This window comes from Hyperoodon ampullatus (assembly GCF_949752795.1).
Source record: "Hyperoodon ampullatus genome assembly, chromosome: 2".
In the NCBI taxonomy this organism is placed as follows: domain Eukaryota; kingdom Metazoa; phylum Chordata; class Mammalia; order Artiodactyla; family Ziphiidae; genus Hyperoodon; species Hyperoodon ampullatus.
The window spans coordinates 197,352,199-197,406,835 of NC_136915.1; the positions used below are offsets into that span (position 1 = coordinate 197,352,199).

A 54,637-nucleotide genomic window follows, 5' to 3' on the forward strand; every position below is an offset into this window, starting at 1 on the left:
GGGGCGCGTGAGTGTGTGTGTGTGACTTACTCGTGACCCAGCGACCACGTACACACGGTCGTTTATGTTCCTTCTCTCCACTTCACCCCTCCCCACCCACCCACTCCGCTGATGCACAGTCAGGCGTCCCCAGTCGGGTCCGAATCCATCACGCGCTCAGCCTTCCCTGCTGTCCACACGTGTTCACACAGGTGAGCTGGGCTGAGCCCAGCGCTAAACCCAGAGACCAACAAACACAGCTTATGGTAGACGCGTTTGCAGTGCAGTTACTGTGACCCCCATGTAGCTGCTTTGACAGTGGTTTACCTTCCTTAACGTGAGGGTACCTGCGTCTAAAAGTCCCCCTGAGGATCTAAGTGGTTAAGGGGTTCTTTATTTGGGAGGGGACTTAGAACTTCCTTTGGAAAGTTTTGAAATCCGTAACATTCACACACGTCATTTGGAAGTCATCCACTTTCACAGGCACACCGCAGCTGGGGGCTCCAAGACCCTCCGAAACCCAGTCAAGGACACACGGTGGGGGGGGGTCCGATCCAGTCGTGTGTACACAGCTGTCCCCAAGGACTCACAGTCCTTCCAGAGAGGGGACCCCTGCGCCCGGCTCCTCTCTGCGGTAACCGGGTGATGCTGAGAAAGCGCTGTAGGGGAAGGGCCGGCACTAGAGGGCGGTGCTGAGCGGGGTCTGCAGGGAGTGGGCGTTTTCTGATGCCTAAGAAGCAAAGGTATGAAGAAAATTGCTGCTGCTTTTACTCTAAGGATATTAAGGTCCCAGAGCAGCACGGAGGCCAGGGAACCACGGTATTTCAGAGCCTGTGACAAAATGATATTCGTTCTCACCAACACCTTTCCCCATGGACAATCACCTCACAATAATTCAGGGGGTCCCACCCGGGGTGAAGTGCACACTTGCTACACCTCACCCATTATCCACTCCCCAACCTCGATAAATGTGAATTCTTCATGATTCAGACTAAAATCTAGACAGACGCGAGCCTTCACCTCCTGCTTTGTTGTCCACATAAATATATAAAAAACTCCCCAAACAATTGTAATAACACTCAATACCATATGTGCTTTATTGTAGTACTGATGAGGTGTGATGAATTCTCTGAGAGGAGACCAGGTTTTTTAGGAAACATCAGAGTTTGTCAGGCAACCAAGGAGAAAGGGCATTACAGACCCAGGGTGGTCTGAGCAGACACAGTGGCAGGAAAATGCATGGGGGGGGGACTATAGGCAGCTTGCTCTCGCTAGAGTGTGAAGGACTAAGCTGGGGACAAGCAGGAGGTGAGTTGGGAGTGGCTGTGGGGTGATGACAAGTCCCAAAACCTGGTCTGCACCCCAGGTGCCAAGGGACCTGGACTCTGTGCATTTACTAGGGGTCTGTTAAAGGGCTATAGACCGGGTGACACAGGAAGATGTGAATTTTGGAAAGTTCATGCAGACCGCAGAATAAAAGCTGGATCCGAGGGTGGAAGAATTGGAGACCAAGCGACCAGTTCAGAGGCAATTACAATAATAATGATAATAAACAAATATAGAAAAATTTAAATATAAGTCATATAAAATACAGTAGTACCATAATAATAATGATAAGGGTAGCTGCTGAGGAGGACCTGAATTAAGGCAGCAGCAGTGCCATGAAACAGACAAGACTTCGACTGAGGAAAATCACACGAACTAAAAGTTATGAGTTACGTTATATTTGGGGACCTTTCTATGGATGGGAAGATGTAAGAGTCTGGGCTCACTGAAATTATTCCTGAGATACACATCTCAGCTCTCTAGGGCCAGTATCCTGTTTTTCTCCATCCTGAGTCCCCTCAGGGCGCAGCCTGGGGGCCCGGCTGCAGTGGCTGCTGTTACCGGAATGGCAGACAACATTTTTTTATGAGCAAGATAGATCCAGGAGGATGATCGTCAGCTCTAGCTGTTGACCGGTGTGTGTTGGGAGGTGAGGGAAAGAGGCAGTGGGGAGGTGAAGGAAAGAATGTGGACCAATCGGCTGAGTCGACAGGATGGGTGTGGTGCCTTAAACTGGAAGCAGAAGTACATCACAGAGGAAGAGCTGGTTTGGGAGGAAGCTGACGAGGTCCACACTGGACAGACGGCACCCAGGATGCTCAGGGGACGCACCAGCAGCCTGGCCGGTAGCTGGGGGGGTGGATATCCCAGTGCAGAGCTCCAGGGGGACATGGTGCCTGGACAGGCAGACTGGGAATCACCAGTGCATCCAGCGAAGGCCTGGAGAATACGGGCAGGGTGTGGGGATAGGAGAAGAGGGGGAGGGGGGGAGGGAGGGGGAGGATGACACCCCGAGGGGTCGGACACGCAAAGGCAGGCAGGGGAAGGAATTCAGAGGAGGAGATAAAGAGATGTGGGTCGAACTAGATCAGCAGGATGCCCTGGAAGGCAGGGAAGACAGCAGGTGTCGGCACAGTCAATGACACAGGCGCAGGCAGAGCTCAGGATACGGGCATCACACCGAAAACAAGAGAACGGAGCAAAGTTCACAGACGGAGGGGTAATAGCCACCCCTCCCACTTCTGCTCCGGAAACGCTGGCAGCCAGCCTCAGACGCCCTGGCAAGAGGGTGGAGATTCTGATCCAGGAAAAGCAACCATCCCGAGGAAAGCACTGACGTCTGACAGGCCTGCAGTGAGGCCGCGGGACCCCTGGAGTTAGACCGCAGGACCCCAGCCGCACCCACACACAGAGCTTCCAATGGCCTTTGAGTGCTTCGGATTCCTTTGTATGCATGGATTGAGGGACCGCCAGATATTTGAGGAAAACGTCTAACTTGAAGGGAACTAAAACATTCAAAAGTAATCTGGGGAAAGCACAAAATGCAAGGAACGGAACAAAACTTCAGAAACAGATTGAGGAGATACCGTGTCCGTGAAATGGGAGAGAATGCTGTAGAAAAAAGGAAAGGAGCATTCAGAAAATAAAAAGAGCTCTCGGAAATTAGCAATACGATAGCAACAATAAAGCATTCAGTAGACGGGCTGGGTGGGAAAGTGGAAGAAACCTTCTGGAAAGTAGAAAAAGAAATTGATCAGGAAGGATAAGAAAATTAAAGGCCCATCCAGGGGGCCCAGTATTTTACTACTTGGAGCTGTGGAGGGTCAGACAGCCTAGGAGACAGTCACCAGAGATGCTGAGCCCACACCTCTCGGAACTGAAGCGATGAGCCCAGCTCCATGAGGACCAGAAACCCGAGGACCAGGAGACCAGCTTCCGGAGAGAAAAGTGGTCACACACAAAAGCCTGAACACTTGGGCAGCTACAGGCCTCTCAGTAGCAATACCAGAAACCAGAATACAATAGAAAATGCCTCCAAAATCCTACGGGACGATGATTTCCAACTAGAATGCCTCAGATGCCCAGCCAAACCATCAACTGACCGGGAGGGTGGAGGAAAGATGTTTTTAAATATGCCAAGCTTCAGAGTTCTCGTGTCTCTTTTCTCAACAAGCTGCTGGAGGGGCTTCCCTGGTGGCACAGTGATTGAGAGTCCGCCTGCCGATGCAGGGGACGCGGGTTCGTGCCCTGGTCCAGGAAGATCCCACATGCCGCGGAGCGGCTGGGCCCGTGAGCCATGGCCGCTGAGCCTGCGCGTCCGGAGCCTGTGCTCCGCAACGGGAGAGACCACAACAGTGAGAGGCCCGCGTACCGCAAAAAAAAAAAAAAAAAAAAAAAAGAAGCTGCTGGAGGCTGGGTTTCACCAAAATGAAGGAACAACGCACAGAAGGGGAGGACTTAGTGCCGGGAACAGGGAGGGAGTCACTAGGGCAGAGGCAAAGGGAAGTCCCAGGTGGGTGGGGAGGAAGTACCCAGTGACCAGCAGCTGCGGCCGAGGCCCAGCATGACCAGCACAGGTTAGAGCGGGGGCGGGGCGGGCGAGTCATGGAAGAAAAGAAAAGAGGGGGAGGGGAGGAGGAAGCTGCCCCAGATCCCCTGTGGGTTCCTGTGAACTGAGTTCTCTCTGCCGCCGGAGAAACGGAAGCTCATTGAGTCGTGAACACACAGACAACCAAGCAAATGCAAACAAGGCAGAACTCAGCTTCAGAGAAAATCATGGTGCTGGAAAAAGGGAATATTAATCATAAAATACTATGCCGGCTCTGTTGTGAAAAGTATTTACATAGTCGAATTATGTAAAGACTTTTAACTTAACCAGATAAAGACTAAACTCCCTGAGAAGGCGTGGGAGGGATGGACGGGTGGGAGGGGGAGGGGGTTACACCGCACGTGTAGGAAGGTAACCGTGGTGACTGTGGGCTCGAGACCCAGCCCACCAGGACTGCAGGCAAAGGGTAGGCAGAGTCGTGGGGTGACCTGGGTGAGCTGTGAGCCCCCTGCCCGGGGTGGAGGCAGAGGCATAGGGAGGGGTGCTCAGACGTTTATCTCGTGGCTCTCTGCCAGTTTCCTGGGGACCTCAATGCCTTCATTGTCACTAGAGTGTCAGTGAGCAGGTGTGGCCCTGACCATGCCTAGAGCATTGAAGTCTTAACAGGGGAGCCTGGAGGAGGGAACTTCCTGACTCTGCAGAGCTGACCCACCGACCAGGTGACCCTGGACGGGCCACTTAGGCTCCCTGAACTTCAGGCTCGTTTGTAAACCGAGACTGCAAAGCTGCCATCACGGGGGCTTCCCTGGTGGCACAGAGGTTAAGAATCCACCTGCCAGTCCAGGGGACACGGATTAGAGCCCTGGTCCGGGAAGATCCCACATGCCGCGGAGCAACTAAGCCCGTGAGCCACAACTACTGAGCTCGCGCGCCTAGAGCCCGTGCTCCACAATAAGAGAAGCCACCGCAATGAGAAGCCCGTGCACCGCAGCGAAGAGTAGCCCCCGCTCGCCACAACTAGAGAAAACCCGCGCACAGCAACAAAGACCCAACGCAGCCAAAAATAAAAATAAATTAATTTTTAAAAAAAAGCTGCCATCACGGGTTGTCGCGAGAATGAAATTAGATAACGTCCAAGGAGAGCCTTTGTGGGCATCGAGAGTTCCGAGGGTCTCATGCTGAAACCAGATGGAGTAAGCATTGCCTGGAAGCTCCAAGCCTGAGCAAAGCCGGCGGTGAGGTCCCACGTGTGCCCTTGGCAGTGGGAGGCGGGTGGTCCCACGTCTAGACAGCTGACACCCCAGGAGGCTCAGAGGTCAGGAGAAGGATCTGTGGACTCAGGCATCATGGACCAGTAATAACTACCAGAGCTACTGGCCAACTGGACACAGCCAAGCCTCAGAGCTTCAGGTACCTCCACCATCACCGAACTCTCACCTGACAAACCCTTAGCCACAGCACCTGGGACACACAGGGCTGGGTTCCTGGGGGCCTCTGGTCACAGCGTTTTCACCAACCTGTCAACACATGACCTTGTTTTATGTATATTTCTGTTTAAAGACACTTTATCTAACATGTACCAAAGACTCATTAACATTGAACTCGTGGCCAACAGCCCTAGATCTTACACCTGAACGAAGCCCATCTAACGTGTTTCCTCCAAAAATCACGTCCCAGCTTCCTTGAGCTCAGGACACCAGAGACCCCTGCAGCATCAGCTTGGGGACCATTTTAAACACTGGAATCACCAACAAAATCACAAATATGCAAAAAACGTGGCACTAGATACTTGTTTACAGTATGAGACGGAAACCAGAAGGCAGACATCGTCTTGCTCAACGTCAGCTGGGAACATGTGCCGCAGGTGACATTTTTCGCCCCCCTGCACGTGAGTGACCATGAAGGCCCCGTGAGTAGTGATCAGGGATTACAAATAAATTTTAGCAAGTGGGCTAATTTGCAAATACGGATTCCACAAATAATGAGCAGTGACTGTTATTAAGCCCATTTTACAGAGCAAGAAACTGAGGCTCATCCAGGCAAACAGCTACACCTGACCAACAAGTGGCAGAGCCGGGATTCAGACCGGCCACGACTGCAGCACCGTGTGCACCAGCCCCAGGCCCCGCCCACCACTGCAGCCCCATGTGCACTGTCTCCGGGCGCCGCCCATGACTGCAGCACAGTGTGCACCAGCCCCAGGATAGCTTCTCATTTACAGCTAAGGCCCCAAGGCCCAGAGAGGATGCTGAGTCACCTAAGGCCGAACAGATGTTGGGGGCAGTTCAGGCTGAACCCTGGCCCTGGACCCGGGGCGTGTCCTTCCTCACAGCTGCACCCCTTCGGCATGAAGCGCCTGACCGCCTGCGTCGTGGGTTCTCCCCTCCCAGAGGTCGGAAGATGCCCTCAGGCTGCTGTCAGCAGCACAGCTCCGGCACTGCCATGAGTGCCTACAGATGGGGACACCAGGGGGCGCCCCCCTCACCAGCGCCGAGTGCCCCCCAGCCTGAGCAGTCCAGGAAATGGGAGGAACAATGGGGTGATTGATGCAGGCGCCCTGAAAGACAGATTGTTCAGATGAAGAGCATTCCAGGCTCCCGCCAAACGCCCAGAGTGTGTGGAATTTCAAGGAAAAGCTGAGTAAATGAAAGCCGTCTGGCTGGGACCCTGGCCCCCTCTCCGGGGTGTTGCAGGCTCAGCCTGGGCCCCAGAGGCCGAGCCTGGCGAGGTGGAGGCGGCAGGGGAAGCAGAGGGAAGGTGGAGCCATGGGTGGGAGGAGGGCTCCCTCCCCACCCTTCAGATGGCCTCCGCCTCTGGATACACTCAGACACGCACCCAGGTCCTGTCCCCGCACCAGCGCTGGCGTGAACCCCAGGGTGGCCTCGGGTAGAGCCCTCCACCTCTCTGAACTCTGTTTTCTCATCTGTAAGGTGGGACTAAGCATCCCTCCCCTTTGTGCTCAGGGCCATTGTGAGGGCCAAGGAGGAAGGGCTGGACAGCTCAGCATCAGGCTGCTTTCTGGTCAAGGCAGGCCCCCTCGAGCCGCACCAGGACCCAGCCCCTGCCCCTCCGGCTCGCTGCCCAGCCCCGCCTTGCTCCCCAGACCTCCAGGGGACCCGGCCCAGCACTGGCCCCTGGCGTGAGCTCCCAGCCTCCTCCAGCCCAGGATCTGAACTTCCGACCACCGCCCAAGGCCAGGGAGGGGGGTAGAAGGATCTGGGCTGAGGGCGCACAAGGGTTCCTTGTCCTGCCGGGCAGCCTGGCACCGCCTGTCCTGTCCCCAGAAGGAGTCTCTCTGGGACTATTGTCTTTCTGGTGTGACTCCGGGGAGGGCAGATCAGGGCCATGGGGCCAGACCAAGCGGTCGCGTGGCCTGCTCACACCGCACGCCACCCCCTGGAGCGCTGGGACCAGGTTTCATCCGTCCCACCCCAGCACGGGGCCCAGCCAGCACTTCTGTTCCTCGTGGTGGCTCCGCCCCCGGCCCCTTCCCTTCCGAAAACCTCAGCTCCCACCCTGTCTTCACAGCCTCTGTTCCACCTGTGTTCCTTTGCTGCTTTATTAATTGACTTATTTACAGTTCCTACTGTGCACCCAGCAGAGTCCCAGCCCTCATTAGCCTTCAGTAAAATGTACTTATAGCCCAGCCGCCAACCTAAGTCACCCAGGCAGGGACGTCAACTCCCAACCTTTACTCTGGCCCAACCTTTACTCTGGCCCGGCGTTCAGTGTTTGTCACTGTCCCTCCTGGCGGCCGGCTGCTCCCCGGCACCCCCGGCGTCCCCTTGCGGCTCAGCCACAGCCCGTTCTCGGCCCACAGACCCCAGTTCCGACCCAACATCAGGCAAGTGCTACGTGATTTTGAGCAAATGACCCAACGTTTCTGGAGTGTGTTTCTTTATCTGCAAAGTGAGAAGGGCTCATCTCTGCTCCAGGAGATGGGAAGATCTACCAAGATGGTAGTGATGAGAGCCCCGTGACACTTGGTCACCAGCCACACAGCAGGGAAACCGTCACTATGGTCCACGTGCTAGCAGGCAGCCTCCCCAGCCACCTGGAGACGAGGCTGTCCTGGTGCAGCTCCTCGGAGACTAATTATAATGATCCCTGTGGTGGGCCGTGTCCCGACTTCACGAAGCATTTTCACACCCTTCAGACCATTGTAACTTTCCCAGTGGATCCAGCGACAGAGAGTTGGGGAGGGAAAATGATCTGGGACAGCTGGAAACCTTCAGCATCACCCGGGTCATCTCTACAGGATTTACTATCCGCCAAAGATACACAAGGCCAACTCCCTAGACACACACTGGTGAGGGAGGAGATGGGTAAACAGATCTCAGCAGCCCCACTCTGGGGCCAGGACGGGCCCTCCCAGCTGGTCCACAGTCCCTCCCAGGGCCCGAGAGAGTTCAGTCCTGAACAAAGGCCTTTTGGGTGCTGGTGGTGACCAAAGAGGAGGCGCATGTGCCCGGGGCACACCCTTCCTGTCAGGGTCCCCGCCAGCCGCGCCCGCGCCCTTCCTGGCTTCTGGCAGGGTGGGCAGCTTTAAGTCCCTCAGGAAACAGCGCTGGGGCCGTTTGCCAGCATCGCATGCGTGAGCAGAGGCCCAGGCCCAGGGAGCCACCAACAGGCCTGGGGAGGGTTACGTCCACAGGATGTGCCTGGGACCCAGGTGTTCCCGTGGGTGTGGGCGGTCTGGCGGGGGACTTAGCAGCCTCCGCCTCTGCCGGGCTACCACACCTGCCCTGGGGAGAGGTGCTGCTCTCAGGGAAAGGAAAAGAAGAGGCCGGCTCTGAGGCCAGGCCTCCCACGCAGGTGCCAGGGGAGGTGGGGGGCAGCCAGCAGGGAGATGCCAGGACGGGAAGGCAGGGCTGGCCCTGTCTGTCCTGACCTCCCTTCATGTGAGGACAGCCGTTGGCAGCAGGGAAGTCGGTCTGGTAGTTCAGACTCCGGGCCTCCCGTGCTGGGTGAGGATACGATGCTAAGGATATGAGACCATGCTCTGTGCCTCAGTTTCTTCCCTCCTGGGCACACCCTCCAGGGTGTGTCTCACAGACAGCAATCAAGTTGTCGGCCAGGAGGGGGTCTCATCTCAAGGTCTGACCAGGAGGGACCTGCTTCCAAACTCACATGGTTGTTGCTGGGACCCAGGTCCCTGTGGGCCATTGGTCAAAGGCCACTCTCGGGCTTCCCTGGTGGCGCAGTGGTTGAGAGTCCGCCTGCCGATGCAGGGGACACGGGTTCGTGCCCCGGTCCGGGAAGATCCCACATGCCGCGGAGCGGCTGGGCCCGTGAGCCATGGCCGCTGAGCCTGCGCGTCTGGAGCCTGTGCTCCGCAACGGGAGAGGCCACAGCAGTGAGAGGCCCGCGTACCGCAAAAAAAAAAAAAAGGCCACTCTCAGTCCTGCCACGTGGGCCCGTCCAACACGGACGTTTCCTTCGTCGAAAGGAGGCAGGGAGAGCACCGCAATGAGCGGGACGAGCGTGAGGATCTTCCGTGGCCCTAATTGCAGACGTGACAACCCGTCCACTCACCAGGCCAGTCGCTCTCGAGGGGCGGGGTCCACACAAGTCCTGCCGGGGGCGGAGACAATGGGGGCTGCTTAGGTTCTGCCTGCCACCGGGACTCCCAAACTGGGTCTCAGAGGAACAGCGGGGACCAGCGAGGTCAGCGGGAGCGCGGGGCTCAAGAAGAATGTGGCGGTCGACTGAGAAACCAGAGCAGAAGGGCTGCCAGGCAGAGAGCAGACCTCAGGGAACCCACGTCCGGCCCGAGTGCGGCCCAGGAGTTTACGTTTTACTATGTGCTCACTTGTGTGTCCTGACCTTATTTATTCGCACAGTGTCCCTGGAGAAAGAGAGGATTATTGCTCTGTCTACATCTGTGAAAACCGGCCTCAGGCAGTAAGAGTGTGGCCGAGGACACCTGCCCACGTGGGCCCCCTTCTGCAGGGAGTATTTGATAAAGATGGAATCTGGCAAAGGAAAGCACAAGGCAAGCGCCAGTCTGAGGAAGACACAGGAAATGGAGGAATGAGGTCGCCCTTGCAGCCAGGACCCTGACCTCTCAGGCTAAGTGAACGCATAGGAGCTCGCCGTGTGTGAGAGTGTGTGTGTGTGTGTGTAAGACACCACTCAGCAGACTCCACTCACTAGATCTCCACCAGGCGCCTGGGCCCCAAGCCCCGAGGCCCGCACAGCAGCCCTGCGTTTCCTGCACCCCAAGCGCTTACTCTCCCCCAACCCAAGATCCACCATGTCATCTATCAGGAAATCGTCCAGCATCACAGGCTGTTGTGGTAACACAGCAAGATCACATCTGAAGGTTCCTGAGACTCAGAGGCCTGGGTGGAAACACAGCGTGAGGACAAGGATTAGAGGATGGGGGAGGGCTCTTCAGAGACCTTGCTGGGAGGGGGCTTGCTGGAGAAACAGACCATTGTGGCTGGACCCACGGGAGGGGGGAATGCATGTTGTCACTCGCGGTTTGGAAGTGGGGAAAGCATGGTGTCTGACGTCTCCCTTTGCACAAATAGCTGAAAGCTCCAAACGGCTGCCCCGAACACCCCAGTCAAGTATAACTAATTGCTGCTGTTCAAACCGCTTTCTGAGCTCCGTTTGTCCTTTTATCCATCTTGATTAGCGCGGAGGCCCACCTCCCTCGCCACAGGGCGCCAGCCAAGGCTCCCAGGGCTGGCCTGGGTCCCATTCTGCCCTCTCCTGTGGGCTTGGTGGGTGACAGGCTCTGGGAACTCAGGCATGGTGGGTAAGTTCCTGTGCCCGTGGTGTCCCCGGGCAGGGGGACAGGCGTGCATGTGCATGTGTGTGTGTGCGTGTGCGTGCGTGTGTGCGTGTGTGTGCAGGGCTCTGGGCCACTGGAGCGCAGCCCGGTGGAGATCGTGGCGGCGCAGCTCAGTCTAATGACGAGGAATCTTGACGGATCCTGACCTGCTCTCTCTCTCCAGACTCCTGCTAACCAAGGGGGCCCCGGGGGCAGTGGGAAGAGCCTGGGTCCCCCCACCCTGGGCCCCTGCTTCCACTCTTCCTGGTGGCACTTCCTCGTCTGGACAGGAGGTAAGTCTGGCAGAGTCTGTGTGTAATTTAGGCCACACCCCGAGGGCTCAATGTTGGTCCTGAGTACATTAATTACACGCGGCTTCCCCCCAGATGGGGATCAGGCGGGCAAGGTCGCGGGGAGGATTTCTACGCGGCTGTGCTCACAGATGGCCATGTGTACCACCTGTGTGCTGTGTCCTTTACAGGCACTCTCTCCACCATGTCTCACAGTGATCCAGGAAGTAGACCATCATCGTCTCCGTTTTAATGGGAGCCAAGTAGCGTGGCCAGAAAGACACGGCAGGATTCCCACTCGCATCTATGATTAATGCTTTGGTGGTCAGCGGCCACCTGCACACCTGCACGTAGGTGCCCTGAGTCACTGCCCACACGGGCATTTCCTAAACGGCTGCTGTCTCACCACCGTCTCCCTGACCCCCCCAGTCCCCCCACGGCTCCCCACACCCATCTCCCTGCCCCCAGGTCTCCCTCCTCTGCGACCACCAGCCCTTCTGAAGCAGCTCACCGGCACCCACCCTGTTCTTCAGCGGGTCCAGCCGTGCCGCTCTAAGAACTCTCCTAAAGAATCTGCATGGGGCTTCCCTGGTGGTGCAGTGGTTGAGAGTCCGCCTGCCGATGCAGGGGACACGGGTTCGTGCCCCGGTCCGGGAAGGTCCCACATGCCGCAGAGCGGCTGGGCCCGTGAGCCATGGCCGCTGAGCCTGCGCGTCCGGAGCCTGTGCTCCGCAACGGGAGAGGCCACAACAGAGAGAGGCCCACGTACCAAAAACAAACAAACAAAATCAAGATATAATACACATAATGACCCATGTGTGAAAAATAATTACGTATTACAAATCATATATAATAATTATATATTACATATATATTTGCATAGGAGTAAATGTAGAAGGAAATATACCAAAATGCTAGCAAAGATTATCTCAAAGATGGGAACACAGAGATGATATTTGTTTCCCTCTTTATAATTTTCTGTCCTTTCATATTTTTCTTCAATGTAATAAAATAAAGGTGTGTGTGTATAAGAACAGCGGCTTTGAGATGGGAGAGAGAGGAGAGAGATCACGGCCGGGGGCTCCAAGTCAGCCACCTCCTCTGTGCTCACCTGTTGTGCTCCCAGGCTCTGTGCCACCTCACCTTTTCCAGCCCTGGCAACTTGGCCCAGGCCAGGTCTTCCCCCTGTGCATTCTCCGCCCCCTGAGAGTCAGACCCCTAACCCCCTTGGAAGGACCACCGGAAACGTCCCCTGCATCCCGCCCCACCACACAGCCCTCCTCGCCGTTCAGTCCGCCTGCTCTGGCTCCAGTACCTGGCAGGTGGCGCAGTCGCGGCACTGGTGCAGCAGGTGTGGAGCTGATTGGAGAGCCCGGAGGACACTCGGTTCTCCTTCCTCCCTGCAGCCGGGACCTGACCGTCCTCTGAGGACGGCAGGAAAGTCTGCTGGCGCCAGCGTAGGGGTCGGAGGAGCCCATGGGCCATCGCACGGTAGCTCACAGCCCGGGACTCTGCATGGTCCCTTCTCAGGGCCGAGGGCTGTGGGCGGAGCTGACTGCTGAGATGGGGAGGGTGGGAGAGGCCAGGCTTCCTGACCCTGGGCAGGGCTGGGAGGGGGGTGACCAACGGTCCCAGAGTGCCCAGGAGTAAGGGGCTTCTGGGGACACAGAGCTTTCAGTACTAAAACCAGGAGAGTCCCAGGCAAGCCGGGATGGTTGGTCACCCCAGCAGGGGGCTGAGCCCTACCTGTGGGGCTCTGGGACCAGGGTGCTGCCACATGGGGTCACGTCCGCTGAGCCCAGAGCCCTTGTCCCTGCAGGATGGGGTCCCTGTACCCAGGTGATGAGACAAACAGCATTTGGGCCAACACAGGACCGGCACTGTCCCCAGCGTTCTCATGCCCCTCCCCTGACCCGGGGTCCCTCCGTTGTTCCAGGGGATCCTGCCCCAGCCTTGATCCTGTGGGCACCCACAGATCCTCCCAACCCGGGGACACCTCACTGTGTCTCCTCCTGTTTCAAGGCCTGGCTGCAGTCACCCCTCCACCCCTGCAGCCTCCTCCACCTGACTCTGTGGAGGGTCCCTTCTGGCCCTCACGCAGCCCCCAGGCCTCAGTGCCCGCCTGTGAGCTCCCTTCTCCCAGGAAATCGCGGGCAAACTCACCCTGTCACTCACCCGCTCATCCTGTGAGAAGTACTCGTCTGGTGTGGATTCAGACAATACATCTAGAGGCCCACTGCCCAGTCGAATCCTGGCTCCTCTGCCAGTTGGCCGCTGTGTGACTCCTAACAAGTCACATAACCTCTCTGGGCCTCAGTTTCTGAATGTAAGACCTAATTCACAACCTCAGCGGCTGGACGTTCCATGACTCCCAGTGCCCACAGAGCAAGCTCGGTTACCGTTTGCCATCGTGATGATGAATCGCCTGCCTTGTCCCAGGAACTCAGAGGCAGCAGGAACATACAAGTGACGGGAGTGACCGACTGTCGCCAGGCAGTGTGGTGACGGGAGAGCCGTGGCTGAGGAGCAGAGAGCAGTTCCTTGGCCTGGACTGAGGGGGGAGTCTCCCCATGGTGGGGGGTGGGGGGTGAGCAAAGGCCCCCAGCCAGTCCTGGGACCTGGCGCTTCCTATGCAGGGGCCCCGGCTGGGGACTGTGGGGACAGACACTGGAAAGAACCCTGACCTCGGAGGGCACACTTCCTGGGAGCTGGGACTTCCTCCCTGTGCACCGGTGAAACCTCGAGAGGTTTTAATCCAGAGGATGAACTGCGTCCTGGGCGGGACACTCAGGTGGCTGGGAGGAGGTCAGCCGGGGCTCACGTACAGCCTCCTGGCAGCTCTGCGCACAGCAAATCACAGAGTCTTGCCGGGGTCCCTGCACCCGGGCCTGGTGGGGCGGCCGCCAAGGTGCCTCTACACCCCAGCTTCCGGGAAAGGCCAGCCTCAGGGTCACGGGCGCGATGCCCGCTCCCTCCTGCTCCCTCCTGCTGTAGACCCTCTGCTTCCGGCAGCTCTTTGCACTCGTCCCCATTCCCTGCAACAGGCTGGCTCTTGCCAAAGCCTCAGCTCTCAGCCCAGCTCACCTGACTAGAGCCAACCGGGCCCTTCTCCCCCGCCTCCCCAGCCAGCTGCAGTGGATTCCCAGCTGCCGCCAGGCTGGGACTTGCCCCATCTCATTTTCCCATTGATGACTCAGAGATCGGGCAGGGGTGAGCCGTGGCTGCCGAGGCAAATGGAAAGATGGTGGCGACTGCCCCGCCCTGGCCTTACGGCGTCCTCGGGGCCCCAAATGAGCGAAGTTTTTCCATCTCGTGCATGTCTGCTGGCACTGTCGGGGCCTCTGTGCCCCCAGAAGACCTTGACCTTGCTCTGTGGTCCAGCCGAGCACTCCTGGGGTGAGGGCCCGTGCTCCTTGTCCCAAACTCAGTTGCCAGAGTGACGAAGACACCCCTGATCCCAGGAAGCAGAGAGACACCCCAGAGAGGTCACATATCTTTTAAAAAACGAAACTCACTGTGCAAGCCCCGATCCCCGTGCTGTGAGTTCTTGGCGCCTCCAAGCAACTACGGGGCTCGAGTGATCATCCCCATCCCAACACCCGCCACCGGCACTAGTGTCTGCTGAGAGTCTGTTTGAGGGTCTGTGCTGGGGTCCTGCAGCAGCACCCCCCTTACAGGGGCTGGGACCTCCTAGCAAGGAGAACAGCCGAAGCTGGGTTTGGATAGGAACCAAAGCATACTTAGAACCAACAGGGCTGGCTGTTCCCAAAAATCAGGGAGGGCCAGGAGTTGGGAGCCCACTCTCCCCCTGCACTGCGTGTGCCCCCGCAGACATCCCACACTGGCTGTGCCCCCTGCTGTCCTGAGCTGCCAAGCTCCGGAACCACCCCTGCAAGCTCCGCTGAGGACAGGACTGTGCTGGGCAGAAGGACACTGCCTGGGCTGCTCACACCCCTCTACTGGCACAGCAGGCACTTCCTCGCCCTGGGCTCTGGGCTCGGATCAGGTGTTTCTTCATCTCCACGCCCCAGCACCCAGTGCAGCACCTGGCTGCCAGAGGCACTGGCATGTCTGCTGGATGAGTGTGTCCTGCACCCCGGTTCCACCTGCGCACAAACACGTTCCCATGTCTGAGTGTCTGGATGCCTCCCTGAATCCTCACCATCACCATCACAATCACCATCAAAGTCACCTTTGGGCTCGGTGGAAAGGGCAAGGATTGTTTTGTTTTATTTATTTGTTTGTTTGTTTATGATTCTAGTTTAGAGGCTGCTGTTTTAGAGCAGGATGGAGAAGCTAAGCCTTTCATGTAGCTTGAATCAAGGAAACAGTGGCAGACACCATGCTCTCCCCACACATATATACAAGAGCTGCCAACCTCCCCACCTTCCTCCCAAAGCTCATGGCAGACATCACCAATTGATCACAGCACACTAGCTGGCACAGACAGTGATGCTTATTTGCCATCGTGGGCTGGGTATGCAGCCTAAGGAGATCGTAAATGAGATATCTGTAAAAATTCCTTGGTAACTTGTAAGTTCTCATTTGATTGTAAGATGTAGTTCACATATCAGATAAGCAAGAAGCCACACAGGACTCTGAGGGACGGGGACAAAGGACAGAGATTGTGATCGGACAGGAGGAGGAATCTGATGGGGACCAAACAGGGTGGAAGCACTGAGGGAGCCCGACTTGCTGCAGGGGACATTCAAGCAGCCACCACTTGGCAACAGGGGAGGCCGGACGTGGGCTACCCCATCAGCAGTTCCTGTGTAACTCAGGACAGCTGTGCCTCTGTACCTCGGTTTCCCCACTGCTGAAAGTATTCCTTTTCAACCATCCCGTAGAGAAGACTGAACGGTGTTAACGTACAAGGCCCAAGTGTGTAAATGACAGAGACAGGCCCTACCCAGAATGCAGAGCCGCCCCCCCAGGAGAGCAGGCAGAGGGGCATCTCTCGAGACCGAGTGGGCCCGTGCAGGCCTCATGGTCCCTCCCCTAGGACCTCTGAGTCCATGTCCCCTGGGTTGCAGGGTCTCTCCCTCCCCAGGCTGGAGATTTCAGGATGGGGTGTGGACTGGGAAAGTGGGGTGAGGACACAGATGCTCCAAGCACCAGGTCTTAGCGGCGGGCAAAGAATTCCACTCAGCAAGCAAACAGTGTGGTCACTGCCCTTTGCAGGGCATCTGCATTTGTGGACGGGTGTGAAATGGTAATGGCTGACCCCTCACCACCCCGCCACCTCCAGGCCTAGTACCGCAGTGGGGGAAGAGGGGCAGGAGGGGGAAGAACTGTGCAAAGAGAGGCCTGGATGGGTGGGGGTCCCAGAAGGACCCAAGCAGCAGATGACCCCCAGGGGTGGGCCTCAGACCCATCAGCTACCCCCGCCAAAGTAAATCCAGAGGCGAGCCCAGGTGGTTCCTCTTCTGAGCGCCAGCCTGGCCTCCCGAGTCCTGGGGCGCTGGCTCAGCGCCCCCGGGGGACTGCCTTCCTCCAGGCATGGCACCAAGCCAGGGGGCTGATTAGCAGTCTGCAGAAGAGACGCAGGGCCGTGGCGGGAGGGGGCTTGGGTGCCAGCTCTCCATCGCGATCTCGGAGGCCAGGCCGGTGGCCGGAAGGTCCTGAGCGAGAGTCTGAGTACCTGGGGGCTGGATCTTCATCTTCAGCCCCTTGGGGCCTTTGACCTGCTCCCCGGCCCCGGCCGCCCCTTACGCTCCAACGCCTCCTCCACGCGTCCACGGCCTCTACCTCACCAAATGGAGCACAGTCACGCCCCGCGAGCCAAAGGGGGCATGGAAGCTGGCGAGAAAGAACAGCAGTCAGGGCAGGGCAGACACTGGGGCGGTGAGTATCCACAGTAGCTGTTTGTACCAGAGCTTCCCAACCTGCTCCAACATTTCAGGAGAAACCAGCATTTGTACAACACCCTGTGATCACTGCAGGAAGCCGTTCCTCCCGGCCTCTGAGGCCTGGGGGACCAAAGAGGATCAGCTCTAAGGACAGCAGGCCTGCCTCCTGCCTGGCCTCTCAGTGACCCCTCACTGCCCCACGAGAGGCAGTTAACAGGAGGGCCGGGGGTGTGCAGCACCGACCACCAGGCTCAATGGACCCTGCCTGGTGAAGTGAGAAGCTGCAGGGCAGGGAGAGTCAGGAGGGTGGTGGTACTGGGGCAAGGGGTATACAGGTTTCCACGGGAGAAATGACAACTAGATCCTTCCTCAACCTGCGCCCGGTTCCCCCGGGAGGGAGCGGCATCGGGGGAAGAGGGCGCAGGGCCAGGAGCCACGGTTTCTAGGTTCTATTCCTGGGCCCTCCCCTGGGCCTTGCTGACCACAAACCCGCCCCCACCGCCTCCTCCAGCTTCCCTTCTCGGCCCAGCCAGCGTGGCGGGCACTCCGGGGCAGGTGGACAGGCCCACCCTCCTTGGCATCAGTGGCCTGGTCTGCACACCCCCCACATCTCCTGGTTTCCCAACATTTCAGCCCTAGGACCCAGAACCCACCACTGAGAACAGGGAGTGGAGCTCCCAGGCACATCCCAGCTCCCACCAAGGTCCCACCATGGGAACTATGACTCCTTGGTTCTGGTCCCAACCCTGAGAACCCTGCCACTGAGGGAGGCTGTCTTCCTGCCTCAATCCCACAGTCAAGCTCCAGGACAAGCGTCATCACAGCAGAAAGGGGTGGGGGGCAAGCTCATCCCCCCTCCGCCCTCCCCAGCTCCCTGAAAGCCACAGCCCAGGAGCCCTGCCTTGGTGGGGGTAGAGGCCCAGCCGCCTGAAGGTCTGTTGTGCCAGCCTCTTCCACCTGAGTCAGGGCAGAACCAACCTGGGGAGGGTGGTGCTTATCCTGCCCATCTTCCTCTCAGGCACTGCGGGCACATTCAGGACCCCTGCCCGGCGCCCCAGGGGGAAGGCCGGCTCTTGGCCCCAGGCCCAGGCACCCAGGGTCGACTCCTGGGCTTTCCCTCCCCACTGGCCCTAGGACGGCCAGCTTTGAGGAGGCATGCTGGAGTGGAGGTGGGCGGGAGGGCATTTCCTCCGTAGGGGAAAGAGGAGACGGGAGGGCAAGAGGGAAGGAGGGCTCAGACCTCAAGAACTCACCTGACACGACCCACGACACCGCGTCCATGGCCGCGGGAAGCGAAGACGTTAGCCTGCGGTCTAGGACACGAGGGTCCCGGTCCCGAGACTCTGCCGGGCGCGCACGGTCTGGATGGCCTGCTGGTTCTTGAACTTGACCAGGCCTAGGGTGATCTGCGCGTTCCAGCCGGGGTCCTCGGGCGGGCAGCGGAAGTCGATCTCGCCGCCGCCCTCGGTCACCAGCGTGAAGTAGATGTGGCGCCCGGTGCTCTCCACGCACTCCACGGCTTTGATGCGGGCGAAGCTGAGCTCCTTGGGCCGGCCGCCCGCGCCCTTGGCCTCGAAGAGCTGCAGCCCGCGCTCGGTGAGCACGCAGCGCTTGCGCTTCCACTGCTGCAGCAGCCCGCCGCTGCGCTTCTCCAACACGCCCTCCCGGAGCACGGCCGCCGTCATGGGAGCGCGCGGGGCCGGGGCCGCGGCGCGCCCCGCCGGTTCTCCCTGCGGCCCGGCCGGCGCGCCCCGTGCCTCCCGCGCCGGGCTTCGGCCCCCGCCGCTGCTCCGCGCCCTCCCGCCCGCTCTCAGCCGTTCGGCCGCTCGCTCCCCGGGCCGTCTGTGCGTCGGGCGGCAGCTCGCGGGATGTGCCCTCACATGTCCCGCGCCCGCCTCCCGCCTCCTGCGCGGAGCATTCCTGCCCGGCCGGCCCTCCCCTCTCCTCCCCTCCCCTTCGCTCCTCTCCCCTGCGCGCCCGGGGGCGGGGCGCCTTCAGGCCTCCTGTCTGCCGTTTCTGGGGACCACAGCTCCTCCAGGCCTTGGACTCGGGGTGGGGGGATAGTGAGGGGGAGGAGGAGGGGGCGCCTTCCAGACGTGAGGGGGTCGCTGCTTGGGGGGGAGGGGGGGTTGCTCCGTGGTCGCGCACTGGCACCGGTTGGGACTCGCACGGGATGGGGGTTGCCAGACAGCTGCTGGAGCTTCCCAGGCCGCGGCAGTCCTGGCCCCCAGCCTCTGCCCCTCTCCTAGCTTGACCAGCTCCCCCTTGGCGTTGCGCAATCAGAAAAATGAGGCCGATCCTGGGGTTGGGGCGGGGGACGGGGGGGATCCTCCCCCATCTGCAGATTTTTCGGTTTGGGCCCCAGACAGGCTGCCCACAGCTGTCTCTGCTTGGACGACCCACTGTCCTGCGCCTTCCCCCATCCAGCGCGGCTGAGGAAAGCAGAACCTTGAGGTGCCTCGGCCTCCCCTCCCCGCGGTGGAGGAGGAGGGGCCCGCCCCCCATGGATCACCTGGCAATGGCACTGCCTGCATCCTGGGCACACACTGGAGGGGCCTGCAGTTCAGCCCACCTAGACCGTGCCTGGTGGAGTCAGCCCCAGGCCAAGCGCGACCGGGCCTGTTGCTTCCCCTCCGCAGATTCAATCAACCTCCCTCCATCCTGCGCCCCCCCAAGAAGGGACTTTTCCCCGGATGCTGAGCTGAAGCCGGAAGGAGGGGGCGGGAAGAAGGCTCCCCTCCCTTTTCTGCCTGGAGAGTATGGTGTAAAGATACCAGCTCTGTAGAGTTGGGTTCCGACCTCAACCCTTCCGCCTTGGTGGCTGTGTCCCGCCCACCTCGGGCAACTTCATCATCCTTCAGTGTCCTCATCTGTCAAATGGGAGGATTAATTGATTCTTATCTCACGAGCTGTAGTGAATAAGTTAGATTACATTTGTGAAAAGCCCAGGACAGAGCCTGGTAACTCTCAGAGTCTCAGGAAATGTTATTCCAGGGAATTCCCTGGTGGCCCAGTGGTTAGGGCTCCGAGCTTTCACTGCTGAGGGCTCCAGTCCGGCAACTAAGATTCCGCAAGCCATGAGGCACAGCCAAAAAAATAAATAACTCATTGAAAAAAAGAATTATTCCACCCCTTCCCCCAGTTTTACTGACTTTAGAGGACGATGAGGACCCCGGCCCGGCACTGGGAGACGGCTCCCTGGGTCCTAATGCCGCCCCATCTTGGTCAGCTCCTTCGGGACTTCCCATTTCTTAGGGACCTATTCATATACATGTTAATAATAGTTTATTATGGGAATAATGATTTATTCCCATAATAATGATAGTAATAAGGCCTCTTTGTACCCACACCCTGTGTTTCCACCCTCCTGCCCACTGATGTGGAGCCTAAGGGGCACAGAGAGGGTCCAGTGTGGAGGGGAGGGCGCCCTCCCCGGCAGCACCCAAGTCAGGAGCTCTCATCTTCCCACCCACAGCTCTGCAGCCCGTGTGCTGCAGGAGACACACGCGTACACATACGCGCACGCGCACGCGCACGTGGGCCAACTAACCCTCCTAACTCCCAGAAGGCCCCTCCACGGGAGGGAGTGGTCAGGCCATGAGAGAAGAGAGGCAACCAAGATAGACAGCTCCAGAGGGCGGCCGTGGAGGGAGCTCAAGGGGCCCGCAGCCCTGCTTTAGGGACCCCCAAGGTCTCAGCCTGCCCGCCAACCATGCCCTCCTGTGGCCCTCTCTCCAGCCTCCAACACCCACGCCCCCCACTCCATCCCTCCATAGGCATCTCCTGAGTGCACCAACCCAGCACAGTCCTGCATGATCCTACTGAGGAAACAGGGCTCCAGACCAGCTCCGTTCCTGACTGTTTTATCGCTGTCGTTTCCTCCTCCTCCGGGCCTGGCACACATTGGTGCTCTCTCCAGACCCAGGTGAATTCACAAACGTACGGGCTTGGAAAGTTTACAGAGCGCTCTCACGTGTTTTTGAGTCTCGTGGCAGATGAGATCAGAGAGGCCAAGCAACCTAGATGAGGTCACACAGCTTTGTAAACGGCAAAGCTGGGATGAGATTGTGTGGTGGCTGAGAGGACCCAGGATCTTTTGCTGACATCACGCCACCTCTCTGTAAGCATCTGGGTCCACAGCGTTCCTTTTAGACATGAACCAGCCACCCACACTGTCCTCTTCAGCTTCCTGGCTGGAGGGGTGCCAGGCTTTTGGACATAGGAGAATGGCCGAAAAAAGACAGAAGCACTGGGTAAAGGGGAGGCCATGGGAGGAAATTCAGCAGGGCATACTCTATTTGCTGGAAAGGTTGTTACCAATTAAATGTCCGGTTCCCAGCCTCACGTCTCCCCGGTGTCCTGTGTAGGTCCTTGGAACCTGGGAGTCCTTCCCCCCACCCCCACCCCCGGGGACGAGGGGAGATGGTTCATTCTAAACCTTTCCCCCAGACTGGTGTCTGCCTGGTGGCCCCATCTGGGAGAGGCTCAGGCTCAAGCTGGTTTACTTGAGCCTCAGAAGGATCTAGAGGGGCAAGGTGCAGGGGGCTAGTGCTGGCGCTCCCTGCCTGCCAGGGCATCTGTACCCCACCCCCAGGGAACACCGCCCCTGGGTACCAAGTCCCTAGGTACACTGCCCCTGGGTACACTGCCCCCGGGAATGGAGCTCTCACTCAGCCTCTGGGGCTTGGCTGGGGCAGTGCTGAGTCCCGGAGACACTCACTCAATTCTAATGGACTTGCTGACTCCACAGGGGACTGCTAGACAGAACCGGGGCTGGCTCTTCCCTCTGCCCCCTGCACCCACCCTCCCAGGGAAGTTGCATCCAGCTGGAATGGGCTGGACTGCAAAATGGCCCCAGGGAGCAGCGGGCTGGAGGTGCTCTGAGCCTCCCTAGTGGGGAATAAGGCGCCCGGTCCACTCCAGGTGGCTGCCTGGGACGGGGTAGAAAGGAAGATGGGAACAGGATGGGATGGACGGGGCCCAGAGAGGCTCAAGGAGTAAAATCTCTGCTGTTTTCTACAATGTTTACTTAATCTTATTATAAATTCGCTTTAGTGTTCATTCACTGTGAGGCTCAGTCCATAGGACAAGCATTGAAGATCATTATATTTACAAAGAGAATGTATATTAACACGGTACAACTTTAAACTGAAGGGAGGATCACCCCTGTGCTTGCAATCCTCCAGAGCCTGAGGCCCCTCGGTGATGCAGCCTGGGGGGCCTGCCCCTTTCTCCCTGACCTGTACCCCACGCCTCCCCCACCCCCAGCCAGTCTCCTCGCCAGCCTGCCCACAAGGCCACGGGCTCCTCCCTGCCTGGACCGCTCCTCCCCCAGCCGCTCTAGGTTCGTTTCCTTACCTCACACAGCTCTGTCTTCAGACATCGCCTTCTCAGCCAGGTCGGCCCCACCACCCTGTTTAAATCCCCACACACACAGTCACACTCACACACAGACACACACACACACACACAGTCACAGGCACACATACGGCATCCCCTTCCCTGCTTGACTTTTCTCTATACCACGTGTCACCATCTACAAATCTTGATATTTTCCTTAGTTATTGTATGTCTCCTCTACTAGAACGTACGCTGTATGCCAGCAGGGAGTTTTATCTGTTTTCTTTACCCTTGTAGATCCAGCACCTAGACTGTTGCCTGGCACACAGGGGGGCCTCAGCACATAATTGTTGAATGAGTGGATGAAATGGAAATGTAACTGAAAATAACTGGGAGGAGGAAAAGGGATCACGGCGGAGTTTCCCATTCTTTCATTGTCAGGAGTCAATAGACGCTACCTAGAGTGAATGAACTAATAAGGAGAGGTCTAGGTATATGATTTAGAATAATAATAACTACCAGATGGTCACAGGGGATTTTTAAGGCAGTGAGGCTATTCTGTATGATACTGTAATGGTGGATACATGACATTAAATACATGTGTATTACGTATATTTTTAAAATAAAATCAAATCCCTGGGGCTAGCTAGAAAACTGGCCTGGCAATTCCCCAGGTGGGCACTGCAGGGCCTCCTGGAGTTGGGGGTGGGCACCACAGCAGAGTAGCCCCTGGGCTGGGTGTGCAGCCCCTCCTACCCCTGTGGCTCGCTCGCCCATCCCCCGCCCTGGGAAACACGGGAATCCCCAGGTTCCCCCTAGACCCCTGGCAACTGGGATTGGACGGCTCCTCCAGGCTGCCTGGATTGGACTCCCCGGAAGGAAGAGGCCGTGCGGTGCAGACAGTGCTTCCAGACGGCAAGGTACAAAGAGTTCACCTGGGGAATCTTGTGAATGCGGATTCTGATTCAGTAGGTTTGGGCTGAGACCTGAGATTCTGCTTTTCTAGAAGCTTCCACGGAACATACTTGGACAAGGGTCTAGAGCAGCGGTTCTCAAGTGTGTCAGCAGCAGCACCTGGGAACTTGTTGGAAATGCAAGTTCCAGGCTCCACCCTGGACCTGCCAAGTCAGAAACTCTGGGTTTGAGGCCTGTGTTGTAACCAGCCTCCAGGTGATTTTTTTTTCTTTTAGAATTGTGTTGCATTCTTTTTTTTTTTTTTTAAATTTATTTTTGGCTGTGTTGGGTCTTCGTTTCTGTGCGATGGCTTTCTCTAGTTGCGGCGAGCGGGGGCCACTCTTCATCGCGGTGTGCGGGCCTCTCACTATCGTGGCCTCTCTTGTTGCGGAGCACAGGCTCCAGAGCGCAGGCTCAGTAGTTGTGGCTCACGGGCCCAGTTGCTCCGCGGCATGTGGGATCATCCCAGACCAGGGCTCGAACCCGTGTCCCCTGCATTGGCAGGCAGATTCTCAACCACTGCGCCACCAGGGAAGCCCCCCTCCAGGTGATTTTGATGCGCCCCAACCACCGGTGTGGAGGACGGAGCACTGAGCCGGGAGACGGGGCCCCAGCTCCATGACACCTGGGACAAGTCTGTCCCCTCTCTGACCTCAGTTTCCTGGTCCCATAAAACGAAGGCTGCCCAGCCCGTGTTAGATTTGTAAGAAAGTCTGGCCGGTTTCTGGGGGGATCGGTTGTCTCCCCTTTGGTGACAGGAGAGGAGCATCTCTTCTCCTCCCCTGTCTGCTTCGCAGTCCCAGGTCCCTGAGGTCTGGTGGCTCCCGTCACCTTGATGGGACAGGAAAGTGGGTCTGCTCGCAGCCTGCTTCCCCCGCACCACACACACACACACACACACACACCCCACACGCACACACACACCACACGGACACACACACCACACACACACACACACCACATGCACACACACACCACACGCACGCGCACGCACACACACACCACACGGACACACACACCACACGGACACACACCACACGCACACGCACGCGCACACACACACACCACACGTGCACACACACACCACACGCACACCACACGCGCACACACACCACACACACACACCACACGGACACACACACCACAGACACACCACACGGACACACACACACACCACACGGACACACACCACACGCGCACACACACACCACACGCGCACACACACACCACACGCACACACACACACACACACGCAACCTCAGTCCACAGTTCCTCGCCGCCCTCCTTTCCCTGAGACTTCTCCTGACCTGCCCACACCCCTTTGATGTAGAGCGCTTAGTTCTAGGGCTTTGGGGTTTCCTCGGGTCTCTGTTTTTCTAAAGGGCAACAGAGAAAAACTGGGTCAAGGTTTCAAGTCTCCAGCGATTTGGGTTTTATGGGCACCATTGCAACAGATGTCAACAGGGCACCGCCCAGGCTTGCTCCTGGGCTGGGCTGTCTCAGTGGAAATCCCCTCCCACGCTCAGCCGTTAATCACTTTCCAGCCCAATAACTTTCCTGATTCACCAGGGCTCCCTGTCGTCTTGAGAGCGCCCACTGCCCACTCATTGATGCGGCTGAGTCTGGGCTTGAACACATTTGCTCCCAGTTTGGGTCTGGCAGAGATTGGACTGTGGGTTCAGGTCGGGGCCTGCAGAATTTTCCCTTTTCCCACGTCATCCAAGCATCTGGATACCCCTGCTCTAGGAGCAAAGGGGCTTCCCTGGAACGACCCTCATCCTCGGGGACACTGGGTCAAGGGGCAAGATCATCAGAAGAAGCCTGACTGCTGCCCAGGGAACTAGAGGCCTCAGTCAACCTGAGGGCACCAGCTGGGCAAACTCGGGCACACAGAATGCTTTCTAGTTCATGGCTTTCTTTGTCTTTTAACAATAACAAAGTGTTTGAAGTGCAAGTAATACTTGAATGCACTTTTGCTGTAAAAAATTCAAGACAAGAAAGTACCTTTTTCCACTCCTTCAGTCCCGCAACCTCAGAGACAAAAGTCACTTAGCTTGGCGTCTTCGCTTCCACACCTTTGCACCTAGAATGGTATCCAGCAGGCTTCTCCTTGGTCATGTGCGGGGCTTGCCCCAGCACTCATAAGTCCCCTTCCAGCTCCGACATTCCCTGCACTGGTGGGTGGCTCTTCCCTGTCCTCCTAAAGGGCAACCATTCATAGGACCTCATTAAAATCACATGGGGTAGCGGCATGATGGAGGAAGAAGGATGGAGAGAAAGGTCACAATGGCCCCAGGACTTCCTTCTACCTGAGGGGACCGTGGTGCTGGGGTTTTCCTGCTTGCTTTTGAGTTTCAGAGCGAGGATTATGAATTTTCACTTGTATTACTTTGATAACTGAGACCTTCCTCTAAGTGCCACTGTCAAGACCAGGCAGAGAAGGCTGTGAGTTGTCCAGCCTGGGACTGGGGTCAAGGAGAAGCTAAGAGATGGCTCAAGGCGGAGGGGCTGAGGAGAGGGAGGGAAGCCCCTAGCATATTCTTGACTATGATCTTCGGGGCGATTGGTGGGAAGGAATGTCAGAGTGAGTCATACTGGGTGTGAATTGTGTTCTGGGATGAGGCAGGGTGAGCAGGGACCTCCCTCACTCCTTCTGGAGGGAGAGGCAACACTGCGTGGCCCAGGATGGAGCCCTTGAACCCTCCCGAGGGGTCCGGCTGAGGTCGCAGAGTAGAAGTGTCGAAGGCCCAGGACCAGGGGCTTGGCCAGGAGCAGAAAATACCCACTAAGCGCTTTATTCACCATAACCTGCTTCCGGAATTTTCACGGCCTTGGGGCAAGTCTCCCCAGGCCCATAAACGAAGAACATCAGAGCTGGGCGGGTCCCAGAGCCCGGCTTGTGTGTGTGGTCCTGGGGCCAGCAGCATCAGTACCTCCGTCCCCTGGGAGCCCGAGAGAGGTGCCGAGTCTCAGGCCCCACCCAACAGCGGAACAGGAATCTGCACCTTTGCAAGATCCCCAGGAGCTTCTCAAGCCTGAGCAGCACTTCTCTGGAATTAATTGAGGCCAACGTCTCCATTCACACATGAGAGTTTGACGCCCAGGGTCACACAGCTGGTTCCAATCTCAGCCCCGCCCCTGGGAGTGACTTTGAGTAAGCCACATACAATTCACTGCATCTCGGTTTACTCTTCTAGAATAAAGGGATAAGATGACCACTTCTCAGTGCTGGTGGAGGGGTCATGTCAGACAACACCCAGACCGGTGCCTGAGTTCATAGGACGTGCTCCGTGAGTATTGGCTATTGCTACAGTCCCAGCACCACACCCCACACCTCCTGGCCTGAGGCAGTTTCTTCGCAAGCAGAGGGTCAGGTACGTGGTGCAGGATCCGGGCCTGGATCCAGCAATCTGCATTTCTATCCTGCTCTGCCATTTGACCTTGAGCCAGATCCTAAGCTGCGGTCGGTTTGGTCATTGGTGAATGGCAGTGGTTCCCATGGTGGGGGGCCAGGGGGGAGGAAGACAGGGGAGGGGTGCCAGGGAGGTGAGGGCAGGGGAGGGGGCCAGGGGAGGGGGGGGCAGGGGCCGGAATCGTCCAGTCACTGATCCCTGATGGCTCTTCCCCTGCTCCACAGCTCAGCACCTCCGGGTCTGGGAACGAGACCCTGCTCAGTCGTCGGGGGTTTCCTCCCACATCTGAGAGCAGCTCTCACCGCCCCGCTCTCCCTCTCCCTGTCCTCACCCCTCCGGCCATCCTCAGCCGCCTCCCCCCAGGAGGGACCACGCTTTCCCGTCCTATCCCAAGAGCCCACAGCGTGGCCCCTGCTGAAACGAGGCGTTGCTCCCACAGATGCATCTCCTGAAGGGCCCTGGACACCTCGCTCAGCCATCACAGAAATGAGAAGAAATCCCGGGATGGGCAAAGACCCTCGGCCTCTCTTCCTTTGGGTCATTTGGGTTTGGCAGACCACAGGGCCCTACGAGCATGCAAATCCTGCGAGGGAGAAACTCACCTGCGTCCAGAGGTGAGCACCTACGTGCAGGAAGTGGGGTGCTAGGGACCCTGGGGAACGGGGTTGGGGGACGCCCGCTTCTCGGCCCACCACAAGGCGCCACCTGCAAGGTACGGCCCCTCCCCACAGCCCCCTCCTCCTCTGGGGCCCCCACGTTGCCAAGCAAGGGCTTGTGTGCCTACAGCACAGAAAACCAAATTCTGACAGCTGGTGTTTGCTGCAAAGTGAGGGTTTACTAGCAGGGCGCCAAGCAAGGAGAACAGGTAGCTCACGCTCCAGAGATGAAGGCTTTCAGGCAAGGGTTTTTAAAGACAGTGTGAGGGGAGAGGGTTATGTGATGTCTGATCTGCTCCTGGACCTTCTTCTGGTTGGTTGGTGGTGAGGTAACAGGGTGATATTTCGGGAATCTCAACCATCAACCTTCTGGTTCCAATCTGTCTGGGGTCTACATGCTTGTGGTCAGCATGTAGCCACCATCCTCCAGCAGGTGGGGGTCTTAGATTCTGCAGAACGACTCAAAGATTATCTACATCCCTTCAGGAGGAACTAGGAGGCCTGTGATCTTGTCCTGACCATTAATTGTTGAGCCTGCTCTTTGGAACTCGGAGAAGGCCCGAGGGGTGGGATAAGCAGGGAAATAAAGTTTTGGGTAGAGAGATTAATCATGAACTGGGCAGGGGGACTCGGTTTTAGGGGAACTGGGTTTCACTCACTGCAGGCGGGCCTCCACCCCCCTCCTCCACTGCTGCCCGCCCCACGCTGCCCTTAGGGGCTTCCTGGCCAGCCACCGGCCTCTGGGTACAGCTTTCTGCCTTTACCCAGTTTCACCCCCAGGAGGTGCATCCGCCCCCTCCGCGCCATGGCTACTCTGGATGACCGGTGTTCCTGAGCTTGACAGCTAGTGTAGGAGCCTAGCAGATGGCCTTGTGCTGGGGCGCCAGGGGCCCCCAAGCCGCCAGCAGAGGGCAGCCTGTTCCCAGCTTTGGGGCCAGACGTTCCATTCCGGCCACTCCTGTGGGCATTCCCAGAGCAGCCCGTGGTCGGATGATCTGTTTGTGGAACCACCCATCCTCCCTGGTGCACAAACCCTCTGGGAGAATGTCCGGTTGGCCACATCCTGGGCTGGACATAGAGACGTTACCAAGATAATGGAGCGCTTGCCCTGCCGGGAGCTCACCTCGCACTTACCTACAGCTCTATAGCACTGACTGGTCTCTACCAATCTTGTATGTTTAGGGCCCGTTCCCAGAGGCAGGGAAGGGATCCATCAAGGCCACTGTTGGATCTGGTCATACAGACATGATGCACAGCCTTGCTGTTGTTAAAGCAGCTGCTTATTGTTGTCTTGTGAATTCACTTTGTGGGCAGGGAAGCCCAGCCCCAAAACGTGCGACAGGCATCCCTCAGATGAAGGACACTGCAAGCTCTCAGATGAGCTCACTTACAAAAAGTTTCCTCTTCCATGGACTTGGCTGAGGTGACCCACCGGAGACTAAGGGTTTGTGTCCCCGCAGAATTCAGATGTTGAAATCCTAACCCCCAAGGTGATGGTATTAGGAGATGGAGCCTTTGGGAGGTGATTAGGGCTTGAGGGAGGAGCCCTCGTGAGTGGGATTAGTGCCCTCATAAAAGCCAGAGAGCCCCCTCACGCCCTTGTGAGGTACGCATGTGAGGACGCAGCAGAAAGACGGCCGTCTATGAACCAGGAGGTGGGTTCTCCCCAGACACTGAATCTGCCAGCACCTTGATCTTGGACTCCCAGCCTCCAGAGCAGTGAGAAATAAACTTCTGTTGTTTATAAACCACATAACTTATGGTATTTTGTTAGCCTGAACTGACCAAGGCAGAAATGGGTGCAGGAAGTAGGCTACTGCTGTAACAGACACCTACAAACATGGAAATGGCTTTGGAGCTGGGTGATGGGTAGAGGCTGGAGGGGTTTGGAAATGTCTGCTAGAAAAAACCTACATTGTTGTGAACGGACCCTTAAAGGGGATTCTGGTGAGAGCTCAGAAAGAAGAGAGAGTTGGAGAGAAAGCCTGAGTTGTCTCAGGGAATAAGGAGGAAGTAATTCTGAGCAGAATGTTGTAGAAATATGGATGACAAAGGCCATTCCGATGACAGAAATGAGGGGTGTGTTATTGGAAAGGAGACAAAGGGGACCCTTGTTATAAAGTAGCAAAGAACGTGGCTCGAGCATGTTCAGACTCTGGTGTTTTGTGGAAGATGGAACTTGAGAGCAACGGTATTTAGCCAAGGAGAGCTCTGAGCCAAGTGTGGAAGGACCAGCCTGGCTCCTCCCAGGAAATGGAAACGCCGGAGGAGAGAAGTGCCTGGAGGCTGGCCTCGCTCGGAGCACACAGGAAGCAGAACTTAAAGATATGGACATTCCCAGCCTACCCTACTGCAGAAACAGAGCGCTCAGGGTGCAGCTGAGTGACCTACGATACGATTAGGACAGGTCAGCCCCTCAAGAAAGCCAAGTGCTGTTCCCCAGGACAATGGGGGGATGGCCCAGAGGGTGACTCAGAGACCAGGGCCACCACTCCCGTCACAAGAGTGTGAGGGCAAAGGGCTTCCCTGGTGGTGCAGCGGTTAAGAATCCGCCTGCCAATTCAGGGGACATGAGTTCGAGCCCTGGTCCGGGAAGATCCCACATGCCGCTGAGCAACTAAGCCCGTGCGCCACAGCTACTGAGCCTGTGCTCTAGAGCCCGTGAGCCACAACTACTGAAGCCCGCATGCCTAGAGCCCATGCTCAGCAATGAGAAGCCACCACATTGAGAAGCCCATGCACCACAACAAAGAGTAGCCCCTGCTCGCCGCAACTAGAGAAAGCCCACGTGCAGCAACGAAGACCCAACGCAGCCAAAAATAAATAAATAAGTAAATTAATTAAAAATAAATAAATAAAAGAACTAAAAACGTTTTAAAAAAAAGTGCGAGGGCCACCCCCACCCCAGGGTTCCGGTGAGGGGCCCACCAGGAGCCGCCCCACCACGTGGGTCCAGAAGGCCGAGGACTGGTCTCAAGGTTTGTGGTCTCGTGGAACTTGCCCCATTCAGTTTTGGAATTACTTGGTTCTGTCACTCCTCTCTCCTTTCCTATTTCTCCCTATCGGAACGGGAATGTCTATCCTCTGTGTGTCCCACCTTCGTACCTCGGAAGCACAGAACACATATTATTCACAGATTCACAGCTGAAGAGGAATTTGCCTCAGGACGCCTCAGACCTGGGGTTTCTCCCACGTCCAGTGTACGCGACACCACGTGAGACTTTAAGTCTCTGGAAGGAGAGTTAAGACTTTGGGGCTATTGGATCGGAGTGAGTGAATTTTGCATGTGAAAAGGACATGAATTTGGGGGACAGAAAGCTATTGACTGAATGCTGTCCTCCCCACCCCTCATATTCACGTGCTGAAACCTGACCCCCAGGTAATGGTATTTGGAGATGGGTCCCCCCACCCCCACCCCGCCACGGCGGGGGCGGGGTGGGGGTGGGGGGTGGGGCGGGACACAGTGAGAAGACGGCCATCTGTGAGCCAGGCAGCAGGCCCTGCCCAACCACAGCGATCTTGGACCTGATCTCGGACTCCCAGCCCTCACTCCACTGCCTTCCTCCTGGGCAGAAGTGAGCGTTCTGGATTTGACATGCACGTTCCTCTGGCTGAGAGTCCCTCTCACTCTGCGACTTTCCAAGCTGGGAAAAGTTCTCAGCACAGTTTGGGGGCCTTGCTGGGCCCCTCAAATTCCAAGCCCACACAGTTCCCACCCCCAGATGTGGCAGCAGGATTGGGTTGGCCGGGTCACTCCGGGACAGCGGGTTCAGTTCCAAGGACGCTAGGGAGGAAGCAGCCCCAGCACAGCAGGAAGCGGCCACTTTCCTTCCACCCGACCTCCTGCTAACTTCTGGTTGCTCCCATCAAGTCCCCTCCCAGCCCCACGGGGGTCCAAAACAGGACAGGGCACCAGAGTTCTGTTCTGACAGCTTTATTGACTGGGTGTGGAATCAGCTTGAGTACAGCCCGCGCTGCAGCCCATGGCCCAGAGGGCAGCCCCATTCCATCCCTGGGGGGCAGCGGGGCCTGGTCCCTCCCTACCCTCCTGCTGCTCTGGACCTGGGGGCCTGGAAGGGGTGGGTGGCGTGGCCAGAGAGGGGTCGCTGGAGAAGGCTGGGGGCAGGGGAAGGGTGTCCAGGTGAAGACAGGCTGCGTGTACCTCCCTCCACATCTGAGGGTCAGGCAGGCGTGCTAAGGACAGAGCCCTGGCCTCAGGACCCAGGGCTGGGGGCAGAGTTATGCACCCTCAGGTCTGGGCCTCTGACAGTGCAGCGATGTTGGAGTGTTTCATTAGGGTCCCCTTCCCACAGGGAGCTCGAGCCTGGGGAGGCCATACCACATCCTGACTCTGGGGCCCTTAGACCTGGCTTGCTCTCCGCCCGAGTTGGGGGGGACACCTGCCTCCAGTCTCAAAGGCACCAGGCCGAGCAGGGCAGGTGGCCCCTGTGGTGTGCGCCTGCCTGTGTGTCCCCCAGGAACTCCTGAGCTGGGACTCCCCAGGCCGGCTCTGAGGGACCCCAGGGAGCCCTCTCCCCGACAAGAAGCACAGCCTTTCCCACCCCACCCGGTTCTGCTCCCTGCCTGCTGGGCTCCACTGATGACGGACATGCAGCTCAGAGGCTGAGGACAGGGGTGTGTGGGGTGGGGCGGGGCCAGGGGGAGACCCAGAGCCCCAAGGCCTCCTGCTAGTGATGGGCAGCAGGTCCCAGGCGGAGGCAGCGCCTTGGAGGGGTGAGGCCTCCGGCAGACGCCCGAAGCAGAGGGAGCCAGACAGCCCAGTTCAAGTCCTTAGTGACGCGTGCAGGGCTGAAGGGAGGACGGATCGTGGAGGTCGTGAGGCTGCCAGGAGGGGGTGGTGATGAGAGGCACAGGCGTGGGCACGCGACGGGCAGGCTCACTCAGAGTGGACCAGAGCCCCAGCTCCCTGCCCAAAGCCGAAGCCCTTGGGCCCGAAGTTTTTAGCATAGCATCCTGCAGAGAGAACAGAGGGGTGAGGACGCCCCCAGCCACACCTCCCGGCCCTCCCACCGTAGCTCCCGCAACCGCAGCGCCTGGCCGGGCCCCTGGAGCAGCGAAGCCCACCAGCGCTGCCCCCTCCACGTCAACTCCAACAGCTCCACGGTGTGGCCATTCCCCTGCGTCTGAAATCCCGGGAGAAGCGTCATCTGCTGCCAGAGCTCTGGGCCGGGAGCCTGGAGCCCAGGCTCTGCCCCAGCCTGCCCCGATCTGCCCGTGACTCTGGCCAAGTCACTTCCTCCCCCGGGCTCCCCCTCAGCGCTGACGGGAAAGGGTCTCACTAGACGCTCTGGAACGGACTCCGAGGCCCGGAAGGGGTCTAGCAAGGCCTTCAGCCCTCTGCCCCTCAGACCTCCAGGAAGGGAAGACATGGGGGAGGGTCCACCCACCTTTGCAGTAAATCTCGCCATCCTTGTCGGCCAGGGTGGTGGACTCGAGGCCTTTGCCGCACTTAGCGCACCGGAAGCAGGACTTATGCCAGGACTGGGGAGGGAAGGAAGCAGTTAGTGCTGCCCCCGAGCCGTTCCCCTAGATGTGATGAAGGCACTCGAGAAGCCTGACCAGCCCCGCTGCTGGAGGGACCCTAGCCCCACCTCCTGGAGAAAGCGCTGGGTGGGCAGCGGCAGCAGGCAAGGGGTGGGACCACCGCCAAGGCAGCCGCTCCCCAGCTCCCACCGTCAGGGCCGGCCCAGCCTCATCCGGACCATCCTGCCCGGGACCACTGGAGCAGGCGAGGGCTCCGGACCTGCCCTGGCATCACCTCCAGGTGCACGGCCTCCTCACACCTCACGGGGAGACCGCTGCCGCCCTCGCAGCCGGATGTGAGGACCAGACAGACGCAGCCTGGCCACAGGGCAGGCTTTCATGATCCGCCAGGCCTCTGGATCCTAGAACAGGTGCCTGGTTTGCCCAAAGGCCGTCACCATGGCAGGAGGGGTGGCGCAGCTGGGCCGGGGCCTGGCACAGAGGAGGCGCCCAGCACCACTGGAAGCAGAAAGGGTCCACGAGCTGCGCTGAACCCGCAGGGAAAGGCCAAGGAGCCTCGTTCCCTGGGGGCCACAGAAGCCCCTAGTGCTTCTACGAGGAGCTCAGAGGCAGCACAGCTAACAGCCTCCCTGGGGAAGGTGGCCTGGGTCTGCACCCCCGGCAGGAGCCTGCCAAACCCAGATCAGCCGCCAGCTCCGGCAGCGCAGCCAAGCGGGATGACAGCTCTGCAGAACCGGGAAAGCCAGAGGCCGGCAGCAGCAGACCGGACAAAACAAGGCCTTTTAAGGACAAAGAGACTCCCTCGAACAGCTGCCCGTGCCTGGGGTGGAGATGAGAAAGGAAACTGCGTGCCCTCCGGTTTCCTGACAGCCACTGCATGCCCTCTGGCTTCCTGACAGCCAGACCCGCACATGTTGCCTCCTGCCTCCAGACCCCGGCGCCCCCAGCCCCCCAGCAGGCACCAGTGCTGGGTCTAGACTTGTCCTACGTGTGAGTTCCCCATCCACCCCCGCCCCCGGCCCCTCGTCAAGGTTGAAAAGCCTCGGAGGCCAAGACGCAGGTCCAGAGAAGCTGCAGACAGGCTCCAGGCCCCGTGGCTGCACAGCTGACCGTGTGAGCCTGGCCAAGCCTCGTGTGAAGGTCCAGAAACCCCCTCCGGGCACCCATCCTGAATATGCCTCTTCAGTGGTCCCCGACTGCTGGTCCCAGGCTGCAAATCCTGACCCCTGCCCACAGCCCCTCTGAGGGAGGGGACCCCACTGTGCTTTGGTGACCTGGGCGGCTACTATCGGAATACTGAGGGGGAGGAGCAGGCGAGGCAGTTAGAAAAGATTGCCTCCCAGGAGGCTGCGATAGGCCTGAACCTTGGGAAGCTCTGCCCTGCGGGGACATGGGTGGGTTTCTGAGTCCACATCCTCTGAAACAGGATGTATGTGGATTTTCAAGTGGTTCTTAACATTTCTGGATCATAAATCTTTTTGAAAATCTGACGAATGCTATGGATCGTCTTCCCAGGGAGAGACAGGATCCCACAAAAGTGTGCATATTCTTTTCAGGGCTTGTGTCCACGCACCCTGAGAGGTCTGCGGCCCCTGATTCTAGAGACACCCATAGATTGGCAGCTCCCTAGGAAGTGCCCGTAGGCGCTTAAAAATCAGTTCCACCAGGGGTGAGGCTGTTACACTTGATCGGGGAGGGGTTCAGCCCCCTGGAGACCGGAAGGCACAGGGGACAAGCAAGCAGGGGACAAAGGTTCCCCCTTCACGGTGGGGCTTTGAAATGAAGGGAGGGAGTTGCAGCCCGGGGCTCGGGCTGGCTGAGCAGAGCTAGGGTCGCACTCGCAGAGCTCCGGAAGCCACGCTTCAGGAAGGGGCCTGGACGGCCCGCGTCCCCGCACCCCCCGCTGGCCCAGCAGCCGCCTTACCTTCCCAGCACCAATCACCTTCTCGGCGGCGTAGACGGCCTGGCTGCACCGCGGGCAGCGCTCAGAGCCGCCGATCTTCTGGGCGAACTTGGCCGCATTGGGGTTGGTGACGGGCCTGTGGCTGGGGCCCCTGCATGGGGAAGGACGTGCAGTGACGTGACATACAGGCAGCAGTACGGGCGGGGGTCTGGCACCGTGTGGGCACCACCCCGCCTCCACCTGGCCCAGCCTGTTACAAGGCCGCGGCTGCCAGGGCCTGTAGGCTCACCTCCCACTTTACAGATGGACACACCAAGGGCCGGCACAATGTTACCCTCACCGGCATGTCAGACTTCGCTCAGCCCCCCAGTTAAAACACTGGAGTCACAGAACACCTCGTTTGCTAGGACTTGCCCTCCTCGGTCCCCCCCTCCTTCGGCCGGCCGATTATGAGAGTCTTTCCAGGAGAAATCTGTTGACCGATCACCCCCACTGGGGCAGTGACCTTGGCCGAAATGTGGGAACTCATCCGTCACTTCCGTCCATCCCCCCCCACCCCAGGGCCAAGGAGCTGGCAGGCTGACCGCCAGCACCTCCACTCACAGCAGGTCAGTGGTCAGTGGGTGCTGGGGACCTAGTGATACCCCGTGATTCCGGGGAAGGGAACTGACGCCCCCGTGAGCAGGGGTGCAAGCTGGTCCGGCTCGCACACTCCCTGGCTGTAGGGGCCCCCAGCAAGTTACCGAGACCGGCTGGGTTTTCTCATCTGTGGAAAGAGGAGACGGGACTCAGGAATTCTTAGGGCCCCTCCCAGCTCTGACGCCCATGGAAGTACTGGGAAGAGCCTGGCCTGTTTCATTCCCTGCTGGACCCCCGCTCCTCTGGCTGGCCTGACACACAGTAGGTGCTTCCACGCCTGGGCGGGGCGTACTCACTCCTCATGCTTGATGCCGAGCGCCTCCCCCTTGTCCATGCTCAGCGTGCCCGCGCCCTGCCCGTAGCCGTAGCCCTTGGGCCCGTACTTCTTGCCGTAGCAGGACTTGCAGTAGATCTCCTCGCCGTGCACGGCCACGGTGGTGCTGTCCAGGTTCTTCTTGCAGACCACTGCAGAGGGAAGCGGGTACGGGGAGTCGGGTCGCTGCAAGCACCCCGAGAGCCGAAGCTCTCTGGGACCCCGCACACATAATATCCCGATCTTTCAGGAGCCTGGTGACAGGGGTCAGGATGGCCAGGGAGCTGGGACGAGAGAGGAGGGGGTCTACGGGTGCTGGCCGAGCCGCCCCCCACCAGGAACCGCGTGGGCCGTCCTCGGTCCTCTGTGCCCTCAGAAGTCCCCGGGTTCAGAAGCCAAGAGCCTAGACTGACCCCCAAAGCCCCAGGAAGCCTGCTGGACCTTCACTCTGCCCTTGACAGACAGGTCACGTGTCCCGAACGAAGAGGAAAAGAAGAAAGGCAGGACGAAGGGCAGGGCTTTCCTGCCTCCAGCGATGGGATCCAGAAGGGACACCCCACAGGCCTGGGGGCAGGGGTGCAGGGGAAGTGATGCTCCCAGAGGGCACGGGCACTATTGACTAAGCGCCCGGCATGGCGGGCTCTGAAATGAGAGACAGGTTGTGCTCAACACGATGATGGCGAGATCTGCAACTGCTCATCTCAGAACCACTTTGCCATGGGAGGGACTGAGGTCAGATGCTGGGAGGAATTTCCTGACTCCAAGGTTAAGAGGCTGGAATGGGATAAACTGGAAAGCCTGCGGGCCGCCTGTATCTTCCTGTGGATCTCAGAGCAGGGCTGTGCCCAGCGACCCAGAGTAAAACAGTTCAGAGCCCAGGGTCATGTAGAGTCAGCTGCCCAGAGCCCAATCTCTCTCCCCGCCCCTTCCCAGCCCACGTGTCCACTGGTAGGTGCGGATGACAGCCTCCCCCCAAAAGGTGGCTGTGAGAATTAAATGAGCCCTCACCCGGGGAGTACTTAGCACAGTACCCTGTGCACAGTAGGCCATCATAAACGTCCGCTGCTTCTATAGTGTGATACAGAGTTAGTGCCATGGGAACACAAGGAGGGGGGTCAGGCCTCCAAATATCATCGGCTTCCCACCCCAAGTCCTTCTCTCAAGAGACCCGACTTCCACTGCTTCTTTAGGTCTTGTCCTATGATTCTAATTGGGTCCCACGAAGGTCCTCAGATTTGGGATTCAGTGTGTCCACCTGGACCACATCCTCAAACACGTGCTCTGAAGATGGATTCCGGGGAACCCCTGGAGGAGCCGGCCTCTCCTCCCTGCAAAGAGGTGCTCCGCTCAGCTCTGGCCAGCTTGCCATCCCCTTGCCTTCAGATTTTTTTTTCCCCCGCTGTGTGGTTTACGGGATCTTAGTTCCCTGACCAGGCACTGAACCTGAGCCCTTGGCAGTAAAAGTGCCAAGTCCTAACCACTGGACCGCCAGGGAATTCCCAGCCATCCCCTTGCCTTTAAAGGCCGGCTCTCTGCCCCCAGGGCTCAGGTTGGAGATTTCAGACTAACTAAGGACCCTCTGGTCCTGCCCCTGAGATCCCCACGTCCTTACGGCACTCAGGCACTCAGGCGACCCAAATATGGATCTTCCCACCGCCTCCCTAGGGCTTGGCTCCCGGGAACAGCAGGGGGTGGGGCTCCAACATTCCTTCTTGGGTGGGAAGTTGGCCTGGAATTGCTTCCCGTAAGACCCAAGCGGACCTGGAAATTCCAAGACCAGAGAGGAGGCAGAAAGTGAGACAGAAGGGAGAGGAACGGAGGTCTCCTCGGGGCGACCTTGCCAGCACGAGACCCAGGGGCTCAGCCCAGAGGAGACTCCAGGGTCTACGACTGAGCCCTCCAGACGGCCCCCTGCCTGAGCCCCAGCTTCTACAGGGGGACACCCCGACCTCGCTGCCGGCTTCCGCTCTGCCTTGTTCTCCCAGAGGCCCTGGCCTCTGCCCTCCACCGCGGTCCAGTCTGGGCACCTGTAGACTCCTCCAGAAACTCCACTAAGGGGAATTTTGAAGGAAGGCCTCAATCAATTTCTACCAAACCATGTTAAGCAAAAACCAGACAAACAGAAAAACTTAATTACGGGTTGGTTGTGTGCATTTGCTGGGAAAATGTACTCCGGATGCCACAGGGTAGAGGCAGCCCCAGGGTAGAGGCAGCCCCAGGGTAGAGGCAGCCCCAGGTGAGAGACCAGGGCCCCTCACCCCACCCCAAGACAGAGAGTAATCCTGTTTCTGGAAGGAAAACCAAGGCCCACAGAAGAGTTCCAGCTCATAGAACCAGCCAGCAGCAGGGCCCGGCTGGAGCCCAGCCTGACCTCCGGGCCTGATTCTTCCCTGCCAGCCCAGAAGCCCATTCGGGTGGGCCGGGCGTGGGACCACAGCCTGCGGGTGAGGGAGGCTGGTGCTGGGGGCGTGTGGGGTTCTGAGAGCACCCCGGTGCTCCGGGTTCTGGGGAGCAGCCCAGTTCCAGCAGCTGCCACCTCGGGGAGAGGCCAGACCTCCTCTGCTTTGCCACAGGGCTGACCTGCCCCAGGTGGGAGCCGTTACAGCTCGGAGAAGCAGCAGCCTCGGGGCAGGTCCCTGCAGAGCAGGCATGCCTGCGGATGGGGACTGGAGGTCCCTCCTCAGACCACCAGGCTGTACCCTGTGGGCCGAGCCCAGGGAAGAGGCTGCTCTCTCCGACCGTCTAGGGCAGCGTCCTGCGTAGCCCAGGCACCAGGAAAGGGATCATGGATGCCAACCTGAGTAGGAACCAGAGGCAAGCACCAGGACGGTCAGAGGATCTTCTCTCTGGGACTCACCCAGGCCTGGCCAGCAAGGAGCTGAGGTCCCTGATGCCACCCAGGCCCACACCCTGCTGGCCTTTCTCTGCCTCTGGAGTGAAGGTCCCCTGATTCTGAGGGTGATCCTGCATTCTTGATTCCAGCTGGACACTTAGGCCCACGTCACTGAAAGAGAAGTGACCCTCCTTCCACTCGTAAGCACACCTGCGCGCCCGGTGCTGTTCTAGGCCCCGAGAGTCAGCAGGTTGTGAAGATGCTCAGACTGGGGACATCCTCTAGCTCCAGTGCCCAGGAACTCCGCAGCAGCCGGAGACTGCAGAGACACGGGAGGCTGACCTATAGCTGCTAGTAGTCCTACGGCAGCCCCCCCCAGTCCTGCTCCCCAGCCTGACCTCCCACAACTGTTCTGGTCCTCCACACCCCACCCCTGCCCCAGGCCTGCACTTCCTTCCTGTACCCCGCCCCCCGCGCCCCGCATTCCTGGCTTCCCTGGACCTCCCGGCCAGCGGCCACTCCTCCACAGGCAGGCCTGCAGGCCTCCCTGCCCAGCTGGCCCATCTCAGCCCGTGATTAAAGCAACATTTGAGGGCAGAGGGGGTCCTTGGGGCCAGCAGTCTGGACCCTCTCCCTGGCCAGAGCCAAACCCTCTTATTCCCCCTGAAAAAACTAAACAGCTCGGAAAGTCCTGAGTGCAGAGAACTGCTGATTACATGACGCTGCTGTTGGTGGCCTCCTCCGGGCTGGACGCCAAAGGCCCCACCCAAGCTTGTTGGCCACCCGCAGCCCTTGGTCAGTCTCAGTGGCTGCATGGGGCGGGGCTTCTGGCTGCCCCACCCACAGCAGGTGGGATCTGATGCTCATCCAGGGAGCAGGTGGCCCTTGGCCTGTCTGGACCCTGCTCTGGACCACGAGCTCCTGGAAGCAACGCAGCCAAGCTCTCCCGACTCTGCTCGTGTGAAGCCGGGGGCACGGGCCCGATTCCCAGACCTCCCAGACAGGCTGAGATGTCAGCCGCTGTTGCGAGGTCCTCAAGCCACACCATCTTGCTGGGGATCCCCCAGGGCCGCGTGTGTGTGTGTGTGTGTGTGGTGTGTGTGTGGTGTGTGTATGTGTGGTGTGTGGTGTGTGTGTGTACGTGAGCAGGTGTGTATGTGTGGTGTGTGTATGTGTGGTGTGTATGTATGTGAGCGTGTGTGTCTGTGCATTGTGTATGTGTGGTGTGTGTGGGTGGTGTGTGTGTATGTATGTGTGTGGTGTGTGTATGTGTGGTGGTGTGTGTATGGTGTATGTATGTGAGCATGCATGTATGTGTGTTGTATGTATGTGTGTATGTGGTGTGTGTACATGTGTGTATGTGTGTGAGCATGTGTGTGGTGTGTGTGGTGTGTGTATGTGGTGTGTATGTATGTGAGCATGTGTGTATGTATGTGTGTGTGTGTGTGTGTGTGTGTCAGGGAGCTGCTATCATTTACTGAACACTCACAACTGCTCCAACTGCTCTGTTTGTTTTCCGAGCCCCTCCCCTGTTAATCCTCACCCCCCATCCCCCTGCCGCCATGACGTAGGTGTTGTTATCCCCCCTGTAACGCTGAGACCCAGTAACCTGCCCATCACCACGCAGGAACAAAAACGGAATTCACATCCAAACCCTGACCAACTGGTTCTGAAACCTAGAGCTTAACCCCACAGTTGCCTGCCTCCCCCTCTGCCTGGGCTCCAGGAGAACGCAGGTCACCTCTTCTTCTAACCCAGAACCTCGGCTCTGTCACAAGGAACCCCGTCACTCAGGAAAAGGGGGAGGCTCCCTCCATCCGCCACTTCCCAGGCCGTGGCCAGTGCAGCACCGCGGCCTCTGCATGTCCTGCATCCCCCGGACCACCCAACAGCTCCCGGATGGATGGCGGCCACTGCCTGGCTTCCTGTTCATCCAGGCTGTGATTGCAGCAGCGGGTCTCTTCCTCTTATTCCAGACTGTCAGGCGGGGATGGGAAGTGAGAGGAAAGGCCTCGGGCTGCAGGGGTGGGAGTGGGGGGTGGGGGGTGGGGGGTGGGGTGGGGGAGAGCCCAGCTCCTCCCTAGACGCAGCTGCCCCGAGGCTGCTGCCTCTGCTGCCTTGACAAAATGTTTTTTTAATTGAAATATAGTTGATGGACAGTATTATATACGTTTCAAGCGTACAACATAGTGATTCACCACTTTTAAAGTTCTTCGCTGATAGCTGTTATAAAATACTGGCTCTATTCCCTGTGCTGTGTACTATATCCTTGTGGCTTATTTATTTGACACATCGTAGTTTGGACCTCTTAATCCCCTTCCCCTCTCTTGCCCTCCCCCTCCCCACTGGTTTGTCCTCTGCGTCTGTGATTTCTGTTGCCATTTAACAAGGGGTAATCTGGGTCCAAAGACTGATGAAACTCTGGGCTAAAAGTGTCTTCCTCTTAAACGCCAGGATCGTGGCAGGGAGAGAAAGAAGGGAGAGTGAGCGGGAAGTTTTCCCGGCCGAGGAGTCTTCGCTGCTCGGCACTCAGCCCCTGAGCCTCCGCCACCCCTCCAGCTCGGGCCAGCTCACGCCCTTCCCTTAGAAAACAGCTTCTGAGGAACAAAAAGGCCCTGAAGTACTTCCCCGCCCAGCTGCGTGCCAGCCAAATGTCAAGCTGTTTACCTCCCAGTTCCCGGGGGGCCAGTTCCCGGGGTGTTGACTGGCCCATCCGGTCCCCATGGCAACAGCAGGGCCTGGGAGGGGTGCGTACTCACTGCACAGGAAGCAGGATTTGTGGAAGCTGCTGCCTTCGCACTGAACCTCTTCAGCGAAGTACACCGTCTTCTGGCACACCCCACACTTCTTACCTCCTCCCCAGTTCGGCATTCTGAAAGTGGACGCAGAAACGGGAATTAATTCCCCGGGGAGATGGAGACACAGATGGCCCACAACAGAAAAGCCAGGGACAGAGGCCGAGGGGGGAGCTGGGGGGGCAGAGCCCTCCTTGAACGGCAACCTGAGGGCTTCCCACCCCAGAGCCCACAGGTCATCGCTGAGCAACCACTGTGTTTTCAGCCCCGTGCCCGGCATTCTAAAGGATACACGCAAGCACAAGATACAGGCCATAACAGCAGTAACAACGAACCATCTGCTACGTGCGTCCACATGGATGAATCTCACCAAGATGAATTTGGAGCAAAAGAAGCAGATAAGCTAGAACTCATAAAACACAAATTATCTGTGTCAGGCCCGCAAGCAGGCAAAATTCTATCGTCAAGGGAGGGACCCATGGGTGGGAGAGTTATGAAGAAAAGCAATGGAATGAGTATCACAAACTACTGTCTTAGATTTGTGACCTCAAACGAGGCCACCCAGGGGGCTGCTAAGGCACCAGTCATGTGTGGTTATCACACAGAGGCTCCCTTTGTAATTATTCTTTGAACTACACATGCAGGCTTTATACGTTCTTTTGTATATAAGATATAGCTCACACACAAAAAAACCATTCTTGGGCTTCCCTGGTGGTGCAGTGGTTGAGAGTCTGCCTGCCGATGCAGGGGACACGGGTTCGTGCCCCGGTCCGGGAAGATCCCACATGCCGCGGAGCGGCTGGGCCCGTGAGCCATGGCCTCTGAGCCTGCACGTCCGGAGCCTGTGCTCCACAACGGGAGAGGCCACAACAGTGAGAGGCCCGCGTACCGCAAAAAAAAACCAAAAACAAAAACAAAGCAGGAGGCAGGCACACAAGGCACAGTTAAAAGTCCATTAGAATGGGGGGAGGTGGGGGGCTTTTGCAAAATCAGATTTTCCAGCGCCAACTCTGACCTGATGAATCATGACCTCTGAGGATGAGGTTCAAGAACGCGAATTTTTAACAAGCACCCATGTGAGTCCGGAGGAGGCGGCCTGGGACAACATTGAGATGCTCTAGGTATTGGTTCTGAGCTGGGGTCCTGATGCCAGATGGGTTTGGTCCAGTCCTGGCCCTGCCACTCACTGGCTGTGTGTACCTTGAACAAGGTAGCTGGTCTTTCTAAACCTTGATTTCCATATCTGTAAAACGGGGATAAAAGCAAAAGCTTCTTCATAGATCGTTTCCAGGGATTCAGTGAGACACGGCGTGTCAAAGGCGTGGCTCAGTGCCTGGCACGTGCTGAGTGTGCGGTGACGATTATTAGTGCAAGAATCCAAGGCACAGGGGAGGCGACACTGCAGGTCAGAGCCCGAGTGGCACAGACACAGATGCCTGCAGAGCCCGAGATCAGGGAAGGCCCATCTCAACCACTCTCAACAGATGCCTGGCTGCCAGGGGACGGCGACCCTTCCAGCTCTTTGGACAGAAGTGCACGGGGCGGGGGTGGGGGACTCTATGGGGTGCGCCGGCGACTGCGGGTACAAGATGGGTGATGGGGTGAGTAGGACTCAGGATGCTGGGAAATGGAGGGTGGGCAGGGGAGAGGCAAACCCCCCGGGATGTGCGTCATGGAAACGCCGAACGCAGGGATGGGGCATCCAGAGCCCACCCTCTTGGTACCAGGGACGTTCCGGCAGCTAAAGAGTCGGGGTCAAGGGCAGAGGGGACGTGGTCTCCACCGCCCGGAGCTTCCCATCTGACGCAGTGTAGGGACAAAACTTGCCATCCCAAAACGTCTCTCTGTCCTGCAGATTATTTCAAGCTGAAAACAATCAAGGCCCGAGAGACTCAGGAAGAAACTGACCTTCCCCCAACTGCCTAAAAGAATTTTGATAGAGGGGCCGTTCCCCAAACAGAGGTATAGCCAGAGATCTCTGCAAAGAACACGGGCCGGGTGTGCTGCGAGGGTCGGCAGGGCCTGGAGACCAGAGTCCACTCTGTCCCATTGTGTCTGCTGGCTCGGCAAACACTTGCTCACCAAGCATTTGCTTTTCCGTCTCCAGGTAAATTGCCTTCGTCCCCTCTGAGGTCCCAAACCACTACCCCCAACTTCCTCTTTTGTCTTTAGCTGAAGATGGTATTTAAGGGGAGGGTTTCAGCCATTTTGGGGAGTTACTCAGGTTTTCTGGGTCTCTCCCATGTAGACATGTTCTTGAACTTTGATTTTCTCCTGTCCATCTGTCTCGTGTCAATTTAATTTTTTTCCAGTCAGAAGAAGCTAGAAGGGTGGAAGAAAATTTCTTCCCCACCTCAGACAGTGGACACAGGCCTCCGCTCAAGAAGAAGGTCCAGTCGAGGTTCACTACCAAGTCCCCTGCACACACGTGTTTGTACAGGTGTGTGCACCTGGCACACAGGTGTTCAATAAATCGGCTCCCCTAATACTGAGGGCCACAGCTGGTCCATGCCCTCCATCTCTGCAGAGCCCGAGGCCCTCACAATGCTCAGTGGGTGTGTGCGGGATGGGAGCAGGCTCCACGTGGGGAAGGGGTGTTGGGGACACTAGCTTCCGAGGACGCAGGCTGAATATTATCGGGACCGTGGGAACCTCCGGCAAGGCTCTGTCGGAGCGACTGGTCAGTCACTCTTCACGGCCTCTGCTCTGTCCTCCCGTGTCCTGGAGGCTGGGCTTCCTCGGCTCCCACCCTGGTCCCTCTCTCCCCAGAGTCTCCTTTGGTCCCACTGCACCTGAGGCCACCCCTGCCAAGGACTTCCATTCATCACTGACCTTGACCTCTGCCCTGAGCCCAGGCTCGTACACCCGGTGCCACGGGAGCACCTCCACCTGGATGGTCCATGAGCACCTCGATTTCAACACGAGCCACCTGAACTCATTACCTTTTCTCTCTAACTTGTTCTTTTTCCTGACTTGTCCATTTTTTGCTGCTGGAACCCCAACCATTCTCTCCAGCACTGAGGAATCTTCTCCCAAACCCTAGAACGGGGAGAAGTTCTCCTCCTCTCTCGGCTGCACCTGCTCTGTGCCCCCTTTACCTGCTCACCCCAAACCCTGACACCCCTGCCCCTCCAGGCCTCTTCCCACTCACCTTCACTCAGCTGGCCCACGACCCCCTTGGAGGGGGCACCGCGCTCCAGTCCCCTTCTCCTTGGGAACCACCCTGATCTTCAGCCAGGGCACATGGCCTGGACCCAAGCTGACCAGCCCAGGTTACCGGCTTGGGGATGGGCCAGCTATGCATTTCAGGCCAAGGAGACAGAAGGGAGTTCTGGGGGCTCCGGAGAAGAAAACATCCTGATCTTCAGAGAGAACGTCCTGGAAGGAAGCCCCCCTCCCCTGAGTGAGGAGGGGGAGCAATGGGCTCCGGGGCTGTGGTTCCAGGGGGACCAGCCGTTCCAGGATGAAGCCACCCCCCACCCCCGCAGACCTCCTTGGCACCAAAGGGGACGCTCACTCCTCACCGAGAGCCCACCCGGAGTACCTTCCCAGCTGTCTCCTGCTGCACCGCCCGCCCCTCACACATCCTCAGGGCTGGTGATTGAATTGCCCAGCCTGGGGCCAGGCATGTGGAAGCCCTCTGGACAGGGCGGACGCCCACCGTCCTCACCCCCGTGGGTCTGGACGGGCCAGCCTTCCCCTCCCGGGCTCTGCACCGTCCACAGCTCATCAGGCGTGCGCACATCCCCCACCTCCAGAGGACAGGATCGCTCTCACTGCACGCGGCCCCGCTCGGCTCCTGGAGCCCCAGGGCCAGCCCCATCCCCAGCCTCTGAGGCTCCGCCATTCCTCTGGCCCCTCTGCCCTGCTGAGCCAGAGCTGGGCGCTGCAAACCAGGAAGGACAGTCGGGTGGGAGAAGAAAGGTCGGTACTGCCTGCCTAACCGTCCCCCACGCCGCCCTCGCTGCAGAGCCCCGTTCTAGTCAGGCAGCCACCGCTGCACCGAGTGACCCCAGGGAGGTGCTCAGGGCAGAGCCCAGACCCCTGAGCCACCTGGCGACTCCGGTTCCTGCGGGGCGGTACCGGGACGGCCACTGGGTGGGGAGCCCTGGGAGGGATTCTGGTTCACACGGAGGCATGCGGCTTTCCTGACGAGGTGACTAGACGCGACCCCCAACCCCCTGCCCGCGGCACCCGGCAGACAGCCTGCCCTGAGTCTGCTGACCTACTGTGCGCCGGGCAGTCTGCAAACACCATCCACTTCTCCTGGCGACCTGAGGCTGGGGACACGCCCGTGACACAGATGAAGACACAGGGCTGGGGAGGCCAGGGCCACCCCCCTGCAGTCACCAGGCTGTAGGAAGCAGAACTGGGACCCAGCCGGGTCCAGCCACCCAGTCACTGTGCTGGTGCCATCGTATTCAGGGGGGCTGCACTCGGGGGGCGTCCAGGACGCCCGGGCTCCTTCCTCCCCTTGCTTTCCACCCCCTGAACCCCCAGGGGACGTCCTCCAGCCCCTAGGACACCCCCCAGGGAGGAGGCTTCCCCGACCACGTGGTGGGGAGCCGTTCCCAGCCGTGTTTTGTTCCCGACACAAAAGCCCTTCTCCCTCGTGGAGACCCACATATCCAACAGGCCGTCCTTGTTCTCCCTGGCCCCGGGTCAGGGGCCCACAGCCAGCAGGGCCCAGGGAACCAGGGGCAGGGCAGGAGGGGCGAAATCTGCCTGGGGCGCCTCCCGGCTGGGCCACTCCTCAGCCAGGCCACTTGGGGGGGGTCCCCTTCGGGAGCCCAGAGGAGGGACGGGGCCCGGCGCCTTGGACAGGTTCCCCTCCCCCGCCCACGTGAGGACCCCTCCGCGGGATCTACGGGTGGGCGGGGGAGTCTCAGCTCGGGGAGCCCCGGCCGCCTCCTTCCCACCAGCCCCGTCTTCTCGTCAGCCAGACTCCGCGGACAGGAGGCCCAACTGCCTTAAAAGGAAACTGTTTCTCAGACCTTCTGGAGCTCCTATAGGGCTGCCCGGCTCCTTCTCAGCTGCCTTCTCAGTTCTGAGGACAGAGGCCCTGCAGCCGACAGGGAGGAGAGATGTTCTCTGGGTCAGAGTTCAGGCGGCTCAGTTCAGAGGTCAGGAAAAAGGGACCTGGATTCATCCCTTCCCAGCTGAACGATCAAGTGACTTTCCTGTCTGAGCTTTGACATGGTTGTGTCTCTAAATGGGACCATCCACTCACTCCTTAAGCTGTTGTTCTGAGGATCAGGAAAGAAATGATAAAGCAATGGCCCCGGGCCTGGTGTGCTGTAAAGGCTCACTCCTGACCACCACCCGCAGGACGGGCCCAGACGAGGGCCGGATGTCCGCTCTCCTCCCCAGCCAGGCCACATCTGGGAGCAGCAAGGCCTGAGAAGTAACAAGCCGAACAGGGACCCAGAATCCCTGACTTCGGGACGAGTGCCCCGCCCTTCCTTGGGGTGTAATCACCCCCGCACCCCAGATGCAAGCAGAGACTTGTCTTAACATCAACTCTTTTGTCTTCTGCTCTGGGTGACCAAGAAGCTTTGCTGTCCCTGTGATCACATCAGCCACTCTGGGTTTGCAGTGGGTTCCTCCAGAGAGGTCTGGTTCGTCCCACTTCACATGTCGACAATCTCGATAGAGAACCAGCCTTCAACTTTCTGCTGAATGGCTGGACATAGCTGGGAAGCTATTTTCCGGGAATGTCAGGATCCAGGGCCAGTGGGAAGCTAGAAGCCCAGGACTGAACTCTTCCGACGAGTGACTGGCTCGGTGTGCTGCACCCTCCTTCTCGTGCAGCTGTCTCATCAGATCCTCTGTCTTGAGAGCAGAGACCCAAGACGGGGCTTGCAGGGCAGTGTGGGGAGAAGCGGACACAGGGCAAGACTCCCATGTTCACCCCACATCTTATGGAAGTCGGGCTGAGGTGACGGTCCAGTGTGGTCAGGTTTCAAGTTTCAGAAGCCATCTCAGAGATGCTCCACCCTTAGCCGCTGGCTGCCAGTGTCTGAGGGAAGGCCTCCTCTCCTCAAATCAGTGGTTTGACTTGACAATCCATGCCATGTCTTTATTTCTCCAGTGGAAAACCCTCACCTCTCCCGTTCCAAAACCTCTTGCCCCCCAGGGCCAAAGGGTGACTTCTGGGCACAGAGTTGAGGTCCCCACCCACGCAGTCTGGTGGAGACCTATCAGGTGTCCGCCTACTGGCAATCACCTGGCTGTGTGGTATCCAGCCAGGTACACAGGGGAGCTGTCACCCTTTCCAGCTCTCTGCTCAGGCCCTTCCTCCCCACACCCACGTCAGGAGGGCAGCAGAGGCAGGAGTCGGGGGCACCCGCCACTCAGGGTTCAGAGCCCAGGTCTTAGAGGTGTCATCTGAGAGCCTGGCAAACGGTCCTGCCTTGAAAGGAATGGTCAATGTTGGGGGGACGAAGGGCCAACATGCGGTACAAGCCCGGCCTCAGCTTCACGGGATTTCTTGGGAACGCTGCACGTGACTCAGCCTCTGGGAGAAGCTGGCCGGCACCGCTGCGCTGCGATCCCTCCAGAGCCCACGGTTCCCAAAACTCCACTGTCACCCTGGCTCCCTGTCGCCCTCCCTCTCTGAGTTCTGTCTTTTCAAGTCCAGGCCCGGAGGCCCTTGTGGGGCTGTGGGCTGGGGTGGTGCCTGCCCCCCAGCGCCTCATATAACAGACCGTTCCACCCCCGGGTTTCAGAAGTCCAAACGTCAACCAAGGTAGAAATGGGGTCTAGAATTCATTTTAAGTATTTCCACACTGTCACAGGAAGTCCTATATCATAACAAGGTCTCACAGACTAACCAACAGATAAGTGTCTTTGCTTTTATCTGGAACGATGCCACCTTAGTGACAACTGGTTACCCATGCTGGAAAAGTCTGAACGATTTTCCTGGATTAATTTCTAAAAAGCAAAACCAAAACCTAGGAGCCCGGGGCTTCCCTGGTGGCGCAGTGGTTGAGAGTCCGCCTGCTGATGCAGGGGACACGGGTTCGTGCCCCGGTCCGGGAAGATCCCACGTGCCGCGGAGCGGCTGGGCCTGTGAGCCATGGCCGCTGAGCCTGCGCGTCTGGAGCCTGTGCTCCGCAACGGGAGAGACCACAACAGTGAGAGGCCCACGTACCGCAAAAAAAAAAAAAGAAAAAAAAAACCCATGAGCCCTTAGAGCTTATAAAACAGGCTGTTTGCAGCTGACGTCTCGGAAAGCCCCTGCCCCCGCGGCTCCTGTATAGACAGCCGGAAGCACTGCAGAGGAGGGTGCGCTTGCGGGGTTGGTGGGTCGGTCGAGGGCTGAGCCTGTGATCCACTGTTGCTGCAGGAATCAGACAGTGCCTCCGGCCCCTGGGAAGAGGTGGAAATGCTAGCTGCCTCGGTGTTTACACTCCTTACCATACATGGGAATCACTGAGTGTTGACGTCAGACAAATTCCTGGGTAGCTGCGTAGTGCGGCCCCATCACCACCACAGAAATTCCTGCCCGCTGGAAACCGCAGCAAAGCTGCTCCTGCAGGTATCCAGCACCTCCCCGACCTCCCCCCCAGCTCCAGTGTGTGTGTCTGTGTGTGTGTGTGTGTGTGTGTGTGTGTGTGTGTGTGTGTGTGTGTGTGTGTGTCTTTTCCTCAAGCAGGCTCTTTCCCAGGCTTCCTTTCTTTCCTGCAAACCTGGCACCAAAATTCAAACACGCATCAGACCTGGTGAAAGCATATCACCTGGGACCCAGGACCCCAGAAGGGCCCCCTCCTCCTCTCCATCCATGCGGCAGAGGGAAGACCTAGAGGTTGTGCATTCTAACGTGACTCCATCCACGTTCACTGGGCGAAGCCACATCTTCCTTAAGTAGTTTATGAGCCACCATAAAGCTCTTTGTAACGCGAATGACTGGGCGTGGGTCTGCAAGGAGTCTGCCTGTGTCTGAATGGTAGCTGCAATCCCCAGCAAGTTACTCATCACCTCTGAGCCTCAGTTTCTTCGTCTGTAAAATGGGGAGCGTCCTCCCCACCTCACAGACTGCCCCAGATAACACACACGTGAAGGATACAGGCCAGTCCCTGGGGCCCAACAAGCACAGACATCTGCCTACTGTTCTCTCTGGGAAGGGCCAGCTCTGACGCTTGTTGTCCAGCTCTTACTTGCCAGAACGCCCGAGTGGTGGCAACTGGTGACCTCTATTCTCACCAGCACCTCAGAATGTTTAATGCAGGATTCCTCTGCCCTCTTCAAGCCAACTTTTCACAATAAGCCGGCTTACAGAAATATCTAAATTCCAGCAGCCTCTCAAAAAAGCCTTCCCAGTTTGCCTTCCCACCAGGAGACCCAGAGTAAATAGAAAGTCTCTCTCCTCCCCGACCTGGGCCTCAAGCCCACTCACAGGGGCACCGGCGGGCACCAGAGCACCCGTTTGCAAGGTTCACACGTGTCCAGTAGGGCAGCTCCGCGAGCCGCCCACTCTTACCCCCTTCATTCACCAAAACTTTACCACTCGCCAACCAAGTGCCAACACTACACTCCGGGCCAGGGAGGACTCACCAGCTCACAAGCAGGCAAATGTTTGCCTTGAGAAAAGAAAACACCTGGGCTGGGAAGGCAGGTGCTGGGACCACCTGGAGGCAAAGGCCGTGGCCCTGCTGCGCTTCCCGTTTTATTAGCAGCGCTTCCCGTTTTATTAGCAGCGCTTCCCGTTTTATTAGCAGCGCCGCAGCAGAGGTGGTGGGCCCGCTCTTCAGTCTCGCCTCTGCGTCCCTCTAGCCCCCTCAGACCCTCCACAGTGGCAGTGCTGCCCCTGCCCACCCCCGGCCCACAGCACACCCTCTGCAGGATAAACTTCCTTCCTCGCCTGCCTGTCTCCCGCCCGGATTTCCTCCCCGCGGGACTGGGCCATTCCCTGGGAGGCTGTGGGCAGTACAGGGCTGGATCCAGCCACAAGGACAGTCTCTCTGGAAAGAGCCCGAGCCCACCCTGAACATCAGGAGGCTGCAAGTGAGCAGAAGTAGGAGCACAACAGTCCCCAGATCCCACCGGGAGGGGTCCCCAGGCTGCACTCTGAGCTGACAGAGCCGCCTCAGCTTCTGGGGGGCGCGGGCAGAGGAAAGGCTGGGGCGAGGCCCAGGGACAAGACAGTAGTTGGCCCCTCTGGGCTCCGGGCCTGTGTCATGCCCTCCCTGTACCACCCCCCAAAGAAGCTGAGCATGAGAAGCGAAGTCCCCTGTCCACGGTCGGCTGAGTATTCAGGGTCAGTCAGGGCCACACTTTGCCCGCGGGACCTCCCGGAGCCACTGGGACAGGATCCCCAGGGGAAGCCCTCTCAGCTGGCAGGGGGCTGCCCACCCATCCACACCCAGGAGCAGCGGTGGTGGCCAGAGCCCAGGCCTCTAGGGAAGGGCTGAGCCCATGCACCCTCCCGCCTAGACCCAGATCTTGATTAGAGCACAGCAAATGGCACAGGCGTTTGCAGAATATTCTGCAGCCTGTGAGAGCAGATACGACGCCTGCCTGGGGCGGCTTGTTGGGTAACGTATTGCAGCTTGCTTCAAGTGTGCTGGTAGCAGCCCATTCCTGCTCCCCGGCCCTCAGGGACTGAGGCCACCAAACACTGTGGCTTCCTTCAGGCTGGGGTGATGGTCCCCACGCAGCGCCAAGACAAGGGGCGAGGTGGGGAGTGAACGTGGTGGGGGGTGACCGGGGACGGCTGCCATCTGGTCCTTTCCTAAGGGTGAAACTCACACCTGGGCTCGGGGCACAGCTGCCTCAGGCGGGCCCTGAACCTAGATGTTCCCCCACCCTGCCCGCGGCACGCTGTCCAGGGGGCAGGCGGTGGGTGGCACGGCCGCCCTCATCCCCAGCTGTACAATGACTTCAGTGCGCGCGCAGAATCGCCGATTGTCCCGCCGCGGGACCTGCAGGTGGTGGGGAGACGGGCCGTCCCGGGTCAGGGGCACGTGGGGGCCCTTTGTGTCCCGGGGAGCCAGGGGTGGGGAGGAGTCCCGCGCCTCCTGGAAAGAGAACCAACCGCCGCCACTTCTCCCCTCTTCCGCGGCCCGCGCCGGCCCCGGCCGCCCCTTTTCCTTGCGACCCTCCTCGCAGCTTCCAGGGCGGCGGCGGGGCCGGAAGGCCGGGGGCGCCCTGCGCGCGGTGGGGCCGGGGCGCACTCACCTGGCGGCGGCTGGGCGCGCGGCGGTTGGCGGACGGCGGGCGGGCGAGCGGACGGCACGGCAGCGCTCTGGAAGCGGGGCTGGGCGCGCCCGGCCCGCGCGGCGTTTTGTTCCGCTCGGGGAGGGCGTGTCCGGGCCACGCCAACCAGTGGGCTTTGCACACTGCACCACACCGGCGCCGATGTCACCGCACCGGCGCTGATGTCACGGCGCAGTCCCGCAGCGCGGCCCCCAGGCCCGAGGCGTCCCGGCTGCGCTCTGGGGACCCCCGGTGCGCCCCGCCGCGGAGGAAGCAGCGGCTCACACGTGCCTGGAACTTCTCAGGGGTTCCCGGCAGCCTAATACGAGGGTGGAAACACACGTGATCCAAGAGATAAGACTCCTGATAAACTTGTGCCACAAGAGAAAGTGCGGGGGGGAAGGGAGGTGGTCTCGCGTTTGGTGTCCTGGTGGCAGGTGTCACGTGGGGCGCCGGGTAAGACAGGCCAAGCTGTGAGCCCGCCCCTTCCGTGTACTAGCTGGTCCCGCCCCTAGGCCTCAGGTTCCGCATCTGTGAAGGGGGTATAATCCAGAGGGAAGTGTTTTTTGTTTTGGTGGCGGGGAGGCGGGGGGAACAGATTGTATGGGCTCAGTAAGCCTTCAGCAGTGCCCTTCAATGAGTGTAACCCCCCCAAACAGCTCCGTCCCCTCAGCTTTCCCCAATCTCCCCTGCTATCCAAAGAAGGAGCCCCCCTCCGACCCCCAAACAGCAGCTCTGAGGAGTGGGTGCTTCAGCTGGGCTTTTATCTGGGCCTCGCCAAGCTGCCCAGGGGCAGCTGCGGGTGGGTGGGCTGCCCTTGCCACCTCCCAGCCCTTCCTGCAAGCCCGCTGCCGGCATCTCAGAGGGCGGAGAGGCTCACATCTCTTTCCTGGACGCAGGTACAGCTCAGAAACCCAGTGCTCTGGAGAGAGAAGGAGCTCCCGGGGGCCCCTGGGAAGGAGGCCCGGTGGGGAGCAGAGAGAGCCGGGCTTTAAAGGAAGGTGCCATCCTCTCCCCCCACGGTCCTGCCCGCCTCAGTCAAGGCGCACTGCCCTTGGGGCCTTGTGGATCTGGACCCGGAGGATCAGGAAAATCTGAGACGCTGGTGTTCCCAGGACTGGGAGAGCCTCGGGAGACAAAGCACTTCCTTCTAGTTTGCAGTTTTTGTAGCTTGTTCACTGCATTTCTAAGTCGAAAGGAAACTCCCTCTTATCCTCCAGGTTGAATTACCCCATTTGCACTGAATGCAGACGCAGACAGAGCAGGGCCTGCCCAGATCCTGGGTGTCCCTTTCGTTGTGATTGTGCCCGCTGTGCACCTGTCTGTGGGTCACTCTCTGCTGCTCTCTTGGGCTCCAGCGTCTCTGTGCGAAGGAAGCTTCCTTCTGCCCAAGGCAGTGAACTGGGGGCAGGTCTGCTGGGCAGCTGGTTGCCCCTCCCCCAGGTCACCCACAGATGCAGCTGCCACGTCTTCCAGGCTGCACAGGTATCAAGGCCTCAGACCCTCACAGGCTTCATTTAAAGCCCCAGGTGGCTGAATCAACTCTTCCAGGAGTAAAGTCAAGCATCTCATAATCCAGAAAGTGGAATATTATATTTATCTAGGCTTTTCTTACTTTCTACCCTAAGAAACATCTTTCCTTGGGCCGGGCCCTCCATACAAACAGGGTCCCCCAAGACTGGGAGCACCGACCAGGATTTCTTGCAGATTGGGTGGCCGTTCTCCTCTGACCCAGCCAAGATGTAAGAGCAGAACCCGGGAGAATTCCCGGTCACCCCTGCACCGCGTGAGCGATAAATCAACAGGCCCATTACGCTGCCGAAAGACATCAGGGTCAGAGGCCATGGGCTCGCTGTCCAGAGGTGGCGGTCTTGCGGGATTATCCCATCTCCCTTCAGTTCCCTGGATCCTGGAGAGAGGAGCTTTGGAGTCTTGCCCAAGATTTTACAAAAAGGCAAACTCCTGCCTTTCCTTCTTTGGTCTGGGTTTGTCCTGTCTGGGCGATGGGGCTGCTGATGGATTTCCCCAGTGAGGACAGCCAACCTGTGCTGTGAAACGTCCTCAGGGAAGGTCCAGGGAAAGGCAGCCACGCCTGGATTCTCCCGGAGGGTCTTGGAGCACCCTGTAAACTGGTGGCTGTGTCCTGAGCCCTGCTTCCTGGGAGGCTGCTGAGTGGAGAGCACAGGGATGTATCCACACGACACTGGGGCAGCAGGACTGTCCCAAGCAAACCAGGCCATGTGATCACCCTGCATGCTTTATTCTTGTCTTGGGGGGAGCACATGGTCAGGAAGTTTTGCCGGAGAAAGTGAGTGCTTGCAGGCCTGAGGTTCTGCCGGGAGCTGCCCAGGCGCACAGGGAACGTGAGGGCCGAGGAGGAAAGACGCAGATGAATACGTGGTCCATACGCCTGGGGGTGGTCACAGCTGTTTCACAGCCTGAGACGGACCCCCAAGGAAGAGCAAGGCCCTTGGATCATCAGGGCCACGACACTCTGAAGGAACCAGGGCTGAATTTGTATTGTGAGTCTCAGCTCGTCATCAAGCATTTAAAATAATAATATGGGGAATTGCCTGGCTATCCAGTGCTTAGGGCTCCACACCCTGGACGCCGAGGGCCCGGTTCAATCCCTGGTCGGGGAACTAGGATCCCGCACGCCGCACAACGTGGCCAAATCAATAAATAATATTCATGACAACCAGACAGATCATGGGGAGGATTTTGAGATGCAGAGAAGTATCAAATCGCTGTGTTTGTGCACCAGGAGCTAACAGTGCTGTCGGTCAATCGTGATTCAAAGAACAACCAAACAAACTGATGAAGAGATCAGATTTGTGGTTACCAGAGGCAGGGGGTGGTGGGAGAGGGATTGGCTAAAGGCAGCCAAAGGGTACGAACTTGCAGTATAAGATAATAAGTACTAGGGGTGTAACGTACAACGTGACAATGAGCCCTGCTGTCTGTTACCGAGGAAACCTGTCAAGGGAGGAAATCCTAAGAGGTCTCATCACAAGGAGAAACGCTTTTCTATTTCTTTACTATTCTAGCTCTACGAGATGTTGGATGGTCACCGAATTTATGCTGATGATGGTGTATGTGAGTCAAATCATTATGCTGCACACCTTAACCTGACACAGTGCTCTATGTCTAATACATCCCAATAAGACTGAGAATAAATGATATCAATACTAACAAATAACTGCCGAGCACCAACTGCTCGTTGGGCCCTTTACAGCAGCCCGCCTCACTCTCCCCAGTGGCTGAAGGTTGTAGGGCTATTTTCACCTCTTTTGCACGTAGGTGACCACTGGGCAGT

The 54,637-nt window shown here is 58.6% G+C and overlaps 2 protein-coding genes across 2 annotated transcripts; both read right to left on the reverse strand.

Annotated features, from left to right (window-relative positions):
* Positions 1-16,084: 16,084 nt before the first annotated feature.
* PHLDA3 (pleckstrin homology like domain family A member 3) lies at positions 16,085-18,640 on the reverse strand. The gene is made up of 2 exons (XM_079696458.1): positions 18,027-18,640; positions 16,085-16,723 (listed from the first exon to the last, which is right to left on the reverse strand). The coding sequence occupies exon 1, from the start codon at positions 18,456-18,458 to the stop codon at positions 18,087-18,089; it is 372 nt and encodes a 123-aa protein (XP_079552584.1). The 5' UTR covers positions 18,459-18,640; the 3' UTR covers positions 16,085-16,723; positions 18,027-18,086.
* A 12,414-nt stretch (positions 18,641-31,054) lies between these two features.
* Positions 31,055-51,365, reverse strand: CSRP1 (cysteine and glycine rich protein 1). Its single transcript, XM_079696567.1, has 6 exons — positions 51,304-51,365; positions 41,089-41,201; positions 35,480-35,648; positions 34,566-34,695; positions 32,545-32,638; positions 31,055-32,110 (listed from the first exon to the last, which is right to left on the reverse strand). The coding sequence occupies exons 2-6, from the start codon at positions 41,198-41,200 to the stop codon at positions 32,034-32,036; spliced, it is 582 nt and encodes a 193-aa protein (XP_079552693.1). The 5' UTR covers position 41,201; positions 51,304-51,365; the 3' UTR covers positions 31,055-32,033.
* Positions 51,366-54,637: the final 3,272 nt, after the last annotated feature.

What these genes read in the sequence shown, in the direction of transcription:
- CSRP1 (XM_079696567.1), bottom strand. Translation starts at nt 41,200, where the DNA reads ATGCCGAACTGGGGAGGAGGTAAGAAGTGTGGGGTGTGCCAGAAGACG. An exon ending in CTCGGCATCAAGCATGAGGA is followed by an intron (nt 34,696 to 35,479) that starts GTGAGTACGCCC and finishes TTCCCCATGCAG; the next exon opens with GGGCCCCAGCCACAGGCCCG. An exon ending in AGGTGATTGGTGCTGGGAAG is followed by an intron (nt 32,639 to 34,565) that starts GTAAGGCGGCTG and finishes TTCCCTCCCCAG; the next exon opens with TCCTGGCATAAGTCCTGCTT.
- PHLDA3 (XM_079696458.1), bottom strand. Translation starts at nt 18,458, where the DNA reads ATGACGGCGGCCGTGCTCCGGGAGGGCGTGTTGGAGAAGCGCAGCGGC.